Here is a 72,089-nt window from a genome sequence, read left to right as displayed (position 1 = left end):
ACAGCATCTTGTTCAAGGCAGAGGTCCTTTCCATAGTGCTTAGCCATGTTTCTCTTCTGTAGTGTAACCGTTCTCGAGGCGAATGTTCAGGTACACTTCCCCTACTCATGAGTTCAAAGTGAGTGTGTTTGTTGTTCACACTTTTCAAAAGATGTAAAAAAATGTTTTTGTATTTTTTTGAAAATTTTTGCTTTAAGTATTGCCATCGAAAACAGGAGAAATTATGCAAATAGAATAAATGAGAGTTCCTAATAAATGGGCACAGACTCAAATTTGATGAATTGAGTGGTGACCTACCAATGGCATGGCTCCACGGATCTTTGAAAAATTTGGAAAATGGTAAATGTATGGGATGGTATATTGAAAACAATAACCGCTATTCTCCCTAACAACTTTGAATGCCCCTGTTCCGAGTCTTTGATCTGCAGATGCTTCGTATCGGAGGTCTTTTGATAGCTGGATGCCCCAAGTGGATTGTGCCCAATCGGATGCAGTTACTTTGTCTTTTGATCCTTAACTTTTGCATAGATCGCCCTTTCGGGTTTTCAATCTATCAGGATAATCTTTTTTGTTCATGTCTCTAATTTTTGCCTGGACCGCCCTTTTGGGTTTTCAGTCCACCGAGACGCTCATTTTTGACTAAGCCGCCTTTTCAGGTTTGCGACTTATCGAGCTTTTATATTTGATAGAGTATTTCTTGACTACACCGGCATTCATAGGAAGTGCAAGTTTGTCACCATCCATAGTTGTAAAAGTCATTGTTCATGAACCTTCATAGTTAGGCGTCCAAAGTCTCTTTCTTGAATTTTGCGGGGACGAACCTTCTTGTTGGAAGTTTATTTCAACCTCTTTTGACATGGTTGTACAAGGTCGTCATGCATTTTAAGTTCAATCAAGCTTGGACTTCGGCATAACTCCTATTGCTGGGACTTCAACCTCTACGAGAAGCACGACCTTCGTGTTATATACTTGAGGGAAGGAGAGGGGGTTGCCCCTGTTGAAATGTGTACTGAAGCATGAGATCCGAGCAAAGAGAATGGTAGCACCCCGAGCCAGTCTTTGTAAGCGATTGCCATCTTCTGGACCATCTTCATGATTTTTGTTTGTAGCTTTGACGGCTATGATGCCCCAGCATGTGAGAGATCTCATTGGGAGCCTCTTCACTTTCCTCTTCTTCAGCTTCGGATACAAGCAAATCAAAGTTGGTAGAGAGTATATGGTAAATATGTTCAACGGGTTTATCAATGCATGATTTGATTATTGATTTTGACAAGTAAGTACAAGTTATGATTATGCAGATATTTGAGAATGATTTAAAGAATTTTTTTTGGTTTTTTGTACTACCATTTTTTCCAGAGAAAAGCACAAAATGAAAACAAAGTCGGGTTCAAAACGACCTTTTTATTAGTGATGACAATTCTTAAAGCAAAAAGCCCTACACCAGTTCACTTTCACCTCGGGCGGGACGAAAGGATGTTTTTTTGAAAAGTGAAAAGCAACAGACAAACATTATTTGAACAAAAAGTAGCGGAAGGAACGTCAACAACGACCCAATTACGGCTAACCACTCCATGCGTCGCAATACCAGGGAATATAACCCGTTAGTGGATTATCTTGCCTGTCTGAATTCAACCTTCGAAAAGCAACATATTAGCTTCAATCAACTTCTGGACTTCAATCTTCAATGAGAAACAGTGCTCGACATCGTGGCCGGGAGCTCCTTGATGGAAGGCGTAGGAGAGGTCAGCTTGATACCATACTAGCAACTCATTAGGCACTCGAGGAGGCGTTCTGGTCTTGACAAGGTTCTTCTCGAGTAAAATGGGAAGTAGCTCCGCATATGTCATTGGGATTGGGTCAAACTGATATATTCTTTCTGTTTGTTTGCACGAGTGTTGTAGATACGAGTTGGCTTTGGACGAGGACAGTCGGACCCCTTTCGAAATGGATTGACCTTTAGTAGAAATGACACTGAGTAAGACTCAGACTTGAAATTATGAATGAAAAATGATGCATGCTATGCTATGCAAAAATAGACACTTTTTTTTTTGAAGGACTTGTCAAAGTAATTGTAAACTTGATAAGGAACATTGTTTTATTCAAAAATTGTGAAGATGTTGCAATTGGTTCCCTTTTCAAAACTAAGAACGAAACCAAGGAAAAAGTTCTTAACAAAAGTTAAAGATTAGTTAAGATTTTTGAAATTGTATTTCTTGGTATTCCTTCTTACAAGGTCCATATGTTTGATGTTTACCAGAACTTATCTAAGTCCTTCGATATTAGTGAGAAAAAGGTTTAATAAATGAATGCATGTATGCATGATTATGCTAAAAAACATGGAACGCATGGTGAGGTTAAGCCCACAAAGTTGGAGCCAAAGATAACGACACCATTTGGTAAGGACTATGGTTTCAAATGTACCTGTATCACGGGTTCTACCAAGTTCCCAAATTACAACTTCCCTTATGAACATATCGGTGTATAGGACCGCTCCTAGTCCAATAACATCCATAAGTAAGTCTAGTTTGAGTGTAGTATCGCGTGTCAACCAAAGTCAAGACTGCTCTTGGTTTAGCCACCGCACTACGTCCTAAAAAGGCCAAGATGGGTTAAAGGTGACTAAAGGTTTCTCAACTTCGACGGTCATTCAAAAATAATAGTGCCAATCACGACTGCTCATGGTGACATCATATTACTTTGAGAGACCTCCGTTGAGTGGAGTTATACCGCATGCACACATAACAAAGGACCGCTCCTGGTATGGCACTATGGTTGTACTCCTTCCTATCTTATATTTCACTCAAGCCCGGGTGTAGGACTTATCTCACCACTCACGTTAGAAAGAAGAAAGAGGAAGGAAGAACATATATACATGTATTTTCATCCTTTATTTTTTTATTCTTGTTTTAAGCAAATTATAGCACAAAGAATTAAATAAAACCAAGTTAGGCTTAACCCTCTTAGGGGGTCCCCAGTGAAGTCGCCATTTCTGTCGCGTCATTTTTCGGAGATCAAGGCTATTTGATTAGCTTTTGACTCACTAATTATTTCACGATTGAACATTTTATTTTTTAAGAAAAAGGGGAAAAAAAAGTTCAAAACACCCCATATTGAGAGATTTAGGGTTCGGGGGTTGGTTATATTTAGGGAAGGTATTAGCACCCTAAATATTCGTAGTACTCTACGAGAACCTCTTGATTTTATTTAATTAATGTGCTATAACTTGCTTATTATTTTTGAAAAGAAGGAATTAAAGTGATAAAAATAAAGACCTAATTATCTACATTTTTTATTGATTTGGAAGGACATGGTCCTCTGCCTACGTACCCGTGAGGGATCAAAACCTCGTAGTTCGGGGTAGAAAATGACGTTTGATTGGTTTTTATGTTTTTTATTTGTTTTGAAAAAGGTTTTAAAATGAAAAGCCAAGTGGCAAATAAGTATTTGTTTGTGTTTTTTAATATTGAAAAAAGAGACTTAAAGTAAAGTTAAATTGATTGAAGTTTGATTAAGAAAAGAAAATAAAAATGCGGTCACTTGATTTGGATCAAGGTTTATTATGAAAATATTTTTGTGATTTTGATTATTTGCATGTTTTTTGTTGTTTTTTGGAATATTAAATAAAAATTAAACTAACGGAGCAATAAAAATAAAAGCGCGTGGATTTTTGTAGTGACGTTGGATCACCACAAAATCCCTAATCTAATTTTTTTGCATTTTTGGATATATATAAGGCGGTAAAGAAATAAAAGGACACACACACCCACACACTTTTCTCATTTATATTTACATTGGACCTAAATACATTCTAATTGCTGGAAAATAAATAACAATAATTAAAATGCTAAAAAGAAATAAAATGCAAGAAAATAAAAGAAATGGACAACCGAAGGGACAAAAATTACCGAAGGGACAAAATTCCGAAGGGACAGAAAAAAGAGGGAGAAGAAAAGAATAGCTCGTCAACACAAGCTAAGAGGGAGAAGAGAGAAAAGTTCTTTGACAACTCAATAGAACTTTTGGTGTGTGAAATTGTGTGGAATGAGGGCTCTATTTATAGGTGAGGAGGTTGATGAAAAATGGAAAATTGGTTTAATGGAAATGATGGACAATTATGGTGAATTTTGAAAAAGGAATGTTAAAGTTGACACTTGACTTGAAATTTTTTTTAGACCTTGTACATTTTATTTTAGACCTATTGACACTTTGTTTTTTTTTGGACACTAATTAATTAAAAAGAAATAAAATAAAAATAAAATAAATCTAATACGAAATAAAATAAAAACAAATTAAACTAAATTATGTAAAGAAAAATAAAATTAAAAGATGGAAAATAAAAATTATTAAATATAAAAAAAGTAACTAATCTTAAAATTAAAATTAATAAAAGATGGAAAGAAAATAAAAAGAGAAAAGAGGGTCCGACTCGGAATAAAAAATGAGGTATTTTAAAATACCTCCCTGCCGAATTTTTTCACTGAAAAATCAGAGATCGATCAGAGTCAAGTGACATGTGTCAGTGGGGCCTTAGGTCAAAAATTGGGGTATGACACTAGGTTTTTGGGTGAATTGAGGGTAGGAATTGTTGTTCTGATGTTAGTAATAGGTTCTGAGTGCATACAACAAGTTATTTCACATCTGTAAACCAATTTGGGGAGTGAAAGTGAGAAAATTGGATTTTTGGGGAAAAACCTGCATTCTAGTCGTGCTGATATTCATCGCTCGCCTAGGCGAGTAGACTTTCCCGCCTCGCGAGTGAGCAACTTCATGGCTCGCCTCGCGAGCAGAACCACTCGCCATGGCGAGTATGTACCTGAGAGATCATGATTTTTGAAGTGTTGTTATAAGCTGTAAAATCGATAGTTTTAAGTGCCTAGATGATTTTAGAGAGGCCTGGGACAATTTTCAGATTAAAAAGATGAATAGGGAACTTAAAAATGAAGATTTAGTGAGAAAAATGTCAAAACTCCCGAGAGTACCTGTTTTGAGTTTGCCTTGAGTTCGCCACGGCGAGCAACCCGTTTGCTTGTGCTCGCCATCGCGGGTAGACGTACGCGCGAGGCGAGTTGTCCAGTTTCAGAGCTGTTTGTTATTTAATTGAAGAATGTTGGATGATATTGATGTTTAAGTATGATTATTATTATATGTGCATTTTTCTGGAATTACTGAATTGATTATAATGACCTGTTGATGTCTGTGATGCATGTTAGATTAATTAAATCATACATGGTGTTTAATTTGCAGAGTTGTAAGTCATATGTACATATATGCATTGTCAAGTTGTATGTAGATATACACAAGTGGAGTCAGTTGCATAAGCATAAAAGCGGGAGGGCGCTGGCCCTAGAACGCCTTGTCGTTCAAAGCGGTGGAACACTTTGTTGTTCAAAGCGGTGATTAGCGGTGAGGACTTATGTCCTGAATGAATGCTTTAACCATTTAATTAGCGGTGAGGGCTCCGGCCCTGAATATGGTACCACATGCATGTGCATTGTTGAGGAGTCTTAGTGGAGTCGTTGAGTAGTTGCATGAGTCGACGTTGTTGGTTTTAATTACCATTTGTTGTTGATGTCGTTAATGATGATATATTTATATATTGATGAATTATTATTATGATAGGGTGTTAGATTCAATTGATGAATTTATTATCTATATTTATTGTTGTGAATCTCACCCCTTCTGCTTGAAAATGTTGCCCTTCCTATGGGTAACTTGCAAGTGATCCTGAGTAATAGGTGGTGGCTCAAATGTCTAAGGCTCTGATACGTACGGGATGGGATTTTAATGCTTACTTTCATTCCTATCTATCAAATTTTGGAACTTGATGTTGTAGCCCTTTTTGGTTGTTGAATTTATGTTGTTGAGGCTTTTATGCCAAGATTTATTATGGAGAACTAAACAGTTGTTGTTGTTGCTTTTAATGCAAATATTCCGCTGCAAATTAATGATATCTCTGAAGGATGCTTAAATAAATAGTTTTAATATTCTATTTGAGAAATTTTGAAAATGTAGTGTGACATGCCCGTTTTGGGATATACTCTGATGTGTTTATTTATTATTTAATTAATTTTGGGTAACGGGGTGTTACAATTGGTATTTCGCATTGTCTCTGGATTCTAGTTGACTGAAGCAGAATCTCCACAGGTAACACATCATCATGACCAAATGTCAACCTGAATGGTGTGGTGTTCGTCGATTCTTTTGGAGATGTTCGACATGCCCACAGAGCTTCACCTAAAACTTCATGCCAGTTTTTTGGTTTGTTTTAATTTTCCTTTTGATAATGGAAATAATGTTTTTGTTTGCTGCTTCGACTTGACCGTTTGCTTGTGCATAGCATGGTGTCGAAGTCAGCAATTTGAAACCTGCGTCTTCGGCAAATTTTGTCATTTTTCGACCAGTAAACACGGATCCTTGGTCTGTGGTAATGGTTTCTGGAATACCAAACCTATAAATAATGGATTTTTGGATGAAATTTATAACCTCTTCCTGGGTGACCTCTTTCAAAGGGATTGGCTCTATCCATTTCGTGAAATAATCTATCCCTACCAAAATGTATTTATACCCTTTTGATGATGTGGGTTTGATTTCCCCAATTACATCCAAGGCCCACCCTCTGAATGGCCCAAGTTTGATTATTGCATGCAGCTCGCTTGCCGGAACGCGTTGAATTCCGGCATGGTTTTGGCATCCTTGACACCCTTTAGGGAATTCTATGCAATCTTTGAGCATAGTTGGCCAATACAACCCTTGTCGAAACAAAAGCCATTTCATTTTATGGCCAGCCTGATGTGTCCCGCAAGTTCCACTATGTGTATCAGAAACTGCCAAGTATGCATTTGTTTCACCCAAGCATTTCAGTAAAACTCCTTCTGGATTTTCTAAATATTTCACTATGGGTTTTCGCCAATCATTGTCATCTAAATCGTTAATGACCAAAATTTCGACAAAATTCCGACAAAATTCATACCTTTCATGTGTCTTTGGAATGTCTCCGTCCCCCCAAGTTTTGGCATTAACGATTTGCTAGAGAGAGAATCCATCGAACTGCGCCTGTTCCTAATCTCTATCGGTTCTTGTACTTGATCTTTGGGTACTTTGTATCCAGAGGCCGTTTGGGCTAGATCGTTTGCTTCTTGGTTTTCCGTTCGAGGTACATGCCGAATTTCTACATGGGTAAAACGTTTCAACAACGTATTAGCCATTGCATGATATGTGATTAGACTTTCCTTGACACATTTATACTCTTTAGTCATTTGTTTAAGGACTAGTTCTGAATACCCTTTGATTTCGACAAATTTTGCCCCCAGTTCGAGTACTATCTTTAGAGCCGTAATCAAGGCTTCATACTCAGCCTCATTATTCGAGCGAAATTGATTGATTCGCAACTTGTATTTAAACATATGGTCTTTCGGTGAAATTATCACTATTCCAACTCCGGTACCATTTTTATGACTAGAGCCGTCGAAGTATAATTTCCATGGACAGTTTATCATTTCTGTCGTCAAAGCTTCCTCCATGGAATGATCAGCTATAAAATCGGCCACAATTTTGCCTTTAACGGCTTTTAACGACTGATATGTTAGTGAATATTCTGTTAGTGCTAAGGCCCATTTTCCGACTCTGCTATGCAGAATTGGGTTGGACAACATGTGTTTAATAATATCAAAATGGGAATAAACATAAACATCAAAAGGCTTTATATAATGCTTAAGTTTTGTACATGAGAAGTATAAGCAAAGGCATAGTTTTTCACTAGGATGATATCTTGTTTCAGCGTCATTAAGTACCCTACTTAGATAATAGATGGCTCTTTCTGCGCCATATTCATCCTCTTGTGCCAACATGCTGCCTATAGTTCCATCTGATGCTGCTATGTACAATTTCATTCTTTTGTCCTTCAATAATGGTGAAAGAATTGGAGGATTTATCAGATATGACTTGATTTCATCGAAGGCCTTTTGGTGCTCCGTCTCCCATTTAAAAATATCTTCTTTCTTTAATCGGAGTAGTGGCGAGAAAGCTTGTGTTTTGCCACTTAGATTTGATATGAAAGTTGATTTTTCCTAACAATGATTGCAACTCTTTCTTCGTAGAAGGAGCTTGAGTCTCAATTATTGCCTTGGTTTTGTTCTGTTTGATTTCGATTCCCTTTTTATGCACCACGAAACCTAAAAAATCACCTGCACAAACCCCGAATGCACATTTTAATGGATTCATTTTCAATCCATATTGCTTCATCCTTTCAAAAGATCGGCGTAAATGTTCCAAATGTTTTTCCTCTAAAGAAGATTTTACCACAATATCATCAATATAAATTTGCATAAAATCTTATATGAAATCATGAAACATTAAATTCATCGCTCTCTGGTATGTAGCACCAGCATTTTTTAGACCAAATGGCATTACTAGCCATTCATAGCACCCTAATGCCCCCGGGAATCGAAATGTTGTCTTAGCGATATCTTCTTTAACAATGAAGATTTGATTATAACCTGAATATCCATCTAGGATACTCAAGTAATCGAAACCCGCCGCTGAATGTACTAGCATTTCTGCCACAGGCATTGGGTATTCGTCTTTAACAGGAACTACATTTGCTAGCCAATCTACATACCTTGCAGGCCTGATGAAGCCGCATTTCAGGAGTCTGTCGATTTCTCCTTTAATCTTTGGTAAGATTTGCGGAGCAAACCTACGAGGAATTTGTTTCACTGGCTTTTTGTCTGGTTGAATTGGTAACTTCAATTCCACCACTTCCCTGCTTAGTCAAGGCATCTCATTGTAATCCCATGCAAAGAAATCTTTGTATTCTTTCAATAGCTCTGCAATTTGATTTTTAAATTCTTTAGGAATCTTTGCACTTATATAAGTAGGTCTTTTAACAGTACCATTTCCCAAATCTATTTATTCAAGGGGATCTTGGGCTTTCATTTTGGTAGTGGATCCAATGGGATCTTCTTCGAAACCAAACGGTTCATCATCATAGATGCAATCCAACCTTTGGTCTTCGATGATATCATCTGTCGATCCTTCTGTCGGCTTCTCGATCCACTTTGGCCGCTTTAAACTTATTTTCGGCCAAGTAGGCCGTAATTTTCTCCCAACTATTGGGCTCAGTCATGGTCTATTCTTCGGTATCCCACCCAGTTGGCGGGGCAGCATACTTAGGAAAACCTAGTGTAAGGCTATCAGCAACCTTCTTGTATGCAAAAGCTCTAGTTTTGAGCACATCTTCATTTTCTGCAGGAATTTCCTGTTGATTGACCATCACATAATCATGCTCTCTAAATTCTCTTTCCCATACAAACCCAACCCCTGGCTGAAGTTTCATGGAATACATCTCATCATTCGAAATCGTACATTTGGGTCCTAGAGACATGACTGGAGTTATATGCGCTAGTTGCTTATCGAAATTCTTCTTGGTGATAGTATTTACTTCAGCCAAGAAATAACTTTGGTCAGCCTCAACATTTTCGACTAATCCAATTATTTTTCCATATGGAAATCCTTTGGTGCACAGTGGAAAGGACTGCGCCCACACAATGTATCCATTCTCTACCTAATAGCACGTTGAAATTTTCCTTCGATGGGACTACCATAAACATTGTCATTCTGCTTACGCTGCCCTCCAATTCGATAGCACCAAGGAAATTCCCTAACGTAACCTCATAGTTAGTGAGAATGACATTGCGAGGTTTTAAATCAGAATCACAGAGTCCGATCTTCCCCAAAAATGACTGAGGGAGCAGGTTGACAGTGGCTCCACCATCAACTAATACCTTATTCACTCCGACGCCATTTATCTTGGCTTGAATAAACAAAGGCTTAAGATACAACTCTCCCCAACTTAGAGAATTTTGTCCTCGAAATATTACCTCAAGCAAACAACTCAGGATAAGACTCCTGCATCTTACTCTCCAGCTCCCAAGTCAAACTTTCACCAGTTACCCCAGACAACCTTTACTAAAAGTATATCCTTGCCTCCCAACTTTTTCACCTCACGCTCTTCGATTCTCAACGGTAAGGTCTCAACTGTAAGGTTGTCTCTAACCTGCACATCATCTCTCGGAATAACATGCGAAGGATTTGCTACATACTTCCGCAGTTGCGACACATGAAACACATCATGCAAATTCGAAAGATGTGGTGGCAAACCCACTCTGTATGCCACTGTTCCAACCCTCTCAGATATCTAATATGGACTAATAAACTTTGAAGTCAACTTCTTAGACTTCAATGCACGTCCTACACCCGTCGTAGGAGTAACTCTCAGAAACACATGATCTCCCTCTTGAAACTCAAGGGCCTTCCTACGCTTGTCATGGTAACTCTTCTGCCGACTCTGCGACGCTTTCATCTTTTCTCTTATCATCTTGACTTTCTCCGTAGTCTGATGAACTAAATCTGGTCCCAACGCTACACTTTCTCCTGACTCAAACCAACATAAAGGAGTTCTGCACCTCCGACCATACAAAGCTTCGAACGGTGCCATACCAATACTCGAATGGTAACTGTTGTTGTACGTGAACTCTATCAGCGGTAGATGACTATCCCAAGCTCCACCTTGCTCAAGAACACACACTCTCAGCAAATCCTCTAATGATTGAATCGTCCTCTCCGACTGACCATCTGTCTGCGGATGATAAGCCGAACTCAACCTCAACTTCACACCCAAGCCATCTTGCAAACTCTTCCAAAATCTAGAAGTGAACCTCGGATCTCTATCCGATACAATACTCGACGGAACCCCATGCAACTTCACAATATTATGAATATAAATCTCTGCCAACTGAGCTACTAGATAACTAATATTGATCGGAATAAACGAACAGATCAACATCACATTTCAACCCAGACCACCAAAACAACTTCTTCAAATCATGATACATTTTTGTAGCTCCCGGATGAATACTTTAGCTACTCTTGTGACTTTCTTCTAAAATCAACTTTTTCAAATCATCATTGTCAGGAATGCAAATTCTTCCTCTGAACCTCAACACACCCTGATCATCAACCTTGAAGTCACTATCTTCAGTTTCATTACTAGCAACCATCAAATCAACAAACTTGACATCCACTTGCTGTGCTTCTCGGATACTATTCAAGAAATCACTATTAATCTTCAACATACCCAACTGTACACTCTGAGGTGATAACTCACAGACAAGACTCAAGTCTCTAAACTGCTCTAGCAACTCAAATTCGTTTACCATCATAGCAGACATATGCAACGTCTTCCTGCTCAAAGCATCTGCAACCACATTAGCTTTACCCGGATGGTAATTCAAACCAAAATCATAATCCTTCAACAACTCAAGCCATCTTCTCTGCCTCATATTCAACACTGCTGTATACAATGTATACAAACAAGTATTTGTTCTCTGCCTCAAATCATAAAAGTTTGAAATATTTGTTCTCCAGTTTAAAATTTTTTATATTTACTTCTTCTTCTTCTTCTCTCTTCTTTTCTATGATCTTCATCATCTTAATTATTAAGTTCATACAAAAACCCAGAAAAATTTGAAAAAAAAATAAATAAGAATTGGGTGAATCTTTCACCGTTCACTAAAATCTCAAATTAATTGTTCCTCCATTACAACCTTGCAACCTTGAACTAACAACACAATTAAAACTCACCACAATTAGTTATTCCTCCATTACAACCTTGCAACCTTCTCAAATTTAAAACTTAGATTCATTTGTTCCTCCATTACAACCTTGCACCATAAATATAATTAATACAAATAAATGAAAAAACAAACAAATGAACAAATTAAAAAGAAAACGAAAATCATTGAAGCCAAAATCCTCCTCTCTCAGCAACAGATCTCACTGAAGCCAAACACCCTCTCTCTTGACAACACATCCTTCTTGAAACACCCCGTTTTCCCAACATAAAAATTTCATAAAAATAATCAGAGTATTCACATAAACGGAATGTCACATTCTTTTCTTAAAATCATAAACTGTATAAATAACTATTTATCCTTTAAAATTCAATAACAAAATCTTTAATACTTCGCAGCGGAATTTATTCAATAACTAAATAGTCTTTGGCACGAAGGCCTCTTCATAAATGTCTCATAAAAATCCAATCTAAAAACATAGTCATAAATCTTCAAAAACAATACGTAAGGAATAGATAAGTAATAACAAAGTTCCCATTGTAACACCCCGTTTTCCCAATATGAAAATTTCTAAACATTTATCAGAGTAAACAACATAAACGGGATATCACATTCTTTTCTTAAAATCATAAACTGAATAAATAACTATTTATCCTTTAAAATTCAATAACAAAATCTTAAATACTTTGCAGCGGAATTTCTTCAATAACTAAAAACAGTCTTTGGCACTAAGGCCTCTTTATAAATGTCTCATAAAAATCCAATCTAAAAACATAGTCATGAATCTTCAAAAACAATACGTAAGGAATATAAAAGTAATAACAAAGTTCACATCCCGTTACGTATCAGAGCACCTAAAGACACACATGAGAGCTAATCCACTCACAACAGCAACTTAAACTCGATCACCTGCAAGTTACTCATACGAAGAGCAACATTTCCAAGCAGAAGGGGTGAGATTTTACAAAACAATAATATTAAGCATAGAATTCAACAATTATATTTAATCAACATCAAATCATCTTAATATTCATTATAGATAGTAATATATCATTTAGCACTTCAATCATAGTTTGTATAAACAATTACAACTTCACAACTTATCAACTTAAACATCCTTGACTCGACAAATGTGACTCCAACTCGATTATGCAACTTAGACCTCTTATATGCATGTGGTACCAATACGGAGCATCAAGCCCCTATCGCTATTTGAGTATTATTATACTTCCAGAGCATCAAGCCCCAATCGCTATTTGAGTATTATTATACTCCCGGAGCATCAAGCCCCAATCGCTATTTGAGTATTATTATACTTCCGGAGCATCAAGCCCCAATCGCTGAATGCTAATGCATGGACTCGACCTCTTAAACATCTTAATTCAACGACCTCTTATATTAATCCAATAATTTGGAACATCATCATCTTCAACATCTTAGACCGACTCATGCAGCTTAGTTAAATAACAAACAGCAACATAGGCAGTATGCAAACCATCATGATATAATAATATCGAATGTAAATCAACAACTCAATTATCAGACTTAAGTCATGTAATGTATATACAATTATATAACATTATAACAACATCAAATTATGAACAAAATCGCGTAATATCATAAAATAATTTTCAATATAACTATCATGCCTGTAAAGATATTACTATGAAATTTTAATATATTCTTTCGGCCAAAATAGCAGCAAATATTCGGTGCTCATACATATGCACATAATCCTTTAGAAGTATACGCACTTTATAACCTATTTGAAATTAGCCAAGACACGTAAATAATTACTAGTGTAGCAAATCTATCCAAAAAACTACTAATGTAGCAACAATTCATAAATAAAACACTAAATAAATAAATGCATGATTAATGTATTAGCATCATTAGCCTGTTAAGCAGTATATTTCTTTCTAAAGGTATTAGCATCAGACTACGTTAGTTAAAATTAATGTTTTGTGAAACTAGAAATCACGACACAAATAACCAATTAGAGATCAGAAAAGCACCAGTTTCGGTGAACTTTTGAATCGTATTCAAAATTATTAGATAGCCGAAATTAATTTATCAAAACTAGGATTCAATAATATTCCTATGCAGCATCTCTCCCGAATTTCAAATATAAAACAACTTATGTATTTACGACTTATATTTTTGGCTTTTCTAACCCTAATTTCTCTAATCCTCAAACCTAACGACAACTACAAGGTTAAACCATTTTTCATCAATTAATCTCAAATTTCTCACCTTAACCCTAATTCTCAAATTCTCTAAAACCAATCCTACACTTGTTAAATTTAATCATCAGAATTACAGACTTAATAGAATTGAATGCTAGTCTCACCCTTATCTTAGAATAAGAAAATCGCAGCCTCTATGTGCTTCTCCCTTCTCTTGGCTTTTTCTCCCTTTTCTCCAAAATTGGTCGTACGTTCTATTTTTCTAAACTAGGTTTCTCCTATTTATAATCTTTTATTCTATTTTATCTTATTTCTCTTTCTCCCCAAAACTCTCTCAAATCTCATAACAACCCTTAAACTCAATATTATTTTATTTTCAAATCTTATTCTATTAAATAATATAATAATCTACTTAATAAATCACATAATCATATAAATATATTCTAAACTCTTCTTAATAAATTATAGACTCAATTAAATAATTAAATAAATCAAAACAGGCGTTACACCCATCCTGTTACGTATCAGAGCACCTAAGACACACGAGAGAGAAAGCTCACACGACATCAACTATTCTTGGTTACCTGCAAGTTACTCATACGAAGAGCAACATTTCCAAGCAGAACGGGTGAGATTTCACAAAACAATAATATTAAGCATATAATTCAATAATTATATTTAACAACCTAAAATCATCATAATATTCATCATAGACATTAATATATCATATATCACATCTTTAATAGTTCATATAAAGAATTACAGCTTCAACAACTTGGCAACTTAAACATCTTTGACTCGACAAATGCGACTCCAACTTGACTATGCAACCTAGACCTCTTATATGCATGTGGTACCAATACAGAACATCAAGCCCCCATCGCTATTTGAGTATTAATATACTCCAGGGCATCAAGCCCCTATCGCTATTTGAGCATTAATATACTCCAGGGCATCAAGCCCCTATCGCTGAAATGCTAATGCATGGACTCGACTTCTTAAACATCTTAAATCAACAACCTCTTATATAATCCAATAATTTGGAACTTCATCATCTTAATCAACTTAGACCGACTCATGCAGCTTAGTTAAATAACAACAGCGACACAACAGTATACAAAAACAGCATGACATAATAATATCAAATGCAAGTCAATCAACGTCTGAATTATTCACAAATAATTCAATTAATGCATATACAATTATATCACAATATAACAACATCAAATCATCATAAATCAGCTTCACAGATCATCGTTAATATTAAAAATAATATTCATAACTATCCTAAGGATCAACTCACAACAACTCGTACGACGAAGGTCACTTTTAACCTAACAAGGTATTCTGTCTTATAAGGGCTCGCGAGGCGAGGGACATTGCTCGCTATGATGAGTTCAGGAAAAGGCTACATGCCTTGGCAAGTAAGCTACTCGCATTGGCGAATAGAAACTGCCTGCTCTCGGAAACTTGACATTTTATTAAGAAGATATATAATTATTTCATCCAAAATATGATCCGACAACATCTAGCCAAATATTATTAATCCCTTTGATATAAAAATTAGCACCAACATGAACTCATTCGAACAAAAGCTATATAATGTTTTATCTATATAAAGGCATATCATTATCAAGCTTTTTGAAGACCTTTGGTAAACCAAATTCACCAAGGTTTAATCAGGGAACATAAAAAGTGGAATAGTTGAAAGATCCTATGACCTCTAGAATTGGACAACCGAACGACTAATTGAACCATGTTGCAATTAAAACAAAAAAAGAACAACAAAATAAATCGAAGCATTCACAGTTATTTATTTTAAAATAAAAATTAACTTTGTATTCTATACATGCCTGATCCATGCTGATAAAGGAGAATAAGAAACAAATAGGCATTCCAAGAAAGATCTTGACCAATAAAAAGGCAACGATCATAAAGGATCAATAACAAAGTAACAGGCATAGTGAATAATTCAAAGCAAATAATTCAAAGCAATTGGCATCCAATTTACACCGATTTACAATAGGCTACGATAAAGCAATAGGCATCCATATCATATATATATATATATTAAAAGAGCAAGTTTGTCTCTCAAAAACCAAGTACGATGACAAGAATCAATTACATAATAAGAATCATACAAATCCTAGTATTCTCACGGATCATGTTATCAGGCACGACAACAAAATTGGCACCCACTATGAATAAATCATCAATTCCTCACTTTAACCTAATTCTCCAACTTCCTTAAATTAATCCTACTCTTGTTAAAGTAATCATCAGAATTACAGACTTAATAAGATTGAATGCTAGTCTCACCCTTACCTTGGAATATAAAAATCCACTACTAGAAAAAGCAAAATTAGCAAGGGAAATTAGTGACGGAAAAAATGAAATTCCTCACAAATTTCATGGTCACAAAATTTAGTGACGGAATTAGAGAGGGATTTCACATTTTCCCTCACAAAATTTCCCTCACTAATTTTTGTTTTTTTAGTAGTGATCGCAGCTTCCTAGGTCTCTCTCCCTTCTCTTGGCATTTTCTCCCTTTTCTCCAAAATTGATGGTAAGTTATATTTTTCTAAACTAGGTCTCTCCTATTTATAACTTTTATATTCTATACTAAAAATAACTCTCACCAGGAAAATACTAAATTACTCTTACTCACAAAATGACCAAATTACCATTTTTGCACTAAAATCCATTAAAATAAACACATAGACAATTAATCATATACGAGCATAAATAAACACACATTAAAACAATTAAAATTAAATATAGCAAAAATCGGATTGTTACATCCTCTGTCGATACACTGCTCTGAGCTTTCGGTCGAGGTGAAGCTGCAAAAAATCAAAGGGTACACAATATTATAACAATAAGTATGTTTGGAAGGAACATTGACATTCAAATAATATTTGGTGTATCACCTGTTAGACAATCAGTATCCAAGCATTCAATGCGAACTTGGTGAAGTCCATAGTGTAACAATTTTGCAGTCTTTGAACAAGTGTGTAAGTAGGTATTTTAAGGAGCACTTTCTAACTTTAGTGTTAATTGACTCTTAAAAGTTTTCAGAGTAAAAGTAATATAAGTTAGTGTGAGAAATAAAAAGGTCAAAATAAGACATCTAATATAAATAAATAAGGTAAATGAATAATGCAAATAATTGCTTAAAACTTCAAAACTTCGATGGTCACCTTATAACCAACCCGTAGAACAGAGGCAATGGTGTATTGAGGATAACCGTTTTACTAGCATCTGCCCCCTCCCTGAATAAATAAATGTCAAATGACCAAAGAATTTCCACCTTCTTTATATGAAATGAAGAAAGAACTTTTCTCGGTTGGTTTAGTGTTAAGGTTAGAACATGTTTCCTCATTAGATCTCTTACACAGGAGCAAGCAAAAGTAGGACTACACAGACACACTCACTAAAGACTTGTTGTTGGGTTGAATAAGCTCGTGAGAAATGCTTGAGGTTGTGATTAGTGTACGCTTGAGACAAAACCTTAGGGGAGACATGAGTTTTAATAATGTTGTCATATGTTAAATTTTGTTTATCCTGCTAATGTTTATGCCTTTTGCTTGAGGACAAGCAAATATTCAAGTATAGGGGATTTTAATGAGTCATTAACTAGTGTTTTTAATTAGTTATTTGAGTCTGTTTTATTTAGATTTTATGTGTTTTTATTTTCCCTTTTAGAACTATTTTACTTCAATTGCAAGTTATTTAATTTCAGGAATAAATATTTCAAAGATTGAGTCTTAGAGCAAGAGAAAGGAGATTTCAGGCAAAAATATGAAGATTATGTGCAAAAATATCAGACACAGCCCATGCATTGAAGACATAGCTCGTGCCTCTAACAATTCAAAGCCAACAAGCTGCCAAAGAGGTTGCCACGGCCTGTACGTACAGTGGCACGACCGTGCGCACATCCTATACCCCCTTTTGCTGCTTTTGCTTCCTCGACAAACAACCTATTTTGTTTATTTCTAACATAAAGCCTGTTGTTTCTTGTGGAACATTCTATTGATGTATTTCTTGGGGCTTAAGTAGTTATAGACTATAAATAGAGTATCTAGCAAACATATTCAATCATCTTTTGTTTTTGGAAATTAATAAGTGACCATTGTTTCTTTGAATAAAGGTTCTCCGTTTCATTTATTTATTCTCTTTCATGTTCTTCTGTTTCTTCTCTTCTATGTCTACAATGAACATGTGTGAGTAGACTTCTTTGTCTTGGGATTGATGGATGAGTTTAATGACCTAATCCCTATACAACCAAGCTTTGAACCCTAATTTTATGTAAATCTATTTTCTAATCTATTTCACCGTTTTTATAATCAATAACAAGTATTAATCGATGGATCGAAAGATGATGTTAAATAGTTGTTATTGATTAATCAAAAATATTTAGCGAAGGATCGAAAGATGAAGTTTTGATATTGGAACAATAGAAATTAGACAAGGATTGCGAAACAAGAAAATAGTCTAGAAAACCTTGAGACAATAAAGTTTCGAGCTTCAAGGATTTCAATAGCAACCAACTATGAAAATAGGCGTGGTTGCTAGAGAGACACATTCACTGAGACTGAAAGGAGATGTGATAGGCTAAACAGAAACTTGTCTTTAGAAAATAGGTCCAACATAAAGTTCTAGGCTTAGGGTTTGATTTGTGAAAGATTTGTCATCATGACGAACCAATAATCCCAATACGCTTTTATTATTATTTTCAACCGTTAAAAATCCTAACTTTCCAACTTGAACTCTTTTCTAATCATTGTTAAAAGTCAATTGAATTCATAACTCCCTGTCGGAACGATACTCTTTTATTACTACTTCAGTAAACCGTGCACTTGAGGATTTACTTCATCACATATCTGCCATCATTGCTTGCGGAAATCTTGGAAAGCGAAATTAAGTCTATGCTTTCAATTACCTTAGAGACGGTAAGACCTCACACGTAAGGATCAACGCTTGATCAGCAGGTGCAATCAAACTTAGGAGGGATAAACCTAGTTAACCGAGATTTATAGACCTCACACGTAAGGATCACCGTGTGATCAGTAGTTGCAGTGTCAAAAGTTATAGGTTAGTCACGTCCCAACGGCCTCATCACTTGTATAGTTTACCAAAGATAAATAAACACAACATGACTGTTATTTAATAGCCAACAATATAAATAGGGTGGATGCGAAGAATCCTAACATGAATTATTTTGACGAAACCACAATCCATGTGGATACAATACCTACTTATCACTTTATTATTTGGTAAACGATTTCGTAAACTTGCCTAATCCACCCATCACTATCTCGACGCTTATATCTTGATATTAATATCTATCTGTTTAAGAAGTAATTAGTTATAACTAATGAAAGATATTGAAAGCGAGTTGACCCTATTTGTAATTACTTAGAAGGTGACATTACTAATATTGAGTAAAATCTGCTAAATCTATGAGGTAACTAGTTAATAATTAAGGAAACAAGTGTTTGCTTGAAGGAAATAAGTTGTAACCTAATAAAACCATTCTCTTAAACCCTTGATAAGGTAGATGTAACGCCCCGGATTTTAATCCAAGGCATTACTAAAAAAAATTACTCTTTTAACAAGAAAGAAGATTATTTTCAAAAGTATGCATTCACTAAATTGCTTTTTAATAAAACAACTTAAACAATGTTCTTGAAAATAAAATTAAATTCAAAGGTAGAGACAATACATTTATTTCTTAATAGAGTACATATCAATTTTATAAACATATTTCAAATTACAAAATACAAAATACAGTTAGAAAACCCAATTTTGTCCCCACGCACGCTTTCATCACACACAAACTTTATGTTACGTTCTTTGGTACCTGCAACATTTTGTTATTGTAAGGGTCAATTTCCGATTCCACATGGGAGCACCTAAACTCAGAAAAATTCCATAAAATAATAATGAAAATACTCATCAACTAAAAAGAATTAAGTAATTCAATCAAAACAAGCAGTCATACAAATAAATTACACAAAGCCAATAAAGAAAATAAAATATATAAAAAAACTAATTCTTTTTAATGGACAAGAGTTCCACTACTATTTCACAACACTTATCCGACCTAGAATGATAGTGTGGGGAAAAAGCACTTACCTTGGTGCTTTACTTTCTAACAAGGACTTTCAATCCAAAAACCGGCTTTGCTACGCTACGTCTATACTTTCAAATTGGCTTAGATAAAGATTCCTCTAGCTCTTCTCTTCCTTGAGTGATTCGTTTATGGGGGAATGAAAGTGGGAGTATAGGTTTATTCTTTGATTCTCGAAATTACAAAGGCTACACGATAATGGTTGTTAAAAGGCTGAATTATGTTGCTTGCAAAGAGTCACATATATACCAGTAACAAGGCTACTATCAAGTGAAATCAATACAATCATAATAATTGCCATAAAGCCTAAAAATAATCACTTGATATGTCCCTATAGACAACTAGGTAACATAAATTTTTTTTTTTTTTTAGGGGAACTAGGTAACATAGATGTTCTCCTAGTAATGAACATCAATTCTACTTAAATTTCTATGACTACTTTTAATGGCTTTTATTCTCTAATACTCCATAGTAACACTCCTATTTCTATTAAAGCAATTAAACATGCAAATAATACACTTATTCAAGAAATAGAGGCTACGTCATCATCCAACATTCAAAACCAATAAACATGTATAACATACGGGTAAGTCTCCAATCATAACAAAATCCAAGTAAAAGATAATCTAGACCGACACAACTACGCCTAGATAGAGCCGACTAAACTCTAAACACCGATATCGGAGAAAGCTCCCGATATCCACCAAGCAAGAAAATTCACCGAGCATCTAAACATGTCATCATAATTAGAGCATGAATTTCATCATTTATGAACAATTAATCAATTCATCCAATTAAGCACTTTTCATACAAATAATTGAAAATTACAATGAGTGATTATGATCAATTCTAACCCCCTTAGCTTAGTTAGGTTAATCTCTCTAGCTTATGCTTCAATTTTACTCCTAGCTCTTCTCTCAACCCTTGATTCCTCAAGTCCTCTTCTCTCTAACCCTTTTCTCCTCTTGCTCCCACTTTCTCTCTCTATTCTCTCAAAAATATCTTATGAAGTGAAAATGTGAGGAAATTTCTCATAATACTAGGTTTAAATAGTGTGTCTCACAAATAGGCCTAACCCTCAACTTAATGGACTTAACCCATTTCTATTCAAATCACAAATGTTTCTAGACACACAACGCTATTTCACAAATAACGGTCAATTAACGGTAAAACATCACCAACAGTCATTAACCGGTAAAATATCAATTATTACTCTAGTCACTCGGTAAAACTAATGGCCGTCAACAAATACTAAAATAATTTCCGACCAAACTTATAATTTTACCCGTTCTCACAAAATGACCAAAATACCCCTAAGTCCAAAATGACTAAAATACCCTTCTAACACATAAACCATGAAAATGCATCCAATGATGAATAATCACACACAAACACATAAAACACATAATAAAAGTAATTGAAATAAATCTAGCTAAAAATCAGGCTCTTACAACTCTCCCCCCCTAAAAAGGATTTTTGCCCTCGAAAGTTACATGAAGGAAACAACTCCGGATACGAAATCTTCATCTTACTCTCCGGTTCCGAAGTGGCACTCTCACCAGTTGGTCCAACCCAAATCACCTTGACCAAAACAATCTCTTTGCCACGCAAACGCTTCATCTCACGATCTTCTATCCTAACCGGCCAAGTCTCAACGGTCAAATTATCTCTTACTTCCAACTCATCCACTTGAATCACATGAGACGCATCATAAACATACTTCCTCAACTGAGACACATGAAACACATTATGAAGATTGGACAAAGACGGTGGTAACGCAATCCGATACGCTACAACCCCAACCTTCTCTATAACATCAAACCGTCCAACAAAACGAGGAGTCAACTTCCTACACTTCAAAGCACGACCAACACCAGTCACATGATTCACTCTCAAAAACACATGATCACCAACTTGAAACTCAATATCCTTTCTCCTCTTATCATGATAACTCTTCTGTCTAATCTGAGATGCCTTCATCTTCTACTGAATCATCATAACCTTTTCCGTAGTCTCTTGCACAACTTTCGATCCTAACAAAGCACTTTCTCCGGATTCAAACCAACACATATTTCTATTAAAGCAATTAAACATGTGAATAATACATTTATTTAAGAAATAGAGGCTACGTCATCATCCAAAATTCAAAACAAATAAACATGTCACGACTCAATTATTACATCAACATAGATGAATATCAAAAATCCCAACATACGGATAAGTCTCCAATCATAATAAAATCCAAGTAAAAGATAATCTAGACCGACACAACTACGCCTAGATCAGAGCCGACTAAACTCGAAAAATCGATATCGGAGAAAGCTCCCGATATCAACCAAGCACGAAAACTCACCAAGCAACTAACCCTGCACAACGTCTACCCATCCATACAGACAGGTATTGTAACACCCTCTTTAAGTATTTAATTATTTTATAGAGTTTAGAGTCCACTTTGATGATTTATGTGATTTTATATGATTATGTGATGTGAGTGATATTTTGTTATGTTATATGTTGGTATTTATTAGTATAATATCATGTTATTCGGTGTAGAAATATATGTTATTTGGTGTAAAAATATATATATGTTATAGAAATATATTTGTTATAGAGATATATTTGTTATTAGTTATAGAAATATTTTATATGATATATATATATATATATATATATATATATATATATATATATATTAGAATAGAATATTGAGACTTGGAGGGCAGATTTGGAAATAAGAGAAAATAAGTAGGTTAAGGATTTATATAAAAGGGGAAAGTTAGAATTAGAAAATAAGGATTACGTGAAACCTGATTTTGGAGAAAAAGGGAGAAAACCAAGAGAAGATAGAAGTCAGAGAACAGAAGAATCTTGTGAGAAGAGGAGTAATCTTGTAGAGTCTGATCATCTAATCTAAGGTAAGGGTGAGACTAACTTTCTCTAATTCTAAGTTGTATAATTCTGAAATTGAGTTTAGCATGTTGTAGGTTGTAGTTATGGGAATTTGAGAATTAGGTTTTGAAGTTGTAATAGGTTGTTAATAGAGTAGAAAATCCGTTGAATTTGTGTATAATTGATGTGCAGATCATGGGTTATTTTTAGTGCAATGTTTTCTATGGTTTTGAGTGCCTTAACATGTATAGAAATGTTTAGACAAGTTTTTGGATCAAATTTCGGCATAGGGAAGTTAAAATTGGGATTTTGGGGTGAAAAGTGGGTTTCTCCCGAGTTGCTCTTTGACAGCACATCTTGTTTCATGTTCTTTCGTCTTTTTCACATGTTTCTGTTTTGCATTGGCCTTTGGTGTAAACATGAAAGTTGTAGATAATTGAGTTAGCTTTCCAGTGGCTTTGATTTGACGTGGAAATGATTTTTGGTTCTTGAGATATGATGAAAATACTCCAAGGAGGTCTTAGTGAAATCTTATGAAAATTCAGCATAAGCGTTTCTAAGTTAATTCAAAACTTATGGGATAATTCCAAACCTCAAAACTAGAAGTACAATGAGTTCAATTAAGGTGTTTAAGATTATTTAACCTATGTTGTGAGTTGATCTTGGGATAGGAATAGAAGTTGTTATTAAGTTATAGACTTACAGATAACCTGAATCAAATGATTAATGTTGTGGATTTAAGTTGATGATTAAATGTGAAAATTTATATATTGTGAAAGATGTGGATATGAAGTTGTAATGGTTATATTGGATGATTATTGTTGATTTTGATTTGCTACATATTATTTAATGGTGCTGCCTTGCTGTCGTGATTAGGATGCTAATGTTGGTCTAAGTTGTAAGATGTTGATCCAAATTATTGGAGTCATATGAGATGTCAAAGTTGTTTAAGTTGTAAGACGTTGAGTGCATGCATACTCATTTAAGTTGAGGGCTTGATGCCCTGTAATGTATATTTATACATATTATGTTGAGGGCTTGATGCCCTGTAAGTTGAGGGCTTGATGCCCTGTGAGCATATTTACGCTCAATATGTTGTGGGCTTGATGCCCTGTGAGCCTATTTACGCTCAATAAATTGGGGGCTTGATGCCGTGGTTGGTACCACATTCATGATTAAGAGGTCGTAGTTGCATTTTGTCTAGATGGTTCAAGATGTATAAGATGTCTAAGTTGCATTGTCGAGTTGAAGTCGTGTCGTTGTTGTTAAGTTGTTATTTACCCATGTGTCGTTAATAAAGTGTTTATTTTGTTGTTTATGATGTGATTATGTTGTTATGACGTTTATGATGTGAAGTATATGATGATATAAAATGATGTTTATGATGTGATGTTTATGTTGCTATATGACGTTGTGTATAATGTGATGAATATGAAGTTAGTGATGATTAGAAGTTGATTGAGTTATTAATGAAGTCTTATAAGAAGAGTAATATTATTAGTTGATGAAGTATAAGTTCTTAAATGCTTTTGATGAATTATATGCTTATTATTATTGAATGTGAAATTTCACCCCTTCTGCTTGGAAATGTTGCCTTTCGTATGGGTAACTTGCAGGTGATCGAGTTTAAGCTATTGTTAGATTGCTCTCGTGAGTGGACTATCTCTCACGTGTGTCTTTAGGTGCTCTGATACGTAACGGGATGGGAACTTTGTTGCATGCTTTTCTATTACTTACGCATTACTTTATGAAGTTTATGACTATGTTTTTAGACTGGATTTTTATGAGATATTTTATGATGAGGCCTTTGTGCCAAAGACTATTTAGATGTTGAAATAAATTCCGCTGCAAATCATTGAATATTTTGTTATTAAATTTTGATGGATAATTAGTTAATTATTCCGTTTATAATTTTTAAGAAATGAACTGTATCATTTCGTTTATGTGGAAAACTCTGATTATTTTTATGAAATTTTTATGTTGGGAAAACAGGGTGTTACAAGTAGGCGGTCAAAATCACTGGGGGTAAGTATTACATCATCATAATCCAAATAATAGTTAACATGAATAATTTAATTCAAACATCATGTACTTGATCGTCATAAATATATACTTACATCATAACCCCAATATCTCATATCAATAAATCACCAATCACATGTGTCATGAACAAACATCAATTCACAGTTATTCATACACAATCACCAATCACCAATCACATTTCCAAATAAGACTTGTTATACCCTGATTTTGGACCTAAAAATACTCGTTCAAATTTCTTTTTTTAAACACTGATATTTGTCAATTCTCTGTTATTTTACTCTGAATCTTTACTCTCTTTTTAAACGTATTTTACTGCCTCTGTCTTTTCTGACATTACAAGTCATTTAAGAACCCTCTGAAACGTCGCATTACTTTCCTTGCATTTTATTTCAAAAAATCATACAAAAGGGTATTTTGGTCATTTCCTGCAGTGGAACCCATTTTAGTCCCTGTGTTTGCCTCTGAGTCTTTTCAATTTGTCTGTACAGATCATTGTTGAGTCTTTGTTTAAAAATTATTTCAAAAAAAATTGCATCTGAGTCAGTTGGAGTCAGTTTAGTCCCTAGGGGTATTTTGGTCTTTTCCTGTCAAAATTTCGGCAGAGAGGTATTTTAAAATACCTCATTTTTGTAGCTGGTTCATTTTAGTCCTTTTGTTAATTTTATTTTTGGTTTCACTTTACGTTTTGTCCAATTTACCAATTTTAGTCCAATTTTATTTTTTATTGCATTTTAGTCCCTGAAACAGTTTCTAAAATTGCATTTTAGTCCAATACTTTTTAAAATTGCATTTTTAAGTCCTTTTTCATAATTGCAGATTAGTCCTTTTATTTTTCCTTTTTGCAGCAAGGTCCTTAAGTCCAAAAACAGGTGTCCCTCTCCCATTGGGTCTCAAGCACACTTGGCAGCCTATAAAAGGCGCATTTACTGTACAAGTCAGAATGGGAATCCATTCATCACACGCCACATCACAAACACTTTCCAACTTTCTCTTTCTGCTCTCAAAGATCAAAACTCAACAATTTCCAGAAATCACGAAGAACACCAAGAACACTCAAACCCTAACCGTTTCCAAATTCCACCAGAATCAACACCAATCAACACAAAACATCACAAATCAGTATAAATCAACAGAGAATCAACAAGATCTTTCGCGATTCTCAGAGATTCATCACTGAATCTTCATCATCGAATCGGTTTCCTTCGCAATTCAAAGTGCGAATTCGCCATTGGCAAACTCCAGCACCGATCACGAAGGAATCAGTGAGAAAAAGAAGAAGAGGAAAAGAAGCAGATTCGAACCAGCGAAGAAGATGAAGAAAGAAAACTAGTGAAATAACCGATTTATTTTCGGTTCTCAAGCCAAATCAACAACAAAAGCCAGATCAAATTTCCAGAAAAATCTTCATCAAGAACCTCCGAATCAAAAAACTCAGGTAAAACCTAAATCTCTTTTTTCTTTCTCAAAAACCATCAATAAGGACGAATCAATGTAGATCTTCAAAGTTTCAAAGAGTTTCTCTCAAAAAAAACAAAAAAATTAAAAGTACTTTCAAAACCGTAACACAAAAATGTAGATCTACATCGATTCAAAGCTTGTATGCAATTTCTGGTGTTAGATTCGTGTTTAGAATGAAGAGACGAATGGAAAGGAACAAAAATTTTTGAGTTCTGGAAACTAGGTCACCGGAATGTTCTTAGCCTCGCCGGAGAAGATGAAGTTTCCGGCGGACCTTCAAGGTCTCCGCCGTCACTTCATCCTCACCGGTGGTGAGTTTTAGAGAGAGAACGAGCAAGTTAGAGAGAGAAAGAAGGAAGGGAAATGAATTGGACCGGAGTCCATGTGCTTTTATAGGCACTTAGACCGGTCCGGTTCATCTCCGGTTCGCCTTCCTTCATCCTGAGCGTTGGATCTAGGGTTTCCCTCCCTAGATCAATCCAACGCTCCCTGTGAATCCGGTGTTGGGCTTTGGGTTTGGGCCTAGGGTTCTGTACGTTTTTTTGCTTTTTGTGCTGCTTACACCATGTTTTCTTGCTGATTGAACCCCCAGTTTGCTCAATTTTTTCTCTAAAAATTCCTAAAAAAATTGTTATATGTTTCTTAATACATTTTAACACTTTTGTGATATTTTCCAGTGGTTTAAAAAATGGTAAAAATGGGTATGTTATTTCTCCTTGATTAATTTTGTGTTTGATCTAAGTTTGTGTATTTTTGTGGTATATTTTCTCACAAAATGTTGGCATGTGATGTGGATGATTGGTGTGTAATTTCATGGAGAATGAGTTGCTGATCATGTGTATGTCTTGCTGATTGTGGATGTAGATTTTCATGTCTTTCTTGTTTTGCAAGCAATGTGTGTTTTTATCAAGAAATAAAGTGCAAAATATCTTTAAAAAATGTGTCATGATTCTTGACTTGAATATGTCCTATTTGTTCCCACATTATAGCTCAAAATCAAACCCCTTTAACATTGCTATAATGAGGGGATTATAGGTCATGTGCATTGTCTAAGTGTCATAACCAATTTTAGGTATATTTTGCCACTTTATTTCATTTCATTACTTTTTTTCTCTCTTGCTATTCTATTCAATTTTGTTTACCTTTCTACTATTTTTATGCCTTATGATACTAACCATTTCATCTCACATTTCATTCATCCCATAGTTTTGGCATCAATTTTCTATTCATTTCTACATCAATTGGGTTTGTAATAATTTTAGATAGATTAGTTCTTTTTTTTAATTCCTTGCAAGACCATAGCATGTATTTAGGACTCAATGTAAAGGACTATGGACACTATAAGTGATGTACACCGACACAAGCACCGACACGCACACACGTTGCATGATTACCGTTTAGATGTATGCTTAGGAAACGCGATTTTTAGACAAATGTCAATTTTCAAAAAAAATAATAAACCAATTCCATCACTCAAATTTTTCCAAACAAATCTTGGAGTCAAAACTCCATTGAATTTCTTCTTTTATTTTCTTAAAACAAATCCAAATGAATCCTAATTTCTACTTAGACTTTTTTAATAACAATTGAACCAACCATTCACCATTTTTCTCTCTTATGCCTTTAAGGCGTCTTTCTCTTCTTCAAAACCATTTTCCAACAAAAACTAAAATCAACCAAACACACAAAAAAACATTTTTTGAGAGAGAACTACATGGACTTTGATCCCTTAAATGGGTATGTAGGCATGAGGTCAAAACCTCTCCAAGTCCACTAAAATAAAACCTCAAACACTTTCTCCCCCCCATTCTTCACTCAAATAAAACTTCTTTTTTAATAAGTAGGCAATAAAAATAAAGCGTAGAAATAAACTTAGGAGAACGGTTCTTATGGAATACCATAATCGTTCCGGGTGCCTAACACCTTCCCGTAGCGAAAGCGACCCCCGAACTTAGAATCTAAGGGTTTTTTCTCAATTTTGCCCCTTCCCAAGAAAAAATAGAGAATATCAAAGATTGAAAGGTTCAAGCCTAATTAATGACTTGACACCCGAAAATCGCGATAACAAGACTCATGTCATGATATGCACTTATTGACGCATAAATGCATGTGGTACCGGATCACCTCAAGGTCGTCACCTATATCTAGACCGTCAAAGGTCTCTGCAAGGCCGAAGCCCACAATCTAGATCACTATGGATCTCTGCAAGACCGAAGTCCACAAACTAGATCACCAATGATCTCTGCTAGGCCGGAGCCCAAAGATGCAACAAAAACATCTTATCAAATCTCAACACGACTATGATGCATGGACATGTAACAAGACTCGATAATGCGACAACAATTCTCAATTTTCACCACAATATATAGGATAACTCCCAATTATATTGATCATCTCCACAACATTTGCATTATCAAGAAAACATGCTCATACACAAATAATTCATAGTATTCATCATCGCACATTAATATGATTATCAATAATCAACAATGTCATTCAACATGAACTATTACATTTAGTTTCACCATTCAAGCATTTCTTACATTCTAAGTAAGATAGCGTACACATCTCATGATAAACATTATATCCAATACAATCATTCATTCATATAACTTAACTTAGTCATATAAGAATAATAACAATCATTCATAAGGTAATTGACTCAAGAAAACATTTCCGACCAAAACCTGTATCAAGTGGCAACCACCCAACATTGACAAATCCCAAGATAATACGACATAGACAAGATGAAAGTTCTCAAACAACCTTAATCAATCATGTATTCATGAACTTGAACAATTAAACATTAATCCAAGAATAACTTAAGTTCGTATGAAAAACCCAATTTCACAATCTTTCACATTCCCACCCGTAATATCACTTTTTACTTGTTTAAGATGTTTGACAACTCTTACAAGTTTTACCTAAGTCTATATAAGCTGTAGGTTTAACTTATAAGTCTCAATGTTTGCAAAAGTTTGTTTCCGACAAAAGTCTAAGTTCCAAAATTCCCAAGTTAAGACTCAAATGAAGAATTTCAAGTTCATGCAAGTTAATCATGTTCCCGTGAGTTTAGAGGCTTAAACAATAGTTAAACATGTTTAAAGAAAAATCAGTATGACTGCTCGCTTATAGGTCGCTTAAGCGAACCTCTAACCGAACGTTCACAGTTTTGCAGAAAATGTTACGATTTTCGACCCCCTTTCATCCAAAATCCCCAATTTTGATCCCTCATGGCCCAATGTATTTCCAGAACATGTTTATAGGTCAATATGACTAAAAAGACTCACAAAGGCTCAATCAAACTTGAAAACACTTGACAATTGGACCAATTCACAAATTTCACCAAAACACCAACAACATCTCATTTCTCAACAACAAACCATGAATCATGCAAACCCAAGTCATGAATTATCATCAACAACATGACTAAACAACAACAACATCCAATGATCATGAAACTTATCACAATTCATCAACAATAATGCATAATTCACCAATTGAGCATATTTTCAACACATACCTACTTTTCATACTTTGAACATGTAATTCAACTAACAATAAATCAATTATTCATTAACTTCATACATCTAAACATGTCATCATAATTAGAGCACGAATTTCATCATTTATGAACAATTAATCAACTCATCCAAATAAGCACTTTTCTTACAAATAATTGAAAATTACAATGAGTTATTATGATTCTAACCCCCTTACCTTAGTTAGGTTAATCTCTCTAGGTTAGGCTTCAATTTTGATCCTAGCTCTTCTCTGAACCCTTGATTCCTCAAGTCCTCTTCTCACTAACCCTTTTCTCCTCTTGCTCCCACTTTCTCTCTCTATTCTCTCAAAAATATCTTATGAAGTGAAAGTGTGAGGAAATTTCTCATAATACTAGGTTTATATAGTGTGTCTCACAAATGGGTTTAACCCTCAACTTAATGGACTTAACTCATTTCTATTCAAATCACAAATGTTTCTACACAAACAACGATATTTCACTAATAACGGTCAATTAACAATAAAACATCACCAACAGTCACTAACCGGTAAAATATCAATTATTACTCTAGTCACTCGGTAAAACTAATGGCCTTCAACAAATACTAAAATAATTTCCGACGAAACTTATAACTTTACCCGTTCTCACAAAATGACCAAAATACCCCTAAGTCCAAAATGACTAAAATACCCTTCTAACACGGAAACCATGAAAATACACCCAATGATGAATAATCACACACAAACATATAAAACACATAATAAAAGTAATTATAATAATTTTAACTAAAAATCGGGCCGTTACAGTTTACGTTAGCATTTGATGAGTAGGAAAGTGAATAATTCTCATTAAATTGGTCTTTCGTCAATTCTTAATTATAGCTAGACCTCATCTAGACAATTGAACACTAACAAAAGCATGAATCACATGAGTGGCCGAAAATACTTATATATAAAATAATAAATCATGAAAATTATTAGGAAAGACTTATATATTAATGCATAAAATATAGGGATGTTACAATAGACACTTATAGGGATACCCGTTTGAAGAACTATCGAGAGAGATCGAGAGAGAGATCAAGAGAGAGAGAGAGAGAGAGAGAGAGAGAGAGAGAGTGAGAGAGTTCTATGATTGTCCTTGGGAAATGGTGGAAAGCCAACATAAAGTCTATCCTTTCAATTTTATTTGAGGTGGTAGACCCCACACATAAGGATCGATGTATGACCAGTAGATGGAACCAAACATGGGATGGATAGACCTAGTTAACTGAGAAGTATAGACCCTACACATAAGTATCACTGTGTGATTAGGAGGTGCAGCTTCCAGCCTATTCGGGTAGTAACGTCCCAACGGCCTCATTACTTGTATAGTCTACCTAGGATAAATAAACGTGACACTACTGTTATTTTATATCGAATAATATAAATAGTGTGAATTCTAAGAATCCTAACCGCTGCTTATTTTTCTGCATGTAAGAACAGGTAAACTTTCTCTGTTGCAAACAGATAAAAATTGCAATTCTATAACCCTTACTCGTTTATTATATTGTCAACTAAAAATAAGCAATGCAAATTGTTTGGAGAAAGTGACAATCCTTGTGGATACGATTCTCAACTTATCACTTTATTACTTGGTAATGATTTGGTACACTTGCCTAATCCGCATATGAGGGCGCATGCCTCTTTATCTGTTACACTTTTACAGTTTGCTGATGATACACTTTTGATTGGTGAAAAAAGTTCGGCAAACGTTCGTGCTTTAAAAAGGGTTATGCTTCTGTTTGAAAAGATTTCTAGGTTGAATGTCAATTTCCATAAAAGCTTGTTTGGAATTAATATGGCGGGTTCTTGACTTCATGAGGCAGCGATTGTTATGAATTATAAGCATGGGAGTCTTTCTTTTGTGTATTTGGAGCTGCCTATTGGTGGTGATCCGAGAAAGCTTTAGTTTTGTTATCCTTTGGTTGATTGTATTAAAGGTAAACTGTCTGGTTGGAAGGGTCAAAATCATTTTTTGGGTAGTTGGATGATTCTCTTGAAATTTGTATTGTCTGCCATTCCGGTCTATTTTCTTTCATTTTTCAAAGCTCCCTCAGGTATCCTTTCTATCCTTGACTCTATCTTTTATAATTTTTTGGGGGTTTTAGGAAATTGTCTTGGGTTAAATGGGATATTTTGTGTCTAAGAGGGGAGAATTTTTGAGGTTAAGAGGCTGAAAGAGTTTAATTTATCTTTACTTGGTAAATGGGCGTGGAGGATGTTGGAGGAAGTATCTGGTGTAATGTGCTTTGTGCAAAATCTGAAGAGGGGGGGGTCATAATGGTGGCGACACTTGCATCACATTCGAATGAGGGGTGGTTTGTTAGATCATAGGTCGTTGTTATATAATATTATGAGAAAGGTGGGGGATGAGGCTTCCACTATGGTTTGGAAGGGCCCGTTGTTAGATGGTGTATCTTTTTATGTTAGACATGTTGTCTGACCTTGTTGTTAATAAATTATCCACAGTTGCGGAGACGTTTGCTTTGGGGTGGAATTCTAATGGTGAGGCGTGGGAGTGGTGTAGGAGATTATTTGTGTGTGGGGTGGGGGTTGTTGTTGAGGTATTTTAAGTTTCATTCTTCCCATCGATACACAGTCAAAAGTGCTTATAATCTTTTAATAATTTCTGAAGTTAATATTGATGACCGTTTTAATCATGTTTTGTAGCTTAAGAAAATTCCACTTAAGATCAATAATTTTACTTGGCGTTTGTTCTTGAGTAGATTAGCAACAAAAATGAATCTATTTAGGAGAAACATTTTGGATTATAATGATTCTTTGTGCACGGCTACTTGTGGCATGGTAGAGGATCAAGACCATTTGTTTTTTACTTGTGGTTTCTACATTCAACTTTGGCTTTTGATATCGGGTTGACAATGTTTTTCTATGGCTCTTCATGGTTTGTTAATTGAGCATTTTACTCAGTTTGGAGGTCTTGGAGGATTTTTCATCAAGTCTTATTTGGCTTTTAACATAATTTGAATTTCTGTTCTTTAATTTGGAAGGATCGCAATATGAGCTATTTTCAAAATAAGACCGAACAACTTTTCTCTTTATTGGAAAAGTTTAAACATCAAAGCTTATTGGTGGCTAAAATCTTATTATGATCTTTTCGATTTTGAATACATGGTTTGAAGATTAAGTCTTTTGTTATGCTTTCAGGTTGTACGATAATTTTTTATTTTCTCTAGGCTACTGTGTAGTAGCTTGTCTGTATTATTGTAACATCTGAACATTTTAGTTTTCTTTGGTAGATCTTGTACAAGAGGATTTTTTGTTGGTTTTTAATATATTCATTTAAATATTTAAAAAAAAAAAAAGGATCAGCAAGTAAAATTGAATTTATGAGATTATTATTCAAACTTTTATATTTCCTCTAAAAAAACCGAGTCACCTTATGACTCCGGGATTATACCAAACAATGTTTAATTGAACTTGTATTTTCTTCTTTGACGAAGCAAATGTTAAAAATATCACTCGAGAATATTAAAGACGAATCTAAGTCGCACACAAGAGATAGAAAAACAACATGATTTCTTCCGAAAAATCACATAGAAACAGACACGACATGAATATTATATATACTACGTACAAAGGTTGACAAGGTATTATGTTATATTCTTGACAATTACAGTACCATAATAATGCAGAGGAGCAACATGACAACACATACGATAATTGCGCATAGACTACTAGCACTAGGTTTTGATAATAATAAAGTAGGGAAGATCCAATTCCTCTGAATTTTTTGGCTGGTTGCATGGGAAGTTCCTAAATTGGTTATGTTATTAATCGTCGTGTTGTGCACCTTTAGAGGAATCCGAAGCTGAGATCATCTTCTGTAACATCCGAGTTGTCTCTTCCTGGGACATCATTATCTCTTCATTATTCTTTGGCTTCATCTTATATGCCTCAAAAAATTCCTTGTTCACCTTCTCTAGCTCATTCCACACTGCATTCATAGATATATCCCAATTTGTAATTTCATTTCAACAACCACACCCATTTGGTTGTTTGTCCTATCTAACAACCAGTCTACGTTTGACCTATGAGAATGGTGAGACCGACGAACAAAGACCTATAACCTAATTTAAAGGATCTTTAGATGCATTTGACCTAAATGTTATAATTGATGATGTTTAAAAACAGCCCCCCACTAGACTCATCTACGTAAGGAAAAACTTTTTTTTTTTTATTTTTTGGATTTGTCCATCCGAAAAGGTGTGGTTTTTTAGAAAACAATGAAGGATAAAATAATTATTTTTAGAAGTCTATTTGGTTAAAAAAAAAATTAGACCTAACAGACATACCTACTTAATTAATTAAGTAAATTACAAATAATTTTTTTATTACTGTCATTATTATATTCAATTTCACACTTTGTATTAAATTATAAACTTGCTAATTTTTTTAATTCAAGCATATTAGCTTACATTTTTTTCTTCATATGTAAACATATTATTATAAACTTAAATTCAAAATATGATATCAGATAGACTAAAATTTTCTAAATAAACATGTCATAGATCATTTGTAAAAAGGGTGCTTCTACGGTGTAACATGAAACTAACTTTTTTGAAAAAATTATTTTGTTTAGCCAATAGTATAACTGTTGATGCCAATTTAGGTAGTGTGTCCATTCGTGGACCACTTTAACACTAAACTTTACCTTATTATAAATTAGTCCTCATACAAAATATTAATTACTTTTGATTTATTAACTTATATTATTTATAATTAAATCATGTATTAATTAATGCAAATCTCTTTGGCAAATTTGGATTAGCTAAGAACGAACGACCATAAACAACAAGATCTGCCTTATTTTCTGCTATAGCATTTATCATGTTTGCTTTCTTTGATTTACAAATGTCATGCTTTGATGCTGTTGTAAACATATCAAATTTCAGTCTCGCAAATTTGTATTTTCCAGCACCAACTACAAATTACAAATAAATTTATAACTGATATTGTTGGGTGACAGAAATGTTTTTTGGACAAACCATCAAAACGACACAATACATTTAAAAAAGGAATAACTAGACTTAAATCCTCAATGCTACATGAATTGTATCTCTAAAATGCAAATTAAAAAATCAGAGAATTTCTTAAATTTGTGGCGTTCTATGACAACCGTAAAATTTCATTGTGGTGTTCTATGACAACCCTGAAATTTCTAAAATTTTAACAAAGCATAAGTAATAATCAAGCTAAAAAACCTAATCTCCAAATTCAAATAGTCTATTTCAAAAATTTTAACAAGGCATAACCTAACTAAGCTAACTGGAAAATTCAACTAAAAGGTATGGTTGGTGTTGGAGCAGATGAATTTTCGAGTGATAGTGATGAACAGGTTCGAACTGATGAAGATGATAAGATTTTGCTACCCTGGGCGAAAGATTTTTTTTACCCTTTTAACTATTAGACTAGTTTTCTTCTTATATTTTTTTACCTAAGGGGAACAACGCTTGGCCAGTGCGCATGTCTCTACGCATGAGCTGGATTAGTCGCTCACTTTTGATAGATCGGAAACCGGTGCGAAAGCTAAAAAAAATAAAAATCTCTAACAATATATTTTCAATAGAATTAATCAAAGCAAATTAAAAAAAAAAAATCTATCTTTATTGTACTAATTACTAAGTAAATATAATAATTTTGTGCCCCTAAAAAAATGGTGCCTTGGACTACCGTCCCTTCCGCCGCCCTTAGGGCCACCCCTGCTTCTACCTTCTTAAGCATGCATGCATCTCTCCCATCACACCAATCGGTAATAGTTAACAATCAAGTGACATTCTTAGATGTACATTCAGAAAAAGTCCAAAGATCCATGTTTAGCAAAATAGTAGATTTTAGAGCTGTCTCATTGCGTACATCAATCAAAAGCAAGATATATATGCCTTTTTTTTTTTTTTTTTAAGGAAGGAATATATATATATATATATATATATATATATATATATGCCTATGTAATGCATTTGTATAATTTGCGATATATATTTCTCCACGATTTGACCATATATATCTCTTGAGTTTTCAAGACACAAGAAGTGCTGTATATATGTGATATTTGCATTTGTGCTTGTTTTCTAGTAGTTTCCATATTTCCGTATTTGTTGTTAATAGTATTTACGTATTTGTTGTAAATAGTATTATGGAAAGAGTAATTAAAAATCATACCAGTGGATGTTATAGTTGGATTTATATTTGCATGTTTAGAGAGCGCTTCCATGCACTCTTCCTTTGTCATGTGAAAGATCAAACACTTTTCGATCAGGTGCTGCACCTAATTATATTTGCAATTTATAGAAATTAATAATTTTATTCAACATGCATGCATGAAAGACAAAAGGATGTATTTAATTAGTCACAACAAGAATGAAAAAGTCAAAAGTAGATATATTATATTATATATATATATGCAGTGTGAAACTATACCAAGTGAATGTATGAAGCCGAAGAAGATGAGTCCCCCATGACCTAAACTAGCTCTTGGTATTGCACGTAGGCTGCAACTAAATGTAACAATATATATTTTTAGTTCTTAATAAATATATGTTTGATGATACTTGTATATATTAGATAGAACTAACTGACTAGTGCAAATGCTATATGTAGGAAGAAAACTGAGAAGCATATACCTGTGACGGGGTGGTTGGGTGGGGCCTGGTGCTCCACGTGGGTGATAAATGCTATTTGATTGGCTGGAAAAGGATTAGATGTAGAGAAGATTGTAAATGACCGTTCATTTGTTAGTCTTGTACAATTCCGCTAGAGTTAGAGCACAACCCCTCCATGTGATTGGTGGGACATCATACTCGTATCGCCACACACAAATTCCCTTCGAACAGCTTTTGTTTTTGCAAACAAATTTTTTTATTCAAAGGATTGAGTAATTACCCAACTTCGTCCTTGAATTTTAAAAAATCAGCCAAGTTCGTCCTCAAATCAGCTAAGTATTTAGTCCCCAAATTTAGAAAATCTCAACCAAATCAGTCAGTCTGTTAAGTTGGTCAGTTAACTGATGTGACATGCAGTGTTAACCTCTTACAAGGCTTACCACGTCAGATGTCACGCAAACAGAGGATATAAATTCCCTAAGCTTGGGAAATGATGAAGATGATCATCAAGTCTAAGCAAGATGCTTAGAACTAAATCATGGTTGTGTAGTCGGAGTCCTAAATCAAACTCAACTAATGGGTAGTAATTGTAAAAAGATGGTTAAGAAACCATTAACAAAGATACTATCGAAACACTTAAGTTGATACTTAAGGAATTTTGGTCAACTGACAATGAATTTGATTGTATCCCCAATAAGGAATTGATGTGATTCCATTAGTTAAAGTCAAATGGTGAGATTTGGCATTAGTTGCCTTCATGATTCAAAAGTTTAAATAAGAAAACCGTGAGAAGTGGGTGAAACTAAGATAGATGTAATTCTAGCTTCAAACCTTTGTGACAAATTTGTCAATATCAAAGTTTGAGTGCAAGAAATTACAAAATTGCCGAAGCATTCCAAAATTGGACTTCGTTATGTCATGAACAACAACGCATAACGACATCAAACAAGGAAAGAACAAAAACTTGGCATTACAACCTAAAACGAAGCTAACGCCAAACTACGAAGTGCTTGAAAAGCCGCGAGCGCCCGCTAGCATAGAAAGCCAAGATCCATAAAACGAAAATGTCGTAAAAACCAAGCAAGTTCAGGGTCGATATGGCATGAGAGACAAAAGTTTGTCGTAGGATAGTCCTCGTCCGAGCCATGGAAGGGCAAAGTGACATTTCGAATCCGTCTAATCCCTTTACAGAGTGCATAAGGGGGACAAGAGAATTGGTACCTTAAGCCTGGTAATATTGGCCTAAAGGAAAGGGAATCCCAGGGAAAGTGCGGACCCGCCGCATTCAAAATAGTACTTCGGTAGTTCGCAAGTTGACGACGCACGAAAAGATCCTGAAATCCACAAAGGATGTGATCGTTAGAGGGATTGTCTGCAGCCAAAACCTCCAGCATGAGGTGGAAGTAAGTTGTCCCATCGGAACCATGCTTTATAGCTTTCACAAGAACTTGTTTGATTATCCTCAAATCAGGATGAACTTGATGAAACATGAAAGCAAAGATTGCTACGCTGTAAGAAGGATGTCCACTACTGGACAATTTTCTCGCGAAACGGCATGCCGGGAACGAAGCAAGATCAACGATAAGCCATCGACAATCCTTATTCAGTGCCCTAAACGCCTCATTTTTGTTAGCAAGTTGATGATGGAGTTTGAATGTAGCACCGAAACTCATGAGGTCATGAGTTCTAAAAGCAGCAACCTTTTTGGTGATAACCATTACGAGATCATTTGGAAGTGTTTCCATTTTTCTCAAAAGCGGTGAACATGATGATTTCTTGTGAGATCATTGAAAAGAAGCAGAATGCGAAATTATTTATAGTAGGAAATGGACCCTAGACACGATTTCTATCAAAAAGGAGAAGAATTTTTTTTTCTTACTTTAAAAGAGGTTTTAAGCCTTTGTCTTTCTGGATAACAGTTTAGTAGAGCAGTAATGCACGTTGTAGGGAACACGCACTGAAGCAATAAAATGGTGTCGTTCATTAAGAAGGGAAAGACTTTAGCGAAACAAGAATAGTACTTTCAAAAATAACAATCTTCTCCTCATTGATAAGATTTATGTCATCGAAAATGGTACTTTTAGGGGGCATTTGTTAGCGTGTAAGTTTCACAGGCTCATTTAATATGGTCGACATATGTTTGACCTTTAACATTGCAGGAATCGAAGAGCTTTCATGTACAAATTGAAGAAGCATCGACGAAGCATCAAGCCCGAAGCACATAATTAGGGTTTCAACTATGGAAAGCTGAACGAGATGTTTTGCGTCGAAGACAAGCAAAACGGCGGGAATAACATTTTCAAGCAAAGAAAGGATTTCCTTTTAGTGGAAAATGTAACAGCCCGATTTTTCGTTTTATTTATTTTAATTACTTTTATTATGTGTTTATGAGCTTGTTTGTGATTATTCATCATTTGGTGCATTTCCATGGGTTTCCATGTTAGAAGGGTATTTTAGTCTTTTTGGACTTAGGGTCATTTTGGTCATTTTGTGAGGACGGGTAAATTATAAGTTTTGGTGAGAATTATTTTTAGTGCTTAATGAGAACCGTGGTTTTACTAAGTTACTAGAGTAAATAATTAGGATTTTACCATTTATTGACCGTTGGTGATATTTTACACTTATTGACCGTTATTAGTGAAATACCGTTGTGGGTGTAGAAACATTTTGATTTGAATAGAAATAGGTTAAGTCTATTAAGTTTGAGAGTTATGCCCATTAAGGGGAATTGATATAAAAACCTACTGTTATGAAAAATTTCCTCACACTTTCATTCATAAGATATTTTTGAGAGAATAGAGAGAGAAAGTGGGAGCAAGAGGAGAAAAGGATAGAGAGAAGAGGACTTGAAGAATCAAGAGTTGGGAGAAGAGATAGGAGCAAAATTGAAGCTTAAGCTAGAGAAATTAACTTAACTAAGGTAAGGGGGTTAGAATTCATCATAATCACTTATTGCAATTTTTCAATTATTTGTATGAAAAGTGCTTAATTGGGTGAATTGATTAATTGTTCATAAATGATGAAATTCGTGCTCTAATTATGATAACATGTTTAGATGTATGATGTTATGAATAATTGAATTGTTGTTGGTTGAATTACATGTTCAAAGTATGAAAAATGGGTATGTGTTAAAAATATACTTAATTGGTGAATTATGCTTTGTTGTTGTTGAATTGTGATAAGTTTCATGATCAATTGATGTTGTTGTTGATATGTCATGTTGTTGATGATAATTCATGACTTGGGTTTGCATGATTCATGATTTGTGTGGAGAAATGAGATGTTGTTGGTGTTTTGATGAAAAATTGTGAAATGGTCCAACTGTCAAGTGTTTTCATGTTTGGTTGAGTCCTTGTGAGTCTTTTAGTCATATTGACCTATAAACATCATTTGAAAACATATTTTGGCAAAGAGGGATCAAAATTGGGGATTTTGGGTGAAAGGGGGTTCAAACCCGTAACATTTTCTGCAAAACTGTGAACGTACGCTTAGAGGTTCGCTTAAGCGACCTGTAAGCGAGCATTCATAGCATTTTCTGGGTTTAGGTTGCTTAAGCGACCGGTGAGCGAGCTGGTAAGCGAACTTTCTGGTAGCTACTGGAACTCGTTCGCTTAAGCGAACTGGTGAGTGACCAGTCAGCGACCAGAAAGTGTGCAAGTGTGCTGACTACTGGAACTCGTTCGCTTAAGCGAACCAGGTGGTCGCTTAAGCAAACAAGCCCAGTTTCAGCCACTTTTGAATTTTGTTCCGGGTCTTTGGGGGTCAATCCGAGCTTTGTAAAATGATTCTTCAATTGAGTCTTAACTTGGAAGTTTTTGGGAATTTCTAGACTTTTGTCGAAAACAAACTTTTGCTAACAATGAAACTTACAAGTTGAACCTTCAGCTCATATAGACTTAGGTAAGACTTGTAAGAGTAGTCAAACATTTTAATCAAGTTAAAAGTGATATTTCGGGTGGGAATGTGAAAGATTGTGAAATTGGGTTTTTGGTATGAACTTAAGTTATTCTTGAATTAAAGTCTAATGATCCGGAGGCGGCTTAAGTTCATGATTACATTGTCGATTAAGATTGTTTTAAAGGTTTCAATTGTCTAGGTTGTTTTGTCTAGTGTGAGATGATTTTGCTATATTTAAAGTTTTGCTCATGAAATTTTCGGTGAAATTGCTGGTTTTAATTCGATTAAAGTTTTTGTTCAAATATTTGAAATTCAAAACTGAGAAAAATTGAAGTTATAAGAATGTATTTGAACTTGTTTATTGTGTAGTAAGGGTATTTTTTTTTAATAAATGATTGACTTGGGTAAAGTTTTATTTTCTGACTTAATTTTGCTAGTTAAAAGTTTTTGAATATAATGCAATTTTAGTTCAAACTGTGCTGGTTTTGAGGTCCTGCTTGGGTATACAACTTATATGTAATAATAGTTTAGTGTTATGTATAGGCTATTTCTATAGCAAAGGATGAATGTTGATTTTAGTTCAAACTGTGCTGGTTTTAAATTTTCTACTACAACAATTAATCTGATTTTGAACACTAATCTGTGTGCTCAGCTGCTATGTATGTATGACTGTATAAGCCATAGGTTGAGATAGCAACTCTAATTGAAGCCCTTTTTTTTTTAATGAATTTATGGTCAATAAGATAAGTGGATCTTATGATTCATAGTTTGGGTTTTGTTGACAGATCCAAGAGTTAGTCGAAGCCATCATTTTTCCAATACAAGGAGTGCTTCCAGAAGTTGGGTATTCTTCCTCCAAAGGTAGTGCTCTTACATGGACCACCACTTTAGTCGCATTTAGAGTAGATCAAATTATGCTAGTGTTGTATCATAAACCAATATGTGCAAAGTAGATCAAATATATGTCAAATAGAAAAAGTTTACGCTTGCAAAGAAGGTTGGTTTCAAACACAGATGAGGATAACGACGAAATTCACATCCACGACATTCCTGGAGGACCTGTTGCTTTTGAAATATGTGCAAAGTTCTGTTATGGTATGGTTTTCACTCTAAATGCGATTAAAGGGCATTTGATTTTCATCTAGAAACATATATAGTAGTTATATGGATCTAATTCTGATTGAGTGAAAATGTTAAACGCTCATCAATGTTAACTAATTATATGATACACCTATTTAGAAATTGTTAAAAGTTCTTGCTTCAAGTTAAAAAAGCTTAGTTAGTATAATCGTGTTAGCTTTCATGTAAGATTTGGTAGTTACACTAGTTCACTTTTCCATCAATGTCTGTTATGTACTAGAAATAGTGAGATAATTTTCAAACTTTTGGCCTCAATTTCATTCACTGTTTTTTATGGGTCCAAAATCAAACTAGTGGGTGGTTCTTCAGCCCTGAACCGAACTTCAGAGTGTGACCATAGCCATATTTGGTTGTGTCCTGCACCTCTGGATATTTGCGAGCAGTATTAGATACATGTTTGTTGTTAATTCAGTAGAACAAATATGCGTTTTAGCAATTGGAGAATAAAAGAGATGGTTCTTTCCATTTTCTGCCTTAAATGTGTATTTAATGTGTATGCCAGAAAACATACTATTGTTTGTCATACTGTAGTAGGTTCAATATCGTTTATCTTGATATTTTATGTTTTCTTTTGGTTTGTTCATTTCATTCAAATTAATGTTAAGTGGCATATATTTGTTCAGGTATGTGGCAACTGAGCTGGCATCTGACATAGTTGTTAATGTTGGGGTTGTAAAATTTTATCTACATAAGGTAAAGTTCTATCTAGCACTTTTGTGAAATAGAGCCAAATAATACACTTTTTGTAATTATTGTATACAATTGTTTCGTTCAGTTGTTCGCGTTCGCTACATAAGTCTATGTGGTTTGATTATCCTTTAGGCTGCTTATTGAACCTTTACCTGATCAATATCTGCTGCAGTTTCCACTTTTGTCCAAAAGTTTACGCTTGCAAAAGTTGGTTTCAACCACATATGAGGAGAACGACGAAATTCACATCCATGACATTCCTGGATGACCTGTTACTTTTGAAATATGTGCGAAGTTCTGTTATGGTATGGTTGTCACTCTAAATGCAATTTTTTTTAGGGACATGAAATTTTTTGTTTCTGCATGCTTTTTATAATGCTCTGCTATTTTTCTATTTTTTCGCTATATTTATTTTACCTGATTGTGAAGCATAGTTTTTCGGATCAAAGTGGTTTCGAATCCTGTCATTGGTTCTGTTTAAATATTAATACAATTGAAAAAGTGTATAAGCAGTTTAAGATTGTGCATCAGTGAGAGATTTTTAAGTCATTACCTGTAATTAGTCTATAGAAAGTAGAAAGGTTAAGAATAAAAATTCTATATTGCTTTTGTTTATAGATTGATATCATTTATGTAACTTTATGTTTCTAGAATGCTGATTTTCTAAGGTTCAACATGCTATAGTTCATAGATAACTATGGCATGCTTCTAAATTTCTAATTGATCAAAGGTTTTGATGTTCACTGATCAAAGGTTTGTTACTATTAGTGTATTGAAGCTTAATCTGGATTAGAATAGTTTCTGCTTGAAACTTTCTTGGTTCGTGATCAATAGTTAATATTTTAATTTGTTTGGTATGTACTTGGTTTGGAATAATTTGATGTCAAATGATTAACTGTTAGATTATGCTTCCTTTATTTTTGCTTACAATAGTAGATATGTTTGAGAAATTTCATAGCTGTGATTTAAATGCACGCCTGTCAGGAATACGGCAAAAAATTGGCCTTCCACCATGACAGCACAAAAATGTATTGAGCTTATTCTAATTTATAGAGAATTGTAGAACAATAAGAGGAAGTTAATCCCTGACAGCATACAAATGTATTGAGCATATTCTAATTCATAGATTTTAAACCTTTCAGGGATTTGCTTGGGACTGGGCGAGCATGCTTTGAGACGTTGAGTCCCTTGGCTTATAGTCTTCTGGCAGAAATTATACATCATGTTCGGCAAGATACATCTTTATCACATGTACGTTTTTCCGTGGACTTCATTTCATTTTAGATTTACATGTTGGTTTTAGTGACTATTATAGCAGTACTAAGCGCTGGAATTACATGTTGGTATTTATATTATTATAGAGAATAAGAATATTATTTATTTTACATAATTTTCCATGTTATAATTGCCCATTGGTAATATGTACATATAGTTGCTTCAGTTGCTCGTATTTAAATTGAATTTTCCATGTTAAGCATAGGCAATCATTCGGCTTAGGTTTGTGTATTGGAGGCCAATATCTGATGTTTTTGTGGTTAAGTTCATTATGAGCTTAACCATTTAAATAGAAATGTTGAACATGAGTAGCTACTGTGTTTTTATTTTGGAGTGTTGATGCATTTCACGTTGTTCTGTTTTTTTTTTTTTTTATGCCGTCAAACTCAAAAGATTTTATTAAAAAAAGGGGAAAATATATACAAGAGGGGGGACTAGACCAAAACCCTCAAAAGCTGAACATAAAAGAAAAAGAAAAAAGAAAAGGGCAACAGACTATGGAAATCTGTAATAAGGCAGACCACACCGCTCGCGAGAGAAATAAGAGTGTAGTTCCGATGGTAAAGTATCCAACCAAACGGATCCCTTATGCCATCCGTTTCGAAGCATAATCCGACTAAAGAAACATTTCTAAAAAGTAACACAAGCCTATAGAAGCGCCCAACCTTTTTTGCACCAAAATTAGAAGCATAAATTCTGGTGGAGATGACAAAACGACTTAAGGAATACTTCCTATGTACCTGTCCAATTCCATGTCATTAGAAACATTCGAGCAAAACACAATAGGACCAATATTTCCCAAAATTGCAGCAGCATTAGGAGGCAAACAAATTAAATCCTCAAGACAAATGGGGCTGATTTCCACAGAAAATGTTTACTTATAATAGTAGTTATCCATCTGTTTGATTCCGATAGCAGGAGCAGCAGCACCATGCCTTAGAAATAGCTGCTCCAAATAGTAAAAGGTACGCCTATGAGTCAGCACCTACTTTATCATCAACCATTGGAGCCACATCAACTGCCAAGTTATGAATTTGGAACGAACTAGATGCCAAAACAGCAGCAACAACAGAAATTTTAGAAGAATCGGCCACCTTTGAATGGACCACATCTTGTGATTCATTGTGCTGGACCAGCAACGGTATGGTCCTAGCAGAAGTAGATTGAGGCAAAACATAAATCTTAGGCACGTCAACGTGCACTATGGAAGACGGAACAACAGCTGTAGTACTCTCTAAAACGTGTCCGTTCGGAGAATCCTGAAGCGTTTGTTCCACCATACTATGCCAATACTCGTACATTCTAGAAGAAAATATTCATTGAGAAGGAGGCGAGATCGGCCCCGTGGAGCGGGTCTTGTAAGGTGCTTTGCCATCAAACTGGTGTTTCTTTAACATTTGCTTCTGCTTTTTGGATAACAAAGGCACGAAAGGATTCTCTGCTGAACGTTGATCATAATCCTTAATTTTCTGCCAAAGATCGAGATCTTGTTGAATACGAGGATTAGTATGCGTCAGTCCTTCCTCTCGGACAATTATGGGCCTGTTTGTTTCCTCCATCTCTGCAAATTCTGCGCCAATAAATTGTACAGTTGGTGAGACCTCCCTGTCAACATTGTCAACATCAATGGTTGTACCTTCAGTGACATCTTGAGTAGCTTCTGCATCATTCCCTGTGATAGTGTCAACTAGATCATCAATAGGCACCTCCTGCACCTCAACATGCTCCAAGTGCAAAGGGGATCCAGTTGTTACTAGAGATTTAATAACATCAATAACCCGAACAGTGTTGTTCCCTTCAAGGGATACCGCGGCATCTTGTGATTCAACTCTCACCAACGTCAATAAAGGCTCCACTATAGGCAAACGCTGTGGTACCTCGTCTGTAACGTTTTGCAAAGCAAAACTAAAAGAATTTTCAGCAATATTCTTAGTCACCAACGGCTGCTCTGTAGAGGGAGCTTCAAAGGCCTTGGAGGAACCAGTACCTGAGGGGTTGTTCTTCAACAGCATCCACGCAGATTTTTCCATCGGAACTTTCTCTTTCCCCTTACCATCTGTATCTTTATTATTAGAAACATCCTTTCTAGGGTACAACCAACAGCACTTAGAAACATCATGACCAATACTTTTACAATGGTTGCAAAAATCGTGAAGTCCCTCATATTCTATCGCCAATGGAAACGCAAAGCCTTCACGTTCCACCAAGATCTCATAAGAAAGATCCTTCGAGAGATCCAGGTCGACCAGAATGCAGGCATAGTGACCATAAAGTCTGTGACGAGTCACATTATCGATGAGTAACGAAGTTCCCACCGCCCCGGCAATCTCGTACAAGGTCCTCTCCATCCAATATTCTCGTGGTAATTTCCATAATCGAACCCAAACCTGAGTGTGAGTTTGTCGATGCGTGTGCATGTTGAAGTCTTTTTTCCATTCAAATAATCTAAGTAACCCTGGCTTCAAACTGATCGTACCGGCTGCCCAAACGGTTTTCATATCCTCTTGTGAGTTAAAGAAAAATTCATAAAACCCTCTCCCAAGGGATGTTAGATGCCATGGCCCTTTCACTTTCCACAATTTATGTAATGTGGCAGCGAGATCCTTGGAGGAGAAAGGCTTATCTCCCTTGTTCAAAACTAATCGACCTATAAGGTTGGTTTTGCAAAAATCCAATCCACGAACGTAAATATCGTCAGTGACTTTAGCAGAGAGCATATCACCACGAATTAAGGGCACCGGGAGTGAGTCTGAGAGAGCTGAATTACCCCGTAGGGCCTGAGCAAAGGAAGGTTTCGGTGCAGCTGTTATCATCTGAGCAGCAGAAGCGGCGGTAAGAATCACAGGTGGGGGCACGGAAGTTTCAGTGATTCCAAGTTTGATGGGCGAAGGCGCACGCTCCGCCTGCCAGTCAAACATGGTTGGGGCAGGCAAAATCACACCGGAAGGCAGGAGCGCGTAAACGGAAGTAGCAGACCTTCAAGGATATCACAAAGCCCTTCTTAAACCAATTTAAAAGTCACTACCGTTTAGAAACAAACGTGATGAGTTCCAGCTTTCACCAATTGAAAAATGAGCACAGCAAGAATGGTGAATTGGGACACTTTCCCAGCACAACAATTGAGAAAGATAATTGTGAGAGAACAACCAAATACAATCCGTAACAATTGAAGGATGTGAGATGAAATTGAATTTTTCAAGTATACGATGGAATGATGATTTGGGCGACTCTCATGTTAGAGGACAAACCCTAGCCACTCTTATGATGATTTCTCACGTTGTTCTGTTTCAGCTGCAGGTCTCTTTGAGGTTTTTGGATGTTGGTTGTCTTTCATGTTATTGGCTGCTCTTTGAGTTGAATTATATTTATGTTGGATTTGATTTTGTAGTTTAAACCATGTAATTTATCTAGTGTTTTGATTGTGTTGAAAGAATTATATGAATGGAATTTAGATATTTTTAGTTATATATTTCTGTCTTTTAAGTATTTATTAGGGTTAACGGTGCTTTACCCCCTGTAATATAGGTCATTTTTGGTTTTCCCCCCTGTAAAATATTTTTTTTTATTTACCCCCTGTAATATATATATTTTTTGGAATACCCCCCTAATAGGTCATAAAAAAAACGACTTTATTTTTTTTTTTTAGAATTTTTTCGTTTTTTTATGACCTATTAGGGGGGTATTCCAAAAAAATATATTTTACAGGGGGTAAATCAAAAAAAATATTTTACAGGGGGGAAAACCAAAAATGACCTATAGGGGGGTAAAACACCATTAACCCTATTTATTAATATATTTATTTAAATTGTCAACAAAAATTGCCCCATTTATTTTTTATTTTTTTTAAATAAACACTTGCGGCTGTTGTGAAGGGTCGCAAGCCCATTTAAATTAAATTAAAATGTCTTCATTTGCGACTGTTGTCAAGGGTCGCAAGTCCCTTCAAATCCATGCCAATGCTCTTCATCTGCGACTGTTGGGAACTGTCGTAGTAGCTTTTGCGACGGTTGAAACTACTGTTCTCTGAACTGTCGCAAAAGACAGTTGCGACCCCAACATCCGCATCTGTTGGGGAACAGTCGCAATTGTACATTTGCGACCCTTCTAACAGTCGCAATCAGTCATTTTAAAAGTCAGAAAATACATTTTTTCTTGTAGTAAATTCTTCTCTCTGAATAGCCATATTCCTCTTGAGATTCTCATACATCACTTTTTGCTCAAATAGTTCCTTTTCAAGCTTCTTAATCTTCTTCTCTTGTTGAGAATTACATTTCAACTTTGCAAGAATTGGAGCATCAGTGTGAACTTTCAACTTTGTTAACCAATTTTGACTTAGGTCTTTATGAACACTTGCAGTGATGATTGATGAAGCATCCAAATATAATGGAAAATCTGAGATGTATGGCTTGCTTCTAGCTTGATTCCTATTAGCTTCCACTTCTTTCATACTGTTCACAACATCCTTGAACTAGTTGTTAAGAGTGTTGATAGACTGATGGTGACCTTCTAGAGATAGCTTATGAAGTTCACACATCACTGTGTCTACTCCTTCTCTAAGAGCAATCCATTTTCCTTCATAGTCCTCAATATGAAGAAAGTTGTTCCTGGTCTTCACAAGTTTGTCCAAATTCACTAAAATGTTCTCACATACCTTTTTTAGTATAACAAAATCTAGTAAAAGGGTAGGTGGGAGTGAGACATTTAAGGTTTGAGGTGCAATGATTAAGGTTTGATATGAAGTAGACTGGACAGTTGATGAGGTAGGTATGTCAATGGTTTGAAGGGAAGCAATGTGAGGATTACTATCAATATACACATCAATCATTTCATCATCAGAGTCCATTGACCTACAAAGAGTCCAATTTGGCTGATGAGATGTTCTTGATTCAACATTTCTATGACTGACAGAGGCTTTATCTGTACTAGCATGTTAAGTGGGTTCAAAAATGGAGGTCCGATTGTTGGCTAAGTTTCTTAGTGCAATGGCAAAAGATATACTAGATTGAGTAACACTAAGATGATATGGCTTATAATCATAATGAATGACTAATTTAATACATGTATTTGTAGTCATTTGTGAGTTTGGTTCTTGGTGTTATGGGCTTTCTGAAACAACTCTATAAGGAGCTATTTTAGAGGCTTTCTCTGAGTTTGGCTTAAAACAAGGTAACTGACCTTTATAGTGATTTGACAGTTCATCAAGAATAGATGAATCACTAGTTTGGGTAGATGGTTGTGGAAGAGACCGTTGCTAAAGCCAAAAGTGTCAAGGGAGAGAGTGTTAAGTTTCTAGGTGAGAAAGATGTGATAGAGAGTGAGAAACCGCTTGACAAAAACAAAGCCCTTTCCCCATTGAGGCTTGTTAAGCTTAACCTGGAGGCTCAATTCAATAAATTCTTGAACGTACTTAAAAAGATTTGCATTAAGATTCCCTTTGCTGAAGCTTTGTCCCGTATGCCTCTCTATGCCAAGTTTTTAAAAGAAATTTTTTCAAAGAAAAAGGCTATAGAGCACAAATAAACAATAGCTTTGACAAGGGAAAGTAGTGCAATCATCAAGAAGCCACCTCCAAAGCTTAGAGATCCAGGTAGTTTTGCCATCCCTTGTATGATAGGGAGTGAAACCTTAAACCGAGCCTTATGTGATTTAGGTGCTAGTGTTAGTTTGTTGCCCTTATCCCTCTTTAAAAGGATGGGAATAGGAGAGTTGAAAGCTACCGAAACAACATTGAAGTTAGCCGATCGTTGTAATATTCAACCTGTCGGATATGTTGAGGACATCCCTATTAAAATAGAAGGGATATACATCCCAACTGATTTCATGGTGCTTGACATAGATGAAGACAATGAGTGCCCTATAATTCTAGGACGACCCTTTCTCGCTACTGTGGGTGCTATAGTTGATGTTAAGAATGGTAGGATTATTTTTCAAGTGAGTGATGAGATGATAGGATTTGAGTTGGAGAATGTTATGAAAGGTTCCGCTCTTTATTCTTGTTGCATGATTAAAGATCATGATGTGAAAGAACGCTTTTTAGCGTCATCTACACAATATGATCTCTTCGATCCCTTCTAAGGACACTTTCTTAACGTCAAGCTAATGACTATAAAAGAGCGCTTCATGGGAGGCAACCCACGCATTTAACTGCTTTTGTTTTGTTTGTTTTTTGTTGTTTTAGGTTATTTTGTAGGTAATTGTCCAATAACGATTCAAGAAAATGAAAATTTTTGAAGCCCTGGAGCCCAGAACCTTGGCACGGCCCGTGCTAACACTGGCACGGCCGTGCCAGACTTTGCCACAACAAAACCAACACCAAACTCCAGGAACTTGGCACGGCCCGTGCCAACCTCAGCACGGCCGTGCCCGACCCCAGGTAAGGTTAAACCTCATTTATCATCTTCTTCTTCCCTCATTCACCAAACCAAACATCTCTCATCCTTCCATCTTCTCTCTAAAACCTCCATAACCACAAAACCTCAAACCTTCATATCTCCATCAAAACTTCACCAAATCACCAATTTCTTCACCCAATCAATCACAAAAACTACTCCAACCACAACCCTTCATTCAAAAACAACTTTCATCCACCCAATCCAAAACTCATCCAAATTCGTAGCCCACATTAACCTAACCAAAAACCCACAAATTCCTCACCAATTTCCACAACCCAACCCCTAAAACTACTTAAACCTTTTCCCCATCACTAAACCAACCTCTTCCACCAAAAACATTCACTAAACCCAACCTTCACCAAAACCACATCAAGTCCAACCAAGGTCAAGGCAATGGCTTCTAAAAGAAGTGGAAAAGAAGTTGCAACATCTTCAAGAGGACATCCCCCAAAGAAGCAAGTACCGACAAAGAACCATGGCATAATATTCAAGGACAACAAGCAAAGGGATAGGTATAAAAATCTCATCTCTAAACCTTTACATCCTTGCAGGTACCCTGATAATTATGACTTGATTACACTAGGCCTTAGAGACAATGTGTTTCAATTGCTAGGACGATTAGGGTGGGTTGCTATGTTACGACCTATGCGGAGTTATCAAAATTTCACCTATGAGTTTTAAGTTCAAAACAAAGGATATGATGAATTTTGATAACCCTAATCATAGAATCTCTTTCCGGCTTATGAACATTGATTACGAGATGTCTCTCCAACACTTTTACTATGAGATGTCTCTCCACGACTCTTGGGATCAAAGTCTTAAGCCGGTTGACTATCTGATGAGTCATTTATTATCTATTTTAATATGTTATTTAGTTTTGTTTTAATTAGATTTAAGTTTATTTTATTTTAATATTATTTCCTTTTTTAACTATTTTACTACAATTGCATATTGTTATATTTCAGGAACGAATATTTGATGGATTGAGTCTTGGAGCAAAAGAAAGGGGTTTTGGAGCTGATTCGGTACGAAAATACGAAGATTCGGAGACAAAAATATATCTCCCTCAACTCAGAAATTTGGCACGGTCCGTGCTAGGCTTGGCACGGCCGTGCCACCCTCCAGAGCTACTTTTGCTGCTTTTGCTTAGATTTTAAGCTACTTTATTTTAGTTTACTTGTGGAACATTCTAGTAATTGCTTAGATTTTAAGTCGAATGTAGACTATAAATAGAGTAGCTAGCCATCACAAATATTCATCTTTTCTTTGGAATTCAATAGTGACAATTTTCTTTCTAATAAAAGTTCTTTTCTTTTCTTTTACTTTCTTGTCATTTACTTTTATGTTTTCTCTCTTCTTCTCCATGTCTATGATGACCATGAGTGAGTAGACTTCTTATGTCTTGGGATTGTTGGACCGTTTAAAATCTTTTTTGTCCATATTTTAAAATAGTCCACATTCTCTTTTATTCGTTTTTTTTAACATTTAAAACTCGTGTTTTTCATTTTTAATCATTTAAAAACTTTTATCTTGCATTTAAGTCTCCGCTTGCATTTTTACAACAATTAAAATCACTTCATCTGCATTTTTATAACGCATTTTATAGTCTTTTTAGTCGTAACAGTCAAGTCATTTTAAAAGGTCGAATCGTATTTTAAAAGTCGCGTCTTTTTAATAATTTCAGACGTAATTTGGACAGGGAGAATACTTTGAAGTACCTTATGTCAGGATCCGAAAGCAACTTTTTTAAACATTTTAATTTCTTTCATCACTTTTTATTTCATTAGTGTTTATCTCTTTTTATTTTAATTGGTTCTATTTTTATGATTTTTTCTTGTCTTTCCTTTAAGTGACTTACGATTTTTATTTTATTTTTAAATCATTTATTTGTCTTGTTTTATTATTTTATTGCTTTAGTCTTTTTGTCCAATTAGTCATAAAGTCCTTGCTGTCCCATTTGGGGGGCATTTTCGTCCAAGTTGTTTTCAGCTCAAACCCTAGTTGGTCACTATATAAGCACTAATGATTGGCAGTCAGAGAGGGGAATCACTGTACACTGACATAGCAGCCGCTAGCAACCAATCACTGTACAGAGACTGACACATCCAATCAGCCGCTCAATCACAATCAACAAACCCTAATTCTCTCCCTTTCCCCTAATTTTCAAATCAAATAGCAAAATTGCAAGTAAAATGAAGAACACAATGAACAAAATCCAGTCTCGTAAATAATTTCCAAACTCATACATCAAACCGAATCCATTCCATCTCACAAATCACCCATCATTTTCGGTTTTGATTTCAACAACCACAAATTCACCAGAAACTCATAAAGTCACAAAACCAACTCGAATCTGTCCAACACCAAAACCGCACCGTTTTCGAGCAAAAACAGAACCGAGTCACAGTAGACGAAGAACGAAGAAGCTGAAAGCAAGTCAAATTCGAGAAGAACAACAACAGATCGGACCGGATCGAGATCGTACCGCAAGAAGAAATCGAACTCGAATGCACAAGCAAACGAAGCTGAGACGCATCGAACAGAGGGAAGGTAGCAAGATCTGTGAGTGTTTTTCCTCTTCGTCATTTTTTTTTCTCGAAACTTAAATGTTAGATCTATAACGTTTGTGAATTGATTTGAAAATTGTGAGTCGGATTTGAGTTCTAGGAGAGAAAGGATATTTAAAACTGAAATTATTTTTGAATTTGGTGGAGTTTTGAAACTCCGGCACGGTGGTGCACCATCGGCCACCGTGCCGGAATTGTGAATCTCGTCTGAGAAGATAGCAAGAGGGGGCGGCTGTTTGTTTTGTTGAGAGAGAAGTGAGTAAAACATTTTTAGTGAGAAGTTTCTTTGTAAAAATGAAGTTACAGCAACTGCAACGTGTTTTTATACCTCCTCCCTCACTTTAATCCTACGCTATACAGCCTATGTTAATTTCGTACACCTTCGTCTTTTAAACCCTTGGATCAGTTGATTTAGTGGCTGTGATGAGACCTTGGGATTTAGATTTGGACCTCTAGATTCATCCAGATTGTATCCTGCTGAGCCAATTTCTTTCTTTTAATTGTTCTTTATCATTTTAAATACTTTTTACACTTTTTTTTTTGACATTCTAATGCTTTTAAAAATTCCAAAAATATTGTTCTTATCATCTTAATTTTCTTTAATTTTCAAAAATTCATCCTACTTGTTTCTTTTAATTTTTTGCTCATTTCTTCACTTGATTTCAATTGTTGCTTTATTGTGTCTTTATATGATGATTTTAATTGTTACTTGTTATTTTCATATGTCTATTCTTAATTTCTTGCTTATTATTTCTTATGTCTCATTCATCACAATATTCCTTATGCTTACTAACGGTTTAATCTTTGTTTTGAATGATAGCATGCACATTTAACTTTCTCATCATTTTATTTTGTCATTGACTTATTGTGTATAAATAGGGAATTGGTGTAAATTTATTTCTTGCATTTTATTTTGGCATAAAGGCCTTAGGGTTGTATTTAGGAATTGATGTAATAATGTAGGTAACACAAGCACCGACACATACACCGACACTTCACATTTATTTCTTGTACGTCGTTACGTTAGCTTACCGTTAGTTTAGAAAGAAAAAAAAACCTTTTTATCAAAAAAACCTAAATATGTCAAATTCAAAAATCATCTTGTTAACAACATTTTCTCTTTACTTTCTTAATCAAATTCTCAATCAATCTTAATTCAACTTCAATCATTTTTAAACTTTAAAATCAATCAACCTCACTTGTTTTCTTTTTCTCATGCCTTGAGGCCTCTTTCTCTTCTTAAAACTCATTTTCAAAAATCTTAAAATCAACCTAACCTGCCAAAGAAATTTTTGAGTGGAACTACGTCGGTTTTGATCCCTTTCCCAAAAGGGTACGTAGGCAGAGGACTTGTCCTTCCAAATCAAATAAAAATAACCAAAAACATACTTCTTCTCCCTCCATTCTTTCACTTAGATTTTTAGGTAATAATTTTTCAAGCAATTAAATGAATTTAGCACAAGATAATCTAGGTAAGAGGTTCCTATGGGATACCATAGACGCTTAGGGTGCTAGCACCTTCCCTTCGCGTAACCAACCCCCGAATCCAAAGTCTTAAGGATTTTTACTCATTTTTTCGCTTCCCACGAATAAAAATCGATAGTTCAAATATTGACGATTTAAATCAAATAATGGTTTAATATCCGAAAATCACGAACATTTGACCCATCCACGGGTAGTTTGTGACTCATAAGTGCTTAAATGATCTTAACATTTTTACCAACTTTATGATATTGGAATCACTCTTTTTTTTTTTAGTTATCAGTATATGTGTATCAGTAGTATACATGTTTTGAAGTTATTTCCCTCTTATATGTACTCTTTATTTTGTTATTTTGTGAGTTATATGTATAATGTCTTTGGTCAAAAGCATATGAGATGAGCTTACTATTATTAGGTAGCATACTAATTGAAAAGATCTTAATTTGTTTCGGAAGCTGAGTTTGATCTAAACACGTGATAACTTTTTATACTTGGTGTTACTTGTTCTATGTATTGTTTTATTTGGGGCTTGTTATTGATTTTAAACTATGTACTGTCATAATTTTTTTATCAGTATTTGTTTTAGATGTTGATTCATTGATAAAGTTAAAGGATGTAACTTTTGATCTTATGGATCTATGACAAAGACAGAGTTCAAATAAGACTAGATATTTTTTTTTTTTATTTTACTACCAATAATAGTATAGTTTAGTAACTTGTCCATCCAAAGTGTCTTGGATTTTCAATCCCTTTTCTTGTCTTTTACCATATCTTTTTCCAAATGTATCCATCGTCCGATCTTCTGCTTAGTGTCTGTTGTGATTGTAACCACTCCGATGGGGTGAAACTCCGCATATATAGAAGAGTTTCCTATTTTTCTTATTACTTATTCCAGAAGAAAACCTAGTCAAACTAAGCAATGTGAGGTTTCTCCATCGGATATTACCCCAAAATTGAAGGTTTCTTCCACCTACTGATGAATTATCTTATTCAATTAACTATACTATACACTATAACTCCTTTCTCCTTATTTCCCTTCACTTTATACTTCAAAAAAGGCAATATATTAACATTGGGATGTTATCTAGAGTTTAAATTACTCACCTGTTTGGTAGAACACTATACCAATGTCACTCACTTTGGGACGTTAAACACAAACGTGATATGTTTTGGAGATACATAAAGTAAATATGGACATCTGGTTTTGCCTCATCCACTTTCGTGAAACACTCATATATCTTTTAATAATTGTTGCATCGTGATTAAGAAGATGGGGTTAATATTACTGCAAATTCTCTTCATCCAGGAGCTATTTTTACCAACATTGCAAGTCCTGAAATTGGTCAAACTATCCCCAAAGGTAACTGTAACATTTTACCTTTCATATGAGTCTGTATTCAAAATGCAATTATATATATCCTCTTCATACTTCTTATTGTTTTGGTTTCATATTTTGTAAAAGAATAAAATAGTATTTTATTTTGAATAAATTGTCCCTTTTGACTATTGAATTTAGACAAATTTCAAAGATCTAGTTTTTTGTTTTTGTATCAACTCTCCGGAGCATAGGGGAAAAGAGCCCTAGTAAATCGGAATTCGGATGAAAGATTAGTAAAGTCTAACCATTAATTGTTCATCAAACTCACATATTGCTAATCGATTCGACGTTTTTATCAAAACAAAATTGAATAATTATAGTTAGACTTAATAGGTCATTTTGATCCCCAAATTAATTTCAAGTTTTCATTTTAGTTCCATAACTAATAAAACTCATATCAAAACATTTGACATTGAGGTGGTTGTTATAGAATATGTATTCTTTATGGAATTTGAGGACTATGTCATGTACCTTATGGAGATTTTTTGGACTTGTTAATTCATTGCTGAATTCATTTTGTATATCATGAAATCTTACTTCAGGTTCGTTGGAATGCTCGAGGTCAACCAGTTAAGGAAGCAAGCCAAGTTTTTGTCAGTTATATTGGAGTCATCAATTGTCGAGAGGTTCCAATTAGTATGGAAAATTAGAGAAAAAAAACAAGGTTTTGTTAGTTACTTTAGGTTTGTCATTGTTCATATATATATACGTATTATGCACAAACTTTGCATTTTTATACAAATGTATATTAGATGTCATTTGTAATTAAGTTTTTGATCAACACATTATTGTTGTTTATTTCTATTAATAGATTACTAGTGTTTTGATCCGTATAAATATTTTTTGTCTCATCAGTATCTTATTATGAAGCTTTCGGTTGTAGATTTAATTTTTAAAATAAAAAAATTGGGACTTTTATTAGTGTAACGCCCTCTCTAATTATTTGATTATTTTAAATGAGTTTAGAATATACTTATATGATTTGTGTGATTTATATTATTTATTTTGATGAGTGATATTTTGTTATGATATATGTTATATATTTATTAATATAATATATATGTTATTTGATTTAGAAATATATATGTTATTTGATTTAGAAATATATATATATGCTATTTGATTTAAAAATATAATATATGTTATTTGATTTAGGAATGTATATATGTCATTTGTTATAGAAATATATACACGATTTGTTGCAGAAATAAATGTGATTTGTTATAGAAATAAATGTTATTTATTGTAGAAATATGTATGATTTGTTGTAGAAATATATATAATCTGTTATAGAAATATGTATGATTTGTTATGGAAATATATATATATATATATATATATATGTTATAGAGATATAATTGTTATTTATTATTGTTATAGAAACATTATATATATATATATATTGGGATAGAATATTAATATTAGGATTTAAGAGAAAAATAAGTAGGTTAAAGATTTATATAAATAGGAGAGACCTAGTTTAGAAAAACATAACGTATGTACGACTGCTTTTGGAGAAAAGGGAGAAAAGCCAAGAGAAGAGGGAGAGACCTAGAGGGGCTGCGATTTCCTGATTATAAGGTAAGGGTGAGACTAACTTTGCAATTCTATTAAGTATGTGAATCAATGGTTAAGTTTAACATGAATTAGGATGAGTTTAAGAAGAATCGGAAATTAGGTCAAATTGATAGAATTGATGATTAAACGGTGGAAACTTGTTAAAAAGATGTAGAAACTGTCCTTAGACCTTAGATAATGATTTAGATGAATTCTGGAATTGAAATTAGTCTTAGAACCTTGTTAGATGATGATTTTCGTGTAGAAAGTGCATCATGTCCGAGCCTAGATTCATCACTCGCCACGGCGAGCTATGATCCTCGCCTCGCGAGGGATGATCTTCATCGCTCGCCACGCGAGCCTTCCCCTTCGCCTCGCGAGTGTTTTGGTATTGCTCGCCATTGCGAGCAACCTTACTCGCCATAGCGAGCTAAGGCAGAGAGCATGTTAGATTTTGTGTTTCGACCTTTTGAGTTGAACCTTAGATGCCTTTGAGTACCTTTAGGTGCCTACTATTGATTAGAGAATGATTTAGAACGAGATTGAACCTAGAACAACCTTAGTTGGAAAGTTGGCTTGTACTCGCCACGGCGAGCAGATGCTCTCGCCTCGCGAGCACTTCCAGAATTGAGTGTTTTTAGTGCATTGTGAGACTTGAGTTGCTTGGATTGGTTAGAAATGAACTTTAGGTACATAGTGTGACCTATTAAAGATAATGATTGTGAATTGTGAAGCTATATTGAAATGCTAAGTGTTTATAATGTGATTTATTGATTGATTGCATTACTTGAATTATTATTGAATGATCAAGTTGTTGAAAATGAATTGGTATTAAGCTGTTGATATAATCTGATTATGCTGCTATTGTTATTTAACTAAGTTACATGAGTTGTTGTTGATTATCATTTGATATTGTTATATCCTGAGATGTTTATGTATCGCCTATGTTGCTGTTGTTGGTTATGTGAAATATTTATATGCCTTATGTGGAAGATGTTTGATGTTTAAGTTGTTGATGCTTCACATTAATATTGTTATGTTGTGAATTGCAATTGATATATTGATATCTCTCTATTGTTGTGTGATTTGACTGTGCTACTGCTATTATTTAACTAAGTGCATGATGTCTATATATATATTATGAAATGATGACGTTTAGCTCCAAATTATTGGATGCATGATGATATGTTGATTACGATGATTACGGTATTTTGTTGTTAAGAGTCCATGCATAGCATTTCATTGAGCTTTGTCCTCACCACGATTAGGAGCTTTGTCCTCCGCACGTTTTAGGAGTTTTGTCCTCCGCACGATAAAAGTATATTAATACTTATGATGACAATTGGTACCACATGCATATAAGTGTCTAAGTTGCATTGTCGCATTTGTCGAGTCAAGGTCGTTGTTGATGAATTATCATCCATGAGTTGTTAAGTTGTCGATGAATTATCATCTATGAGTTGTCGAGTTGTGTTCTACCCATGTGTTGTTAAAGAAGTACCTACGAAGATTATACGATGTGAATTATATGATGTTGACTAAAATATTGCTATGTTGTTTAACATGTTGATTATGATATTGTTATGTTGCTACGTTGTTTAAGATATTGATTATGATATGGTTATATTCCTATGTTGTTTAACATGTTGATTATGATATTGTTACGTTGCTATGTTATTTAAGATATTGATTATGTAGCAATATTTTTTAACATGTTGATTATGATACTGTTATGTTGCTACGTTGTTTAAGATAATGATTATGATATTGTTAAGTTGTTATGATGTTGTGTATAATTGTTACTATTAAGTGATGAATATGTTGTGATTACTTGGTAATTGTTTATCAAAGATGCTATGATGTTTAAGATGATATTGTTTAAGATGTTTATGTTGAAGATTTATGATGTTGATTTTGGTGTTAGTATGTGTTGATTATATTTTCATAAGATGATGAATACGTTGTTGTTATATTAATACAAGAAGATGAATATGTTGTTGTTATATTATTATATTATGACGAGATGATGTATATATAATTATTATTATTATTAAGTGAATATCATGTTATGTTGTTGTTATATTATTATATTATGACGAGATGATGTATATATAATTATTATTATTATTAAGTGAATATCATGTTACGTTGTTGTTATATTATTATATTATGACGAGATGATGTATATATAATTATTATTATTATTAAGTGAATATCATGTTATGTTGTTGTTATATTATTATATTATGACGAGATGATGTATATATAATTATTATTATTATTAAGTGAATATCATGTTACGTTGTTGTTATATTATTATATTATGACGAGATGATGTATATATAATTATTATTATTATTAAGTGAATATCATGTTACGTTGTTGTTATATTATTATAAGATGTTTATGTTCTGATGTAGATAATTATTACTATTAATAAGAGATGATTATATTGTGTTGTTTTAAAGTTATTAGTGATGATGATTACATGATGATATCTATGAGTTGTTAAGTGTACTTGATGATGTTTATGTTAAATTGATAAGTTGTCTTTTATTAATAAATTGATAATGAGATGTTTGATGAATAATTATTATTATGAATTAATGATGTTGTTATGTTGTATATGAATTAGGATTAAGATGTTGTTATGCTATATATGAACTATGACTATGATGTGATGATCTATGTTTATTACGATTTGGTTAATATGTGTTAAATGATAATTAGAAGTTGGTTGAGTTATTAAGAATTATTACATGAAGAATTATTATTACTAATAGATGAAGTTATTTGTGTTGTTAAATATAATTATTGAATTATATGCTTGATATTATTGTTTTGTGAAATCTCACCCCTTCTGCTTGAAAATGTTGCTCTTCGTATGAGTAACTTGCAGGTATTAATGATTAGTAGGAGTGGTGGCTCAAGTGTCTTTAGGTGCTCTGATACGTAACGGGATGAGAACTTTGTTATTGCTTTCTATTCCTTACATATTGTTTTTTGAAGAATTATGACTATGTTTTTAGAATGGATTTTTATGACATAATTGTAAAGAGGCCTTAGTGCCAAAGACTGGTTTTAGTTATTGAATAAATTCCGCTGCGAAGTATTAAAGACTTTTTAGTTATTGAATTTTAAAGGATAAATAGTTATTTATACAGTTTATGATTTTAAGAAAAGAATGTGACATTCCGTTTAGGTGAATTACTCTGATTAAATAAATGAAATTTTCACGTTGGAAAAACGGGGTGTTACAATTAGCGCTTTTCTGAAAGCGCTATTGAAACACTACTATTTAATAGCTTTTAAAAAGCGCTATTACAGGGGTTCTGACCTATAATAGCGGGGGCTTTCTTAGCGCTTCACAAGCGCTATTAAACGCCAATATGAATGCTATTAAAGGGGGTATTTTGTAGAAGTGCTTTCAATCATTTGAAAACAACAATCTTACATTCTTAATTCTCTTCTAATCACCAACTAAAGTTAATTGAATTAAACAGCTCCCTGTCGGAATGATACTCTTTTCATTACTACTTCGGTAAGACCGTGCACTTGCGGTTTTATCCCATCACTTAAGGTGCAGGTTGGATGCATTGGTGTGTTAATCTCTTTATAGTTTTCAAGCTTGAACATCTTTAGAAGTTCCTTAGTATATTTTGAGTGATGAACATACACTCCATCTTTGCACTGATTGATTTGAATTCCAAGGAAGAACTTCAATTCTCCCATCATGCTCATTTCAAACTCATCCTGCATTAACTTAGAAAATTCCTTGCAAAGAGATGCATTAGTAGAATTAAATATTATATCATCAACATAAATTTGCACAACAAGAATGTCTTTCTCAAGAGTCCTTCTGAAGAGTGTTTTGTCAACCTAACCTCTTTTAAAATCGTTTTTAATCAAAAAATTACTTAGTTTATCATACCAAGCTATGAGAGCTTGTTTCAGACCATATAGTGATTTCTTAAGCTTATACACATGGTCATGATACTTCAGATCCTCAAAACCTCGAGGTTTCTTGACATACACTTCTTCTGATATCATTCCCTTGAGAAATGCACTCTTAACAGCCATTTGATATGATATAATGTCATGATTTAGTGCATAGGATAGAAGTAACTTGATTTCTTCCAATCGTGCAACTGGAACAAATGTTTATGTATAATCAGTGCCTTCTAGATGACTATAACCTTGAGCAACAAGTCTGGTTTTGTTTCTGACAACTTCTTGTACATTCAGCTTGTTTCTGAATACCCATTTTGTTCCAATAATGTTTTTGTGTTGAGGCTTGGGTACCAGATCCCACACATCATTTCTTTGAAATTAATTGAGTTCTTCTTGCATTGCTAGTATCCATACATCATCTGAAAGTGCTTCATCAACAATAGCAGGCTTTATCACTGATAGCAATCCTATCATAGACTCTTCTTGTCGGAAATATGATCTTGTTCTTTTGGAACTTTCTTTTTTTCCAATGATTAAATCCTCAGGATGTGAAGACTTGTACTTGAATGTATTCTTAGATTGATTAGCATGATGAGAACCATCTTGAACTTCATGATGTAGTAAATCCGCAAGTGCATGGTTTACCGATGTAGTAATAAAAGATTATCGTTCCGACAAGGAGTTACGAATTCAATTAACCTTTAACAATGATTAGAATATAGTTCAAGTTAAAAGGTTGGGTTTTGTTTTATTTGAAATAAAATATAATAATAAAAACTCCTTGAGATTATTGTTTCGTCATGGTGACAAATCTTTCACAAACCAAACCCTAAACCTAGAACCTTATGTTGGACCTATTTTCTAAAGACAAGTTTCTCTTTAGCCTATCACATCTCCTTTCAGTCTAAGTGGGTGTGTTTCTGTAGCAACCACGCCATTTTTATGGTTGATTGCTATTGAAATCCTTGAAGTTAGAAACTTTATTGTCTCAAGGTTTGCTAGACTATTTTCATTTTTCACAATCCTTGTCTAATTTCACTTGTTCCAATATCAAAACTTCATCTTTCGATCCTTCGCTTGATATTTGTGATTATGAATTAACAACTATTAAACTTCACTTTTCAGTCCATCGATTAATACTTGTTAATTCATTATAAATACGGTGAAATAGATTAGAAAATAGACTTACATAAAATTAGGGTTCAAGGCTTGGTTTGATAGGGATTAGGTGATGGTATAAAACCGCAAGTGCACGGTCTTACCGAAGTAGTAATGAAAAGAGTATCGTTCCGATAGGGAGTTGTTTAATTTAATTAACTTTAGTTGGTGATTAGAAGAGAATCAAGTTGTAAGATTGTTGTTTTCAAATGGTTGAGAGAGAAAATAATAATAAAAAGAGAGCCTTGGGATCGTTGGTCCGTCATAGGCGACAAATCATTCACAAGCCAAACCATTAAACCTAAAAACTTATTTTAGACCTAGTTTCTAAAGATGAGTTTCTCTTAAGCCTATCACATCTCCTATCGGTCTCAGTGAGTGTGTTCCTCTAGAAAGTGTAACGCCCTATTTTAATATTTATTTATTTTATTGAGTTTAGAGTCAATTTTATGACTTATGTGATTTATATGATTTTTGTGATGTGTTGTTGATTTATTAAGTGGCTTATTTTATTATTTAATAGAATAAGATTTCAAAATAAAATAAGATTAAGTTGTGGGGGCTGTTTAGGAAATTAGAAGAGTTTAGTGAAATAAGTGGAAATATTATGTTATTTGGTATAGAAATATATATGTTATTTAATGTAGAAATATATATGTTATTTGGTATGAAAATATTACGTTATTTGGTGTAGAAATATTATAATATTTGGTGTGGAAATATTATGTTATTTGGTGTCGAAATATATATGTTATTTTGTGTAGAAATATATATGTTATCTGGTGTAGAAATATATTTCTTATTTGGTGTAGAAATATATATGTTATAGAAATATATTTGTTATAGAATTATATTATATATTAGAATAGAATATTGAGACTTGGAGGGAAGATTTGGAAATAAGAGAAAATAAGTAGGTTAAGGATTTATATAAAAGGGGAGAGTTAGAATTAGAAAACAAGAATTACGTGAAACCTGTTTTTGGAGAAAAATGGAGAAAACCACAAGAAGAGAGAAGTCAGAGAAGAGAAGAATCTTGTGAGAAGAGGAGCAATCTTGTAGAGTCCGATCATCTAATTTAAGGTAAGGGTGTGACTAACTTTCTCTAATTCTAAGTTGTATAATTCTGAAATTGAGTTTAGCATGTTATAGGTTGTAGTTATGGGAATTTGGGAATTAGGTTTTGAAGTTGTAATTGGTTGTTAATAGAGCAGAAAATTCGTTGAATTTGTGTAGAAGTGATGTTCAGATCATGGGTTATTTTTAGCGCATTGTTTATATGGTTTTAAGTGCCTTAACATGTATAGAAATTGTTTGACAAGTTTTTGGATCAAATTTGGGTGTTACAGGCTTGATGCCCTGGTTGGTACCACATGCATGATTAAGAAGTTGAAGTTGCATTTGTCGAGTTTAAGTTGTTGAAGTCACATTGTCGTTGTCGTTAAGTTGTAATTTATCAATGAGTTGTTAATGAAGAACTATGTGAAGTATTAATATTTATTAATCGTTGTTGTTTATGTTGTTATATGATGATGTTTATGATGTGAAGTATATGATGTTATAAGATGATCTTTATGATGTGGTGTTAATGTTATTAAATTGATGAGGTTTAAGTTGTTAAATGCATTTGATGAATTATATGCTTATTATTATTGAATGTGAAATCTCACCCCTTCTACTTGGAAATGTTGCCTTTACAATTGGGTAACTTGCAGGAAATCAAGAATAACTGTTGAAGTGAGATGACTCTCTCACGTGTCGTCGTCTTAGGGTCTCTCTGATACGTAACGAGATGGGGATTTGCTTGTTTTCCATGTGTTACGTATTTATCATGATTTTATGTTGAAGTTTTGTTTCAACTGGATTATAATTAAGTTGTTTAAGTTGAGGCCATTGTGCCAACATGATGTTGAACTTAATTGTTTTCCGCTGCAATGAGATTTAATTTGATGACAAAAGATTGCAATAAATAGTAATTTTACTATATTCATATTTGAAAGAATTGTAGCATCCTGTTTAGTTGTTTTACTCTGATTTATGCAAAAAAATTCAAGTTGGGAAAACGGGGTGTTACAATTGGTATTAGAGCAGGTCGGTCCGTCCGGCCAAATAGTTGAGTCGTTGTGTCGTGTGACAGTTGAATACTGTCGTTGTGTTTTTCTAATTAATGGTTATGTTTTATTATGTGATCATGTTTGAATGACTAACTTTAAAGTGATTTTTGTGTGTTGTTGAAGTTTCCATTTTGTTATATAGTTTAAGATATTTAAGCGATAATTGAATTCATTTTTTTTCTTGTGCTTTGAATTTCGAGGACGAAATTCTTTTAAGGGGGATAGAGTTGTAACGCCCTATTTTAATATTTATTTATTTTATTAGGTTTAGAGTCTATTTTTATGACTTATGTGATTTATATGATTTTTGTGATGTGTTGTTGATTTATTAAGTGACTTATTTTATTATTTAATAGAATAAGATTTGAAAATAAAATAAGATTAATTTGCGGGGGCTGTATTGGAAATTAGAAGAGTTTAGTGGAATAAGTGGAAATATTATGTTATTTGGTGTAGAAATATATATGTTATTTGGTGTGGAAATATTATGTTATTTGGTGTAGAAATATTATATTATTTGTTGTGGAAATATTATGTTTTTTGGTGTCGAAATATATATGTTATTTGGTGTAGAAATATATATGTTATCTGGTGTAGAAATATATTTCTTATTTGGTGTAGAAATATATATGTTATAGAAATATATTTGTTATAGAGTTATATTTGTTATTTGTTATAGAACTATTTTATATATTGTACTTGTCGAAAAAGTACGGTAAAGAGAATTAGGGTTTTCTCAGTATACTAGGGTTTTAGACTGATCATCGGACGCTTGAGAATGATCTCTAGAGGGCTTATAAGCTTTGAGGAATATTATGACGGTCTACAGCCCACCAAGTACGAGTCTTGGAACAACGCGTGGTGCTTTTTGTCTTGCGAGGTCTTTCAGATACGTCGTCCTTTTAACTTTTTTTCTTTGTAAACGAACGACTTATTGTGCACAAGACGATCAGAGTTCGAATCGAATTGTTGGCTATTTTTAAACAAAAGAATTGCAGACGACTTCATAACGTAAATGTCTTTATGATTGTGAGTTTTTTATCGGATCGCCGAGTTCAGAGCCTATAAAAGGTTGACCCAGTTTAGGTGTCCTCTCGATAATCTTCTTTTTATCGGGCCGCCCAATTCAGAGCCTATAAAAGGTTGACCCAGTTTAGGCGTCCTCTCGATAATCTTCTTTTTATCGGGCCGCCGAGTTCAGAGCCTATAAAAGGTTGAGCCAGTTTAGGCTTCCTCTCGATAATCTTCATTTTATCGGGCCGCCGAGTTCAGAGCCAATAAAAGGTTGACCCAGTTTAGCCGTCCTCTCGATAATCTTCATTTTATTGGGCCGCCGAGTTCAGAGCCTATAAAAGGTTGACCCAGTTTAGGCGACTTCTCGATAATCTTCTTTTTATCGGGCCGCCGAGTTCAGAGCCTATAAAAGGTTTACCTAGTTTAGGCGTCCTCTCGATAATCTTCATTTTATCGGGCCGCCGAGTTTAGAGCCTATAAAAGGTTGACCCAGTGTAGGCGTCCTCTCGATAATCTTCTTTTTATCGGGCCGCCGAGTTCAGAGCCTATAAAAGGTTGACCCAGTCTAAGCGTCCTCTCGATAATCTTCATTTTATCGGGCCGCCGAGTTCAGAGCCTATAAAAGGTTGACCCAGTTTAGGCGTCCTCTCGATAATCTTCATTTTATCGGGCCGCCGAGTTCAGAGCCTATAAAAGGTTGACCAAGTTTAGCCGTCCTCTCGATAATCTTCATTTTATCGAGCCGCCGAGTTCAGAGCCTATAAAAGGTTTTAAGGTGAGAAAAACACAAGAAGGGGGGGGGGGGGGGGGGGGGGGTTGAATTGTGTTTTCTTTTTCTCATAAAATTCTTCTTCTGATATCAATTCAGAAGCTAGTTGAGAGCGCTTCTGATATGATGTTCAGAATCATATATGCAGCGGAATAAAAACAGAGTAGAGAAAAGAAAGAGAGACACAAGCAATTATCCTGGTTCCTTCCACAAACCGGAAGTAGTCTAGTCCCCCTTGCACTTCCAATGAGATTTCCACTAAGAAATAATCACACAGATTACAACTGCTCAATACTATCTAGTATGAGACTTCCCAAATGCTCAAGCACGCAGGCGAGAGACTTCCAATGCTCAAGCACTAAAGCAAGAGACTTCTAATCAAACAGAATTACACAGAAAATTGTTTGACTTGAACACTTGATATACAATCAGTGGTGTTCACAATACAATGCAATAAAAGACTCTAGACTTAAGAATTTCTAAGATATATCAAATTAGTGCAGAAATTCAGAGTGCTTTTGAGAATCAAATTTGGCAGAGTTTGGGCGCTTTTAACTTGTGTTGATGTCTCTGCTGATCTTCGAGTCTTCACTCCTTTATATAGAGGTGAGTAGAGAGACGTTGAGATCTTTAGCACGTCTAAAGAGTCGTTGAGTTCCTTTGATCATCCACCAGTAATCTTTTGCCTGATTTGGGTGTAGTCCTATGAAGGATCAACTTCAAATTCATTCCAATCTTAAAGGAACAATTCTGCAGGCAGAGCTGTTATCTTGTCTTGTAGCGAGGACACACTCAGGGTCGTAGAGGATAGTGGTTGTACACTTGTACTTTGTCAACTCTTCACTGAGAGACAAGCACCCAGTGCTTTTCAAATGAACGTTGGCACTTCCCTTTTGATCCTTCGCTCTCTTTGATTAGGCAGTTATAGGTCTATTTGTATAAATAGAAGTTTTTCTTAGGAAAAACGGGTCACAATTCAATCATACTAAAAACTTACACTCAATACTGTCCGTATGGAAGCGACAAACGAGTAACAAGTTGCAAAGTATGAATATGTGCACCAATTTTCATTAAGTCTTTACAAATTCAATACATTTCTTTGAACAACTTTTCAATTTACTTAACCTTTTTGAAGTATTTTCTTTTATTACTATCTTTACAGAATTTCGATTGGATTCAACTCCGTTGAATTCAGTTATTTGCATTTTGTTCTTGTCTTTTAATTTATCAAAATACTTTACAAACAAGTATTACGTTTACTTCATACCATAAAATGCACAATATGCTCCTAAGATTTACTGGTTGATCTTGCAAGTAAACATTATTGAAACCAGCAATTGTTTACCAAAAATCAGTGTAAACACTTATCTGGAATTTAAAATATATTTAAATAAATTTAAATTTATAATATTCTGAAGATATTCAGACTTACTGTTCGATATATTACTCTGTGAATAAATATATCTTGTTCACATAATTTAAATTTTAAATTGGAAATTTATCTAGTTTTTTTTTTTATTTGGGTATTATTCTTTGTATTCTTTTTTTTTATTTGGAAATTTAACTATTTAAATTTTTAAAATGGCAAGGCATGCATAGCCTGATGAAAAAACATGTATTTCCTATTTTCTAGTAACTAAACATAAATGTGTGCTTCCTAACTAGTAACATAAAACTAGAAACAATTATATTAAAACTATGTTAGTAACATTATAAAAAAAGATAAGTTTTTCCTAAACATATATACTTTTACTTTTAGTAAATTCATATATAAACAATGACATCATCTCTTTTTACTATCATGAATCTGTTTAACGAAAAAGGATAAACACCACAACATGGCGAACAAAGGTTAGGAGTGGTATCCAAAAAAAGTGTCATATAATACTCTAATACGATTACTTCCAATGGACGGAACCCATAAAAAAAGAATAATATTTAAAAAAAAAAAATGGGAAAGGGAATTTATTATTAATAACAGTGACACCAATGACTATTTTTCAACCTCTTTAGGGATTGAACTCCGTTCCGATGGAAAAAATAATGCTTCAAAAGAAAAGTGAATGGAAATTTATTATTAATAATAGGACCAATAAATTATATTTTGCAATCTCTTTAGGGATTAAACTTTATAACTTGAAAAGAGTTTAAAATTTAAAAGGAACGGCCTGCCCATTATTAGCCTTATCAACAGAAAGTAAAATAGGATGGTGATCCGAATGGTGACGAACCAGAGAAGTACAAGTAGTACGCTGCCAAAGATTCAACCAATCAATATTGCAAATAGCACGATCCAGACGGAGGGCTACATTCTCTAAACCGAGCCTCCCATTAGACCAAGTGAAAAATGAATCAAAGGAGGGAAGGTGGGATAATAAATTAGCATTTGACCAATGAAGAAAATCCATACACGACAATGGAGGCGGAGGACGACGACCCCGCTTCTCATGGGCACCAAGTATAGCGTTAAAATTTCCTAAGAAGAGCCAAGGTCCTGTATGTCTACCAATCTCAAGAGTAAGATCAGCCCACAGATCACGACGAGTTAAATAATTGGTGCTTGCATAAACAGCCGCAACATAAACATTATTATTATCAATAGAGAGTTCCAAAATAATACATTGTGAAGAGACAAAAATCACCGAGGGACTGATTGTGTTCCCCCATAAAGCCCACAGATTTGGAAGCGCCGAACCTCTATTATTCACACAAAAATTAGCTACCCCAATACTCCTCCAATACAAGTCCGAAATTCGGGAAACATCAATCATTGGTTCAGCAATAAAAAGTAATAAAGGTTTGTGCGTCAAAAATAGATTTTTTAATGTAACGCGAGTATCGGAGTTACCAATACCTCGAACATTCCAGTAGAAAATATTCATTGAGCAGAAGGTGAAGTGCCACCCTTGGAGCGGGTTTTGTACGGAGGTTTTCCATCAAACTGGTGTTTACGTAGCATTTGTTGTTGTTTCTTGGATAGCACCGGAATAAAAGGTGGATTTTCTGCTGCTTGTTTATCATACTCTTTGATTCTTTGCCACAAATCAAGATCGTGCTGAATCCGAGGATTGGAGTGTGTCATGCCCTCCTCTCGCTCGAGTGATGTACCGGAGTCTCCCTCCCTATCTGTGCTTTGCTCATCGACGACAATAACAGGGATTTCCCCTTCCGAATTTGTAGAGTCTAAGCCCTCCCCATGCATATTGTCAGCAGCGCTGGTATTTGTACCCTGCTCAAGAAGATTCGCGGCCATACCCTTATTTACTTCCGCCGACACTTCAGCGAAAATCAAAGGTATCTCAGATACTACCGGGGAAATATCAACAGAACCCGCAGGCATCTCATTACCGTCAGCAGGTAACTCATTATCATTCGTAGCCAATGTCAGAACGGGTTCAGTCACCTGAGGCAGTGTTCTTTGAGGAACATGATCCACCACATTTGCCAAAGCAAAACTAAAAGTAGTATCTGATATATTCTTTGTTGTTTCCGATAATTCAGTAGTCGCTTCCAACGCCGCAAAAGCATTGGAAGAACCTATTCCTGCAGGATTTATTTGCAAAGGGACCCAAGCTGTCTTTTGCACCGAAGCCTTTTTCTTCCCTTTATCAGGCTGCACAACGGGCTTATTGGAATCCTTCTTTGGGTATAACCACCGGCAATTGGTCACATGATGTCCAAGATTATGACAATGCGTACAAAAGTCCGGCATCCATTCATAAACAACTTCGACAGGAAAGGAGAAACCCTCCCGTTCAACCAGAATTTCATAATATAGCTTCTTAGAGCAATCCATATCCACCAATATACAAGCATAGTGACCATAGAGTCTCTTGGATGTTGCATTATCAATCGTCAACAGAGTTCCTACCGCACTTGCAATCTCCCGAAGAGTTCTATCCATCCAATATTCTTGGGGGAGTTCAATCAGACGAATCCAAACTTGAGCATGTGTATTTTTCTGTTTGTGCACATTAAAGTCTTTTCTCCACCGAACAATCGCAAAATACCAGGTTTCAAAATAACCGTGCCCTTCGCCCACACGGAGCGCATATCAGCTTCAGAAGCAAAATAAAACTCGTAATAACCCCTCCCTAAAGAGAGTAGAGACCATGGTGCAGCCGTGTTCCAATGTTTCTGAAGGCGTTGATGAATCTCCGAAGAGGTATATGGTTTGTCTCCCTTGTTCAGTATCAGCCTCCCGCGGAGGTTTCTCTTACAGTAATCAACTCCTTTTTCATAAACTGGTTGCGAAATTCGAATACTGAGTTGTTCACCCTTGAGCAAGGGTTGTGGCAGCGGATCTTCATCTGGATGAGTCGGAGCCGTAGATATCAGCGCCTAGGCAAAGGAAAGTGCAGGGGTCTGACGCACAGGAGATGCTTGTGGCGGTGGCAGACTTGGGGTTGGTACAGGAACTAGTGCAGGAACGGCCAAGGGAGCCAACTCAGCCTGCCAGTCGAATGGCATGGCCGTGGCGTGGTGACAAGCGCAAAATCAGAAGGGGAAATTGTTTGCGGGGAAGAAGACGAAACCCTAGCAGAGTGATACGTCGATATTGGAAAATCTTTACCTATTAAATATCATAATATAATTTTTATATCAAATATCATAATATATAGAACAAAATTACAATACAAAATATATTTTTATATCAAATATCACAATATATAGAGAGTAAAATTGCAGTACAACATATATATTTACATCAAATCAAATATTATAAAAATAAGGAACAAATCCTAAATAATATAATTTCAAATATTATTAATATTTTTATTTTTTTGCCTAAAGAGGGAAACACTAAAAATATATTAAAGAAAAAGTGAAGTACAAAAAGGAGGGAGGGGTCGAGCCAAACCCTCAAAAGCTATTCTTGACTAAATCCTCTCTAATGTCCACAGGAGGAGAATTCCACCAAATAGTATTAATACAATTACAAATATCATAGAACTTAGCAAAAAAATCCTAAATATAATTTCAAATAAGTTTATATATAAAATTATATTTTAAGGATATCTTATCTGTAATTTAAAATATATTTAAATAAATTTAAATTTATAATATTCTGAAGATATTCAGATTTACTGTTCAATATATTACTCTATTAACAAATATATCTTGTTCACATAATTTAAATTTTAAATTGGAAATTTAACTAGTTTTTTTTTTTATTTGGGTATTATTCTTTGTATTCTTTTTTTTATTTGGAAATTTAACTATTTAGATTTTTAAAATGGCAAGGCATGCATAGCCTGATGGAAAAACATGTATTTCCTATTTTCTAGTAACTATAGATAAACGTGTGCTTTCTAACTAGTAACTTAAACTAGAAAGAATTATAATAAAACTATGTTAGTAACATTATAAAAAAGATAAGTTTTTCCTAAACATATATACTTTTATTTTTAGTAAATTAATATATAAACAATGACATCATCTCTTTTTACTATCATGAATCTGTTTACCGAAAAAGGATAAATACCACAACATGGCGAACAAAGGCTAGGAGTGGGATCCAAAAATAGTGTCATACAATACTCTAATACGATTACTTCCAATGGACGGAACCCATAAAAAAAGAATAATATTTATAAAAAAAAATGGGAAAGGGAATTTATTATTAATAACAGTGACACCAATGGCTATTTTTCAACCTCTTTAGGGATTGAACTCCGTTCCGATGGAAAAAATAATGCTTCAAAAGAAAAGTGAATGGAAATTTATTATTAATAATAGGGATAATAAATTATATTTTGCAATCTCTTTAGGGATTAAACTTTATAACTTGAAAAGAGTTTAAAATTTCAAATTCTTTCTACTAAATAGACACCTAACTCACTAAAATACTTCAAACCATGAATCGTTCACAAAACTATTTAGCTTCTTTGCTAACATGTTTTTCACTTTTCTTATTTTCCAATGGATGTGGTGGCGCAAATCGAGCAGCAAAATTTTGAGAAGGACGGAGGCACGGAGGCACATAAGCATGAAAAATTATTCAGACCAGTTGGATCAAGAGCAGGAAAAAATGATGACAGGTCCTACAGTACAGAGTTGCACGGAGGCACATAAGCAATATCCAATAACAGGACAATTGGTGAAAAATAACTCATGTGTATTTGAGAAGTGAGAATTTGGTACCATTGGTTTAAATTTGGGATAGGTTTGAAGGTTAGAACAAAAAGTAGTGACCCAGG

The 72,089-nt window shown here is 34.5% G+C and overlaps 1 protein-coding gene and 1 long non-coding RNA gene across 2 annotated transcripts; one reads left to right on the top strand and one right to left on the bottom strand.

Moving 5' to 3' along the window:
• Positions 1–33,405: 33,405 nt before the first annotated feature.
• On the bottom strand, positions 33,406–36,458 carry LOC25479287 (uncharacterized). The gene is made up of 3 exons (XM_013588274.3): positions 36,324–36,458; positions 36,066–36,171; positions 33,406–33,840 (listed from the first exon to the last, which is right to left on the bottom strand). Exons 1-3 carry the CDS (start codon positions 36,360–36,362, stop codon positions 33,677–33,679), a joined length of 309 nt encoding a protein of 102 aa, XP_013443728.1. The 5' UTR covers positions 36,363–36,458; the 3' UTR covers positions 33,406–33,676.
• A 2,787-nt stretch (positions 36,459–39,245) lies between these two features.
• Positions 39,246–51,077, top strand: LOC25479285 (uncharacterized). Its single transcript, XR_003008700.2, has 7 exons — positions 39,246–39,425; positions 41,188–41,497; positions 42,166–42,235; positions 42,405–42,537; positions 43,375–43,483; positions 49,686–50,411; positions 50,865–51,077. It is a non-coding gene; the product is annotated as an uncharacterized lncRNA (long non-coding RNA).
• The last annotated feature ends 21,012 nt before the right edge of the window (positions 51,078–72,089 follow it).

This window comes from Medicago truncatula, chromosome 7 (assembly GCF_003473485.1).
Source record: "Medicago truncatula cultivar Jemalong A17 chromosome 7, MtrunA17r5.0-ANR, whole genome shotgun sequence".
NCBI lineage: Eukaryota > Viridiplantae > Streptophyta > Magnoliopsida > Fabales > Fabaceae > Medicago > Medicago truncatula.
Note: the sequence above shows the minus strand (reverse complement) of the source record. Positions and strands in the feature narration are given on the sequence as shown.

Excerpts from the sequence above, each read along its gene's own strand:
- LOC25479287 (XM_013588274.3), bottom strand. The coding sequence starts at position 36,362 with ATGGGGGACTCATCTTCTTCGGCTTCATACATTCACTTG. Across the intron at positions 36,172-36,323 it reads CGGCTTCATACATTCACTTG|GTGCAGCACCTGATCGAAAA; the intron begins GTATAGTTTCAC and ends AAATATAATTAG. Across the intron at positions 33,841-36,065 it reads TCCAACTATAACATCCACTG|TGTGGAATGAGCTAGAGAAG; the intron begins GTATGATTTTTA and ends CTATGAATGCAG.